The 72089-nt window shown below is 40.1% G+C and overlaps 1 protein-coding gene across 1 annotated transcript; it reads left to right on the top strand.

Annotated features, from left to right (window-relative positions):
* Window positions 1-26030: 26030 nt before the first annotated feature.
* Window positions 26031-27051, top strand: LOC147623876 (uncharacterized). The gene has a single exon (XM_086820514.1). It carries the CDS (start codon window positions 26134-26136, stop codon window positions 26653-26655), a length of 522 nt encoding a protein of 173 aa, XP_086676640.1. The 5' UTR covers window positions 26031-26133; the 3' UTR covers window positions 26656-27051.
* The last annotated feature ends 45038 nt before the right edge of the window (window positions 27052-72089 follow it).

Consider the following 72089-nt stretch of genomic DNA (forward strand, 5'->3'; position numbering starts at 1 on the left):
TCTTCTTCACCTAAGAGGATAACTCAATCTTAGACAGTAAAAAGAGTAACTAAAGGAGGAGATGACAAGGGGGTGAGAGCTAAGAGAACCTACTTTGATACCAATTGTTGTGGAGTGGAGATCAATGTAGCAACATAAACATAGATGCAATAAGCAAGGAGAGATGGATGGAAGCACAATACTTAAAATAGATTGATGAGAATGAGTAAAGTGAGATGATAAGGTTATTTACACACTCATAAGAGTGTATACATATGCTTGGGGGAAAAAACCTCCTAAAGAGGGGAAAAGTGCCCATGCCCATGATTAACCTACGTTTATACATCACTACCATATAAATGCTACATTCATTGAAGCGTTAAAATTAATTATTCACTTACAAAATGGAGCATTGAGAATGCAAACAGAGGCCTTTTATCTCAACTTCCCCATTGTGTGCCATTCTTGGTGAGCTAAGATTATGCCAATTAGGAATCTCATGGATGTATATCACTCTTCTCCTAAAATACAATCTCAAATAAGTCAAATTTAGCTCATTTAAGGCCATTGTTCCAGTCCAAATGTTATGGATCTATAGGTGACCTTCACTTTTGAGGCATGATTGTGCCCTCTATATAAAGCCTCACTTTGAGGTTAGTGAGAGCGGCTCACCCAGTGACTTGGATGGCATGGTTTAATGCCAAGTACCTTTCTTGTGTGCATTTTGAGCCAAGGACCCTCCCTCTCTCACAAGGACAATAAGTTCACTTGACACTATGGGCACCACAATGTGGCTCCCCTCCCCCCTCCTCGATCCCCCTTTCCCCTTCCAAGATGTAGTCTTCCTCGAATAGTGGCTAACCATTGAGGGAGCTCTTTCTCCCCTCCCCTTTTGATTTTTTGCATTTTAACCTCCTTGAAGGGTTGTAGTCTGCTTTTGGGTGCATGCTTTTCTAATTGACACAATAGGTGGTTCTTTTCTTGGGAAAAAAAGGGCTATTTGATCTAGAATATGCTCAAAGAAAATGCCTTCAAATAAGGTACTCAATATATAAGAATTTTATGTCGTCTATGCATTAATAAGACTTTAATGTCTTAGGCTCAAATGCTTAACAACCTAGAAACTTGTTTGATAATATTTGATTATCATTTATGTCAAATGAGGTGATAGAATCTCCTTCAAGATTACAAGAGCATGTAAAATCTTATAAGAACTCATAAAAGCTCCTGAGAACTCTTGTATACTCATGAGTGTTGATAAGAGCTCTTAATGTCATATAATATATTGTATAGAGCTCTTGTATACTCATGAGTGTTGATAAGAGCTCTTAATGTTATATAATATCTCATAAGAACTCTAGAGCTATTACAATATCAAAAGAAGCCATACAATAAGATTTTATAAAAGATCTTGGGAGCCCATAAGTTCTCTTAAAAGCCCATGAGAGCACAATATCCTCATAAGAGCTATTACAACCTTAAAAAAACTCCTCTGAACTAATGAAACACTATATTAGCTTGTAAATTTGATATGATCAGTTAGTAAGAGCTCATGTGAGCTCTTAAGAACTTACATGATCAGTTATTACTAAGAGCTCATGTGAGCTCATAAGTCACATATAAGCTCAGAAGTTCTTACCACGTCCTTTTATCTCATATGAGCTCTCAAAGTTCTCCTATAGTATCATAAGAACTTTGGTGTGTTGGTGAGAGATTTTATAAATATAAAAGCTCATAAGTCTCACAACAGCTTATAGAGTATGATACACTCTCAAGAACTCATAAGATCATATAAAATCTCATGAAGTCTCATAAGAGCTCATAATCTCATGAAGTCTCATAAGAGCTCATAATCTCATGTAAGAGCTCATATAATTTCCAAATACCTTCTTGGACCCTAGTGAGGTCATATAAAGGCTCATGAAGTCTCACAAGAGCTTATAATCTCATGGAAAAGCTCATAATATCTTATTATAGCCATAGTGAGATTAAAAGAGCCCATAAAATTTCCAAGAGGCCTATAAGACCTCTTAAGAGCTCATGGGAGCTACTACCTAATCTAAAGACCTAGCAAGATCATAAGACCTTTTAAGAGCTCATGGGAACTACTACCTAATCTAAAGACCTAGCAAGATCATAAGACCTTTTAAGAGCTCACGGGAACTACTATCTAATCTAAAGACCTGGCAAGATCATAAGAGCTCACATAAGAGTTAATAATAGCTCATAAGAGCCCATAGATGCTCTATGAACTCATATAGTATCAAAAAAACTCATATGAGTTCATACGATCTTATAGGGTCTTTTGGAGCTTATAAGATCTCTTGAAATAAAGCTATTGTGAGCTGACAAAAGCTTTTAGATCTCATAAGTACTTCTATTAGCTTTATTGAGATCAGTATGAGGTTTTTAAAGTTCTTTGCTATGGGACTAGAGATTTGCCTCTTTAGAGAGTCATCTGGTTTATCCATATAGATCAAGAAGACTTTCTAGAACTGGTAAACCAAGCTTGGTGGGTCTAGCCATCTGGTTTCATGTAAGGCCTTTGGAATACCATCTATGTTAAAAGTTTCCTCTATAAGATTTTAATAACTCCAAAGAGCTCTCATACAAGCTTGTATAAGCTCATGCATGCTCTTTCAAGCCTTACTTTCTCTAAGAAGCTCTTACATGATCTTGAAAGTTCTTTGGTGGGCTTTCAAGACATCACCTGAGCTCATCCAAGCTCTTTTAAGCCTTACTTTCTCTAAGAATCTCTTATATGATCTTGCAAGTTCTTGTGGTGGGCTTGCAAGTTCTTGTGGTGGGCTTTCAAGACATCGCATGAGCTCATGCAAGCTCTTTTAAGCCTTACTTTCTCTAAGAATCTCTCATATGATCTTGCAAGTTCTTGTGGTGGGCTTTCAAGACATCGCATGAGCTCTTGTAAGAATAAACAATTAGATCTCATAGGAGCTATTATATGATCGTATACAATTCTATAAGCTCATAAGAAGAGCTCATATTGACTTTTAGGTGGTATCATGAGATCCTATAACATAAAATGAGTTATTACAACCTCTTACAAGCTTATATGAGCTCCTACAAGATCTTATGGGATCAACTCTTTGAGACCATATGAACCCTTAGCTCTTAAGGCCTATTTTGAGCTCCTACAAGATCCTACAGAACCATAGAATCTTATATGAGCCTTTATGGGCTTTCACAAGCTCTTGATCTCGTATATGGGCTTTCACAAGATCTTGTATGAGCTTTCACAAGCCCTTGATCTCATAGGATATCGATTAAGAGCTTTCATAAGGTCTTAATCAAGAGCTTTCACAAGCTCTTGTATGAGCTCATAGGATCTTGATGAAGAGCTTTCACAAGGTCTTGATCTCATAGGATCTTGATCAAGAGCTTTCACAAGCGCTTGATCTCATGTTAGGATCTTGTATGAGCTTTTATGGTCTTTCACAACTTCTTGATCCTATCTGATTTCATATAATCTAGATCTAGTATGAGCTTTTATGGTCTTTCACAAGCTCTTGATCCTATCTGATTTCATATAATCTAGATAGCTTCTAAGTTGCCCTACAAACTCTTATGATCTCTTGATGCATCTTATGAACTCTTTGCATCTCTATTGAGATTTATACACCCTCAAATCAATCCTTTAAGAGCTTACTCTTGTATAGATGAGATTTATACACCCTTAAAAAATCAATCCTTAATGAGCTTACTTTTGTATAGATATGAGATTAAGCCTATTGGAGCTTCTAAGGCCTATTTTGACCTCATACGCACATGTAAGGTTGCCTCATAAGCATACGTAAGGTTGTTTAAGAGCTCTAAGAATATTCAAGTAAACTTATGAGGTGATATGAGCTCATATGAGTAAGTAAGAGCTATAGTGCTTCTACAATGTCTGACAAGATCCAAGATCATAAAATTCATAAGACTTAATATAAGCATCGAGGATCTGCATCATCATCAGAGCCTATGTAAGCTTGTGCATGTGAGAGATTCCATCTTCGATCTTGACATACAGGCATGATTAAAGGTATGAATTGCTATGAAAAATAAATGTAAGTGATTCTCAAGCTTAACGGTCTATTAGCACATAGAGGAGAGGAGAAGAAGAGAGAGAATTTGTGTAAAACTAAACTATATATAAGAGCAAATGTGAGATAAATCACTTATGTAGAACAAAGATGCCCGGCATGCGCGCGCTCCATGTCCGCCTATATCCGCAGGTGCGTGTGCTGAGGTTGTCCACAGCCCTTCGACCCACTGCAATATTCATCACGCTCGTCGACAGCCTAGAATGCTCGCAAAAAACAGGACTTGCAAGTGCACGATGGCAGCTTCTTGATCTTCTTTCGTTTGATGCCCGGCTCATGGTAGTTCTTCGGCCATCTCATCCTAGATGCCCAAGGCATATCTGATAGAGTTTGGATTATAAGTGCCTAGGCGAGTTTGGGACCTACGTGCCCACGGGCACGTAGGCGAGTTTGGGACCTCATTGCGAGGACTCGGGTTCGATGCCGTCGAGTTGTGCGACGGGGCTACTGTGTTGTGAGCCGATGAATATACTCCACCTTCTCGCAAACAGATCTTGGATTATAAGCAATTATACAAAAGATTTAAGAGGATTATGAATTTAAAAAAAATTTACGTCTTCCAAATCCATATCATATAGGACAAGCACGAGTGGATGGTAAGAGGGTTATGAAGAAAACAAGGATTTTGTCTCTTTTAAATCCATATCATGTAGGATAAGCACAAGTGAATGGTAAAGTTTTGGAGCTCATTGTGGTAAGCCTATGCATCTATGCCATACACATAAATGTAAGTCATCGGTTATTTAAGTTGATGAAATTCAACAATTTTGTAAAGTGCAATGGTCAAGTTCTATAACGTGACAGTCCAAGATTGTGGTGGTACAATAAAGTTTATATTAAAACTTGGTGAATGTGAGATTGTGGTGGTACAATAAAGTTTATATTAAAACTTGGTGAATGTGAGATTGTGAAAGGACAAAAGTTAGAGAGGATATGACCTTGATAGATGGAGTCTTGAGTTCGGATATAACAAAAGAGCTTTTATATCATTCCAATGTTCAATTAAAAAATGAGATATGGTGGCTTGTTTCTTTGAAAGTTTCAAAAGAAGACCATGAAATATTGAAGATTTTCTTTAACTTGACAAGTATATACCAAATATGGTTGAACATGACACAAGGAAAGAAGCCCTAAAAGTATACGAATTTGGTGAATATGATGTACAGTGGCATCTTGCAGCTAAATTGGTGTGTTTGGTGTGTCGTATAGATCCATATAAAATTTCCATGCTTGTATTGCATGAAATCTTTTAAAAAATCAAAGGATGAAAAAAAAGATGGATTATAAAGACAAGAAAGGAGGTTGCCCCAACTCATGACCAACTTATAATACATAAGGGAAAAATCAGATCGCAATGATAGGAAAAGGGGGTGCCCCAACTCATGACCAACTTATAATATGTGAGGGAAAAACAATCTATTTGGATCCAAAGTGGGATCCTATTCTAAAGATACCCTTAACAAGGGTTCACTTTTGCAACTTATATGCCATGGTCAGGAACTATGGTAAGGATACTTGAAAAGTTGGTATATACACAAGCCATGCAAACTCCAAGACAATGTAGATCAAATGGAAAATGTAACGAACCATCGTCGAGGATGAGGCTAGCTATATCCTCACGAGTCAAATGCATGGTATACATCACGGACCTGTGAAATCAATGTAATAATAGCTCTTAGGTTGAAGGGAATCTCATGCAAGCCCATCCTCATGACTATAGTGTGAATCTGGCATCCAAGATATCCACCAAATAAACCCATAACTCATGGGTGAAATGTCGAATGGTCCTAGCATAAAAGAACCACCATGTAAGCCCAAACCAAGATTTGCATCTAAAAGATATACCACACAATCAAGTACTATACATCCCAAGTGGCATATAATGTATCCAAAGACAAATATCTCGACTCCAAAACATAAGATTATGTCGACACCCATGGGAGTCAAATGCATATAACTCATGATTAGCATCATGAGTGAACAAATGTGAACCAATTCCATTGTCCCATGTAGCATCATTTAAACCATCCAATACATGGTCCACCATTGCATCATATCATATGTGATACCACTTGTGAGGCCGGCCCAGCTTCCCCTCTTAGGATTGGCTCCCCTCTCTTAGGACCACCCCTCATGGAAGATTTGGGTGCCTCCCCTTGGGTAGAGCTCGGTATCAATGCCAACATGTGAACAATGTCCACAAAGCACAAGGCATGTGGGTGCCTCTTACAAAACACCCCAAATGTGGGAACAACACCACAATGCTCCAAAACATGTGAACAAGGTCCATAATGCACAAAGATCTCACACCATGTGTGAACAAGCCCATACAATCACCAAAATATCCACCCGGATCAAAAGGGTGGGGAGTGTGGAATGGATAGGTGATTAGTAAAAGGCCAAAAGTGTGGAAAGGCCAAGCGAAAGGGTGTGGCCAAGGAGTGAATAGGTAAAAGTAGGTACCAAAAGGGTTGAAAAACCCTACTACCTTAAGCAAAGATATATCACCCTACACTATCATTGCTTGGTTATGATATATATATCACCTGCAAGCCACCATGTGCTTTCGACTCTTCTTGATCATTTAGGACCACGACAACACACCCACACAGCACTCTTGGGTGTGAGCAGACACTCTCTTTATCGGCCCTATTGCACACACAAGCCCTCCACAAGCCTTACCCACCATCACGTGTGATCGATCCCTTTGGTCGTTCTGTGAGAGTAATGGAAATCTCAACGCTCTCTATCCGATTGTTGAGCTTGCACCTGTACGCGTGATGACTAACACACACTGCACAAGCGATGATGCTTTCTCACTCACATTGCCCCACAATGGCTACCGCAGTGGCTTGCAAAACAGACCCTGCCTATGACTTGAGAACCTAGTAGAATACTGTAATTGTCAAAATAGTAGGATCATCCGATTGCTAGAATGCTGGATTTGAGAGCCCAAATCATCGAAAAGCTTGATAGTATGTGATTTAAGGGTCGAGAAGCTGGATCATCTACAATCTAAGAGCCCACCATCAGATCATTGGAATCCTTAGATCGTTTGTGATTTGAGATCTTGATCGTGAATTGTGGGATCGATAGATCATCTATTTCATTGGATTGTCTATGATCAAGGAAAAAATTAGGGGCGAAATTTAGCCTAAAGGCTAATTTTCGAAGGTCTTCCAAAAGTCTTGGGCTATTTTAGACCCGAAAAAATGGTGACTTTTCTAATATATTAGCCCAAGGTAGCATTTTTTTTGGGTAAATGTTAGAAGAAAAATCACCAAATTTACACTAAAAGTGTATCACTCACCAAAGTTTCCTATAAACTCTACTTTCTATCAAAGAAAGATATGCCAACCCATCTCTACTTTGACCATCGAATATGCTCCTTATTTTTTACCATGTCTATGATTTGAGAAATATGTATCTTTGTTTACCATATCTCTTTCTGACAAAACCAGTCATGCTTCCCCTGCATATATCTCGCTTAGTAAGCTCGATCTATGAGTGTGCACAACAACCAATCAATTTTGTGTAGACCATTTATGTGCCTGCTCTACTGATGATGATCTTACCGCCACCAAGAAGGTTTCAGTCACTTATGTGTAGACCATTTATGTGCTTTTTGTTGATGATCTTACCACCACCAAAAAGGTTTCAGTCACTTATGTGCAAGGAGATCAACCAAGTAATCTTGTTGTGAATCTATTATTAAGATACTATATGAAGCCTTAATCCTCATGTTGGCACCTTATTGTTGATAGTTTGAGTGAATTTTGATAAGTTAGCATTAATCTCATGTTGTTAATCTCCATTCTTGATCAATAACTATCCAAACTACTATTAATCTCCAAGTGATGTCATATTTATCACTAATCACCTTAACTAAGTCTCAAACTTGCTTAATCTCTACATAAACCAATAAATCCACTTGATGTCCACCTACTTTGTCCCCTTTCAATCTTTCTTTGCATCCCGTCTTTTTGCACAACAAGGATTCTTTGTAAGAAAATCAACCAAGAATCGAAAAAGGTTGAAAGATTGAGTACTTAATGTATTATACTCCAAATCTATGCTAAAAATTTGATTTGCACAAGATTTCAACTATGCACACTTTCTTGATAGATTTGCAATCAACACTCTAAGATCTTCTAAAGACGTACATAACAATCAAATTTTTTGGTCTTTTTCCACCAAGATTTACACAAGACCAAAGATCTTTGACAAATCCCTCACTAAAACAAGAAATTCCTCAAGATCAAGAAAATGTTGGCTTTAGGATGTGCTGTAATACTATGCAAAAAATTAGGGTTTATAAAGTGATGAACTTAAGGTCTAATCAAATATTATGGTAAAAGAAATCTTCTTGTCACCTTTGCATACCACCTCACACTTGGTGACATGGCATGTCACATCATGGATTGCCATGTCATGTATCATTCCACATTATCCCTCCGTTTGTCAATCCATGTAGACATGGGGAGTATAGCCACATTAGCCATAATAGTGCCATATGTCAAGTAAGTGCTATGTGGGATCTCCCTCCCATCTTTCCATTATTTAATTTAATATATTTTTAATATTAAAAAAAGAATAAAAATATATATTTTTAAATAATAAAATATATATAACTTATAAATATAAAAGAATTTAAAATCACCTATTTTAAATATTATATATTAAAATTAGATAAACAGTAAATTTTTTATGATCCATGTTATTTCATCTTAAAAGCTGATTTTTTGAATTTAATATTGCATGAAAATATTTTATGTGTAGGAAAAAACTTTGAATAAAATTTTTAAAAACATATTATGAAAGAAAATATAGTTATATTATCAAATAAAAGATAAATAAATAAATAAATATATTTAGTAATGATATATATTTAGATTTATTATTAATAATATTGATTTTTAAAGTGGATAATAGATTTCTTTTTATCTTTATTATTAAATCAATTATGTACTATATAGATAGGAAATCCAATGAAATGTGAAATGGATAAGCTAATTTTCCTATATAAACACACATCTCTTATACTATCCCACACACATCTCTAGTACTATAATTTCTAGTACTATCCCACACACATCTCTAGTACTATTCCACACACATCTCTAGTACTATAATCTCTAGTACTATCCCATACACATCTCTAGTACTATACCATCATTGAGCCGTTATAATTTATCTCTCTTAGCTTCCTTGAGAATGGGTTTTCAAAGTCGTAGGAGTAAAAAATGCGATAGGACTAGACTCTCCCCATCCACCAAGCTCAAGAGGAGGAGAGGAAAAGGGTAGCCCGTTAGAGAAAGAGAGAGTGGAGAGCACGACAATGAGAAATACCTTCCGTTGGTGACGATCCAAGCTTTTCCCCTCCTCTTCCTCTCCTCATCCCTTAGTTTAGATAATCCACATAAACAAGCCCTTTCTCCTTCTCAAACCCCCCCATTATCTTTCACAAGAACCCCCCTTCTCTTTCACAAGAACCCAACCCTCCTCCTTTGGGGGTCCATAGTGTGGATAGGAAAGAACAATCAAAAGTCGTGGGCACATTGCCGTGCCCATGCAATCTTCTAGTCCTATTTTAAAGACCTCACGCCTTCATCACAAGCATGCGTGCTTGATGCTTTGATCGATCGAGTGCAAGGCCCTTTCTGACATTGGAGGTCAAAGAGAGAGGAGAGCTGGCATGGCGGTGCTACAAAGTGTTCATCGTTCTTATGCAATTAACAAGAAGAGAAACTATGCAAACGCTTTGGCTACTGGGACGTGCTATTGTGGAAGCCATAAGTAGCTCCTAAATGAAGGGTAAGGTGAGTGCCACATCTCATCTCCTTTCCATATCACCACACGTACTTAGAGTTGGCTCTATTAGATGTCAAAGTTTAGATGATGCAACGAGGCTAGTTCTTTGTGGGGGTGAGTAGTGGTCGTGTAGTTAGGCATGATCACCTACTAGATGAAACCACTAGAGCCTTGATAGAAAGGTTTTGGGAGAAAAATTGTTGTGTCTCACCAGTTTTCAAGAAAGCTTTGTGCAAGACACAAGAGGAAGGTTCAGTGAGCACATTGCATGCTTTCATGAAATGACCCAAACCGAGTTGTATTCTCAGTTTGTGGCATCATTTTTAGACCTTAAAATTGGGAAAAGTTCATTTGAGGGGTGTAATCCTTAGTTTGTGAGGTACTCATGTGACACATGTTATTGCCGTTACCATGTTGAGTTCCAACTTTTTTATGATGTGTTATGTTTCTCTTAGTGGGCATAGAGAGATGCCTCATAGTCCTTGTGATTTCATCCACTCTCTTTTGTGTGAACACATGGAGGATGCCTATTACCATATGATACCTTGTATGGATCTTTGCCTAAGCTAGTGGATGCTAAGAAGAGGATATGGGATGTTCATTACCAGAGAAGTATTATGGGATTAAAAGACCACTCACAAGATTTCTCTTGGTTTCATGATGCCATTTCATTTGGCCTATGGGGTGGAGGCCATTCTGCCCATATAGTTAGAAATTGCCAGCCTTTGTACCTCTTTTAAACACAAGAATGATGATAATGAGACTCATGCATGACAAATTCCTTGTTATTGATAATAAAGGATGGTAGGGGCAAGCATTAGGCAAAATTTGGACTAAAAAGGGGCCCTTTTTACAAATCAAATTAAAATTTATCAAAGATTGTAAATTGGGAATCTACTCTTCGAGATCTTTTCAATGATATATGACATGATGGGCAATTTTGCATATTCAAGAATTTCCCAAAATGGTCATGACGTGGCATGTTAATCACCTATCACATTAGAGAAAATATTGTGGTGCCTATGATGACTTGTGGTTGTGGCTTTAAGGAGGGTGTTCTTTCCATATTAGTGTCTGATTCAAAGATCATATGTTCACTGATCTTTCTCATTCTTATCTAGTGACATTCTCTTCCTCAATTGTGCTTGCATTGAGTTCTATAATGTAATGTCCTTTGTTGAGCTTTGCCTGCACTTCGAGCTCCAAAGGGTTCTCTATGTCCTCATCTTCTTCTATATCTCCAATACATACATTGGTTTGGAATATCATGGCAGAGTCTTTATTACTATTAGTGTTGTCGTCTTTGTCAACTTTCAACAAGTATATGTAGCACATTAGTGCAAAATCCTCTAATAGAACTTGCATGTTTCTGCTCCATATGAAGTACATGTCGATGTACACTTGACATTCTTCTTTGGCATGGAAATATATCTTTTTGTGATTCTTGATTTCTCATCTCGGTAGTAGTAGTCGATAGAAGGTCACTAACATGCATATATTCCTTTGATTTAATAACCAATGAATACCCATATACAATCCTTTGAAATTCTAAAAAAGAGGTCTTCATGGTAAGCAGAAGTTCTTTTTATTAACTCACCAAGGTTAATCTTGGATCGAATATTTCTCTAATTAGTGGTAAAAAAGGTCACTAATATTTCTCTGATTGGTGGCTGGCATATTATTTCTTTGATTGGTGGTCTCAATAGAAGGTCACTAACTTGTATATATTCCTTAGATTCAAGCAATGAATGCCCATATATAATTCTCTAAAATTTCTTAGATTTAATAACTAATGAATGCCCATATATAATCCTTTGAAATTTCTTAGATTCAATAACCAATGAATTCCCATATGTAGTCCTATGAAATTCTAAAAAGATGTCTTCATAAAAGGCATAAGTTCTTTTTCTTAGCTTGCCAAGTATCATGTGCATGCACATGGACATGCTCATCCCAGGGCTAATCCCTGATATGCAGTAGATAAAGACTAGATTCAAGAGCTTCAGCACTGTCAAAAGGCATGGAAGGAATGATGACAGTCATCCAAGGTCAGAAGTTGGAATCCTCTCATCAAGTTTAGCAGAAGGGGATGTCACGTGCATGTTCACATGGACATGCTCATCCTAGGGCTAATTCTTGTGCAGCAATAGATAAAGACTAGATTCAAGAGCTTGAGCTGCAACTGTCAAAAGGCATGGAAGGTATACAGGTGGACCAAGTTCTCTATCGGCCAACAAAAGGTCATCTAGAATATGGTGTGCTAAGAAGGGATTAATTTAGGTCTAGGGAACTGGCTGATAACATATTGACAAGTTCACATATTCTTTAAAGGCCTATAAATAACAAAGGCTGGCTCATTGCTTGTTATTTAACAATTCAATAATGTTAGGTCATAGAGTAGGATTTAGACTAGGTGTTGCTACCTTTTCATGGCAGCCTAGGGCTTGTCAAGACTTGTACCTTTTTGTGCATTATAAATATATTAAAAATACAGCTATCTCTCTCTGTTCTCTCCATCTATGCTTTGTGGTTTTTGCATCAAGTTGTTCCTAGGAAAGGTATTTAGGGCTAAAAGAACACATAGAGCTTCTGCGCATGTGACACCAAGATTAACCTTGGGATTGAATATTTCTCTCTGATATGTGTAAACTTTTACTCTGCCCAATTTTGTAAAGAAAATCAAACAACTTCTTCCCAAAAGTCTCTTCTTCAAATAACTCTTTGGTATCCTCTAACTGCAGTTAAGGCTCCTAAAATCCTAGTGTGATGTAAATAAAATCCAAAATTTAACGGTTGTGGTATATATATACACTAGCACTCTTTTTAAAACCTCACATGAGCATAAACAACTTCTTTGACTCATTTTCTAAAAATTAAATGTCATATTAAAAAATACATAGCCCAATTTAAATAGCACATTTCGAGAAATAGTTTATTTAAGCTTTCCATTTTTTCAACGATATATATACATCGAAATAACTTTTTAAAAACTCACTTAAGTATAAATTGTCTTCTTTGACTCATTTTCTAAAGTGTCATATTTCAAAAATACATAGCCTAATTTAAATAACAGATTTTGAGATAGATTTTTTTTAAAAGTTTTCCTTTTCCAATGACGCTCTTTTTTGAAAAAGCAAGTGGGCTCTTTTTCCAAAATATGTGTCTTAGATTTTTTTGAAAAAGTACAAGGGCTCTTTTCCCCACAACAATGTTTAACATCAAATTTTTCCTATTTCCAACTGAAAAAAACTCTTTTTTAAAAAGAAAAAGAGGATAAGTTTTTGAGGCAAAACACCTCTTAGTTTCGGATAGGCGAACTTATTTAAGCCCCCTCTAATTTGGTTTTATATTTTTTCACATTCATACATATATTTAAGCCCCCTTTGATTTGGCTTAATATTTTTTTACATTCCATATATTTCCAATGAGAGTGATGTCTAATGCTCCAATACATCCGATAACATGCACCATCGGCAACAAAACAGCATCTCTGGTAATATCTAAGAGCAAAAACAACATCTCTGGTAATATCTAAGAGCAAAAACAACCCCTCTAGCTATGAATGTGCCATTTTGTAAACTTTTTTAAGCCTTATGTTAAATCTTTACATAAATTTTGACACTAGTCTTGCATTAATTAGGATTTTAGGAGACACATGAGTATGAATCTACCTCTGGAGAGACAATATATAAAGACATTGCCATTCTAAGAGAGACAAGAGAAGTCAAATCAATGATGCAATCATTCTTATCTCTTTAAGGTATACATTAGGCTCTTCATGATGGGGAGGTCTACATGGTGCAGCCCATCAACATATGGGGACGATGCACACCCACCAAAGTTTGTTTGTAGGTTGTGTAAAGCCTTGTATAAGATATGGAGTATCTTATCACTATTGGATATCGTATATCTATAGCAAATTTTTCACTTTATGTAAAAAAGAGTGATAGGGGTATTATTTTAGTAGTCATCTATTTTGATGACTTGATTGTCACAAGGGATAGTGATAGTGACATTCATGAGGTTGAAGATGCTCCATAAGAGGAAGTTCGAAATGAAGGATTAGGGTGGAGGTGTAGTACTTCCCGGGTATAGAGATGATTAGATCACCTCAAGGGATTTGGATTCTACAGAGGTAGTATGCTTTGGACATATTGGCCAAGTATGGGATGACAGATTGTAAGCCAATCTCAGTGCCATTGGAGTAAACACAAAAGTTGCTGTAGATATAAGTGATATTTTGGAGGACCCTACTATATGTATAGGTGCATTCTAGGGAGTTTGATTTACATAACTATCATCAGGCTATATTTGAGCTATGGTGTTAGGTTACTGAGTCACTTTATGCAGGGCCCAAGGAAGCCATACTTGGATGCGGCTAGAAGGGTACTCAGACATATAAAGTCCATAGTACACTATGGACTATTTTAAGGCGCTAAGGTACATATATAGGTACTTGGATATATATATGCAGATTGGGTTGGTAGTATCTTAACAGCTTCATTATTTCTTTGGGAGTTTCTTTTGGGAGTGCTAGTGTTACCTGGACTTGCAAGAGCCAACCAATAGTTGCTTTATCGAGTATAAAGGCTGAGTGCAGGGGCACTGCTACTATGACAACATGTGAGGTAGCTTGGTTAGAGAAGCTATTGGTAGATATGGGTAAGCCCATGGATAGGGTTATTATCATCTATTGTGATAACATGAGTAGCACGAGTAACCTAATGTATCATGCTAGGACAAAGCACATTGAGGTGCATTATCACTTTGTGAGAGATCCTTAGTAGTTCGTATCCTCACCTTTTCCTGATGTTCCCAGTCTATAGCTTCCTTCTTGTGGGCTTTGGGTGAGTCTTGATTATCTAGTAGAGTTATTTTTACATAAGATTCATTAGCTTTTGCCCTTGTGACTACCAAGATGTCATGAACCTCCATTTGTATATGTCATCTACCTGCATCAATTCTGCTTGTCTTTCTTTATCATGATTTTTCTTCATGGCACATTCCACTTTGGTGTGTCTAGATTATTGACAATAGTAGCATGTGAAGGTTGTAGAACTGCCGGCACATCCTTGGCCTCTTCTTCCTGAAAAATTTCCACGGCCTTTGTTTCTATACCTTCCCATTCCTGGGGGTCTTCTTTTTGCTCCTTCCATGCTGTTCACCATGGGAGCTCTATTTTTCATGTTGTACCTGCAGTTCCATGTACTATGGTTGTACATTTACAAATGGTACAAGTTGGTGGCACAGTGCATTCCTCCTTGAGGCGACTTTCCTGTTTGCATTGGTAACAGAACACATTTTTGCAAAAATCTGAGCCTTTGCTCTTTTTCATTTCTTGCATTAGCCGCTTTACCTAGCCGCTTTACCTGCATCATCAATTCTCCGCGGGGCTTGCTTGTGCCTTCCCAGTTTTCTTCTTTTTGTCTTTCTTTTTCTTTACCACCACCACTGGAGTGTCTGGCGAGGAGTCGCTTGAATCATCCTCTTCAATGGTGACACTCTTCTTGGGCTTCCTTTTTTGTCTTCTTTCTCGACTTCTTTTTTGTGTCATTTTGTCCAGCTCAACTAGTTCCTTGAACTCCTCTTCAATTTTTGCTTGCTTTGTGCTGAATGCTGTGTGAATGTCTGGCTTAAACCCTTGGACTAACCAATTAGCAACAATTTGCATTGAGCGTCGAGTTTGTTTCGCCACTCTTTGCCTCAAGCTTAGCAGATTTGTTGCATAGGCTTCCACATTCATGTCCTCTTATCAGAGCTCTCTCATTTGATCACAGAGTTGAGTTGTAGACTTTATCTTGCGAAATCTTCCCAAAAAAGCAGTCATGACCTCTTCATAGGTCTAGAAATGATTGTCTTAATATCTTGACACCCACTCCATGGATCTGTCTTTGAAGGTATTCATGTGAAAGCATCTCTGCGGATTTCACTCAGCTCTAGCTCTTCCACATCCCGAGCTCTGGCCACTTTCTAGTATTGCTCAAACCTCCTCACATGTAGATCTGCATCTTCCCCTTTCTGTCCTGAGAACACTAAGAAATTTTTGGCTGATGACGCCATGGCTCCCTTGAACCTTTTATGGGGGTTTTGTTGTGGTTGTTCTTCCTGGATTTGTTGCTCCACTCTTTTTGGGCTTTTTGGACCTAGATTGTACATGGCTTCTTGCTCATGGTACTCCTTTTCTTGGTCTAAATTGTGCATGAATTCTAACACTTCCTCTTGCTTGTGCGAGGTTGCAGAAGTTTCCGCACTGACTTCTTGATTGTCAAGGTATGAGGCACTCCCAACCGCGAGATTCCTAGAGGATCTCTTGGAACATTACTTTTCACCATCTTTAGATTCTTGATTATGTGGAAAGCATGCCTGAATCTCATTGGGTTTTTTGGTGAAAGGTTCTTCACACACACTGATTTTTTCGGAAAGTTCCTTCCATGTTATGGTTTCTCTGGAGACTTCTTTTAAGTAGACCCACAACTTTCCTTTGCCTGAAGGTGTGGAATGCTACTCAGCGGGGCGGGGGTTTTCTTGCTTTGCTACGATTTCCTCAACTTGAGGGTTTTGCAGCCAGGATGTTGTAGAGTTTCTTCCACAGGAAGTTTCCTTGCAGAGTTGCAGTAGCGGTCCAGTAGAGTTGCGGGGTAAGGGATTTCCTTAGCACAATTCTCCCAAGTGTTTCTCGCTGATTTCCCTCTCAGCAAAATGGCAAGACATTAGTTTGGTGTGACAGACCAGTCATGCAATGCCATGGGAGATGTGTAGTCACCTGCCATATTTTTTGGATACGAACACCAACTCTTAAGTGGTCATGGGGACACAGAGAACACTCCTCTACTGTGCAAACCTTCACTCACACTCTCTCAGTTTTCACTTTGCAACCCTCCACTGGAAATCTCACTCACTCTCTCATTCATGCGTATCATGTTTATTAAAATAGAGACACATCATGCTTAATCAACACAGTGCAAAGAGTAACACAAAAACATGATGGAATGGCAACATTGCTCTTGATTACTCACCACAAGTATTACAGACTATTATAGAGAAATCGCCTGACACAAGCTATCACTTCTCCTGAGTACTATTCCTATAACAAGCTTCGTAACACAGACTATCAACTACCAAGTGAGAGTTTACAATAATTGCACCCTTCATACATTCCTTCTCTTTGAGTGTGTCTCTCTCTCTATCTCTCAATAGTGATCAGTCACCCTTTTAAGCAGAGACACATCATGCTTAATCAACACAGTGCAGAGAGTAACACAAAGACATGATGGAATGGCAACATTGCTCTTGATTACTCACCACAAGTATTACAGACTATTATAGAGAAATCGCCTGACACAAGCTATCACTTCCTGAGTACTATTCCTATAATAAGCTTCGTAACACAGACTGTCAACTACCAATTGAGAGTATACAATAATTGCACCCTTCATACATTCCTTCTCTTTGAGTGTGTCTCTAACTCTATCTCTCAATAGTGATCAGTCACCCTTTTAAGCTTAGACTTCTTGTGCTTGGCAACGGCTTTCTGGTGGTTACAGTCCACCACCTCCACACGTGCGATATCAAGGTGGTGCTCACGACATGTGGAGTGGGTTGACTGCGCCTTCTACTGCCACGGAGCTGCTAGGCGCAACACTATGTAATTTTCATATGAATGAAGATTGTAAAGGATTTGATACACTAATACGAATATATATGGCAATTTGGTCCTTGTAGATTTTGGTGTATTTCAACTCACACTTTCATCATTTAAAAAAAAAGAGAGTAGAACTTTATACTAAAAGCAAATCACTGTACAAGAGAGACAAGTGTGGAAATAAAATTGCCCACATGGGATGAAGTAGGAGCTCAAGGCACTAATTGATAAAACATGAGTAAAGGCACAAAAAAAGAACTGCTGAAATTTCACCCTAACAAAAGAAGTCTAAGCACCTAATTTTCAAGAGGAGAACTACAAGTCAAAAGACATGGGGCAAAGTAGGATCAAACTACAGGTTAAAAGGCATGTTATTATAAATATTTTCTTTGATTTCTTGATAAAACCTATAAAGGTTTGTATGATCAAGTATAGGTTCCATATGGAACTTGATGGCTCGGACCAAGTGTGAGTATATGAGAACATGAGGCTTATCTATAAGCAACTGCCAAACATCATCGTGGAGTTTTTTGTAGTACCAATGAATGTGTAGCGAAAACATTACCCCAATTGTTTGATCGTGCTCTACCAAGTTTTTCCTTTGTAGTAATGCACTTAATGATGTAAAACTCTATACTATTCTGGATGTCCTACACATTTACAACAAAGTTTTCTCCCACACACAAGGCATCAGGATGACCTACATATAATGGGACATCAGTATCATCCTCATCACTTGAGCTACCATCATTCTCTTTAGCATTAGCTGAGGGTTCAATAGTGTGGTACTCCCAGATCTGTACAATTGGCTTATTCCTACATATTCTCCAATGCCCATCCATACATTGATCACAAAAGCATGATAATGTTTGATATCTTATAGCACATGTATCACTGGTGGTGGCTGAATATCCATTCATTGAATGCATAGAGCGGGACTTGTCTATGCGCTTGCAATCCCACATATTTTCTTTTGACACATCACCTACCTTGATCTCCCAGAAGACCCTTTGCACATCATTGTGAGAAAAACGTGTCCTCAAGAAAGTAACACAATTGTGTGCACATTTTAGCACGCTTCCATTTGGTTTTAGTTGTTCATGTGTCAACTCTCGTTTTATGACTGCATCTACTCCATCGTGTTCTCCCTTTCCATGCCCTGAACATGGAAAATTCCACGACTTCTCCAAGCCAGTTGTGGCAAAGTATCTTGCCACAAAATAGAATGGACGCTTCGCCTTGAATTGTGCTGCATAACCATATGACCACACCCAATGACGTTTCAACTCATGCCCTGATCCTTAAGCCACCTATCATGCAAAAGCAAACAATGCTGAACAAACAATGTGTCATGTGTTTTATCATCATAGATATAGAAGTGATAAGTCTTTTTCACATCATTGTTATTGGCGTGAATATAAGTAATGTGTACTAATATTGTGACCTGCTCACAGTGCCAATGCATAGATTGAATCTCATTTTGTTCCTTAAAATAAGTAGTTCTCTGCAATGTTAATCACTGAGACCAATATGTCATCAGGAAATCTTTTCAGACAATCTTTGAATTGTTGAGCTTGCCACCTATAGATGAAGTTATGCACCATGAAGCTCTTGATTTTGTTTTTACAAAAGGATATGAAATCTAGACATCCCATTTGCACCATTGTGAGATCTTTTCTCTTTTTCTTTAGACCATCCTCGTTGACTCATTCTATGTCTTGAAACACCTTAACAGGTGCTTTTGGAGTGCTTCTAGCACTTTTAGTAGACAACAATAGGACAAAACACTTATGGACTTCTCAAAAGTGCTTGATTTAAGATGAAAAGTGGTTTTAGTAAGGTGAAAAGTGCTTGTTTTAGGATGAAAATTGCTTGTTTTAGGATGAAAAGTGCCTTTTCTGGTAGATCTACATAATAAAAACCACTTATATCTTCTGAAAAGTGCTTTGCAAATCTCAAAAAGTTATTGTGAACTGCTTCTTTGACACTTATGTACCTCTCAAAAGTTCTTTTCTTTGCAAGATAACCATAGTAAAAACTACTTATGACTTTTGAAAAACACTTTTCCAATCTCAAAACCACTAATGACTTTGAAAAGCATTTTCCAATCTCAAAACTACTTATGACTTTTGAAAACCACTTATTATTTTTGAAAAGCACTTTTACAATCTCAAAAAGTATTTTTGGACTGCTTTTAGTAGATAACAATAGCAAAAAATACTTGTGTGCTTCTCAAAAGTACTTTTCAAACTAAGAAGTACTTGTTGACTTCTTTTCAATCTTAAAAGTGCTTTTGGACTTCTATAAGTACGTAACAATAGCAAAAAACACTTATGTGCTCCTCGAAAGCTATTTATCAAACTCTTAAATTCTTTTTCACTGCTTTAAGCATATAAACACACTAAAAAGACACTCAAAAGTGCTATGTTCTAGACACGGTAAGAACAACTACTATGTAAGTAATTTCGAGGAGTCTAGATTGTAATGATGCAGGGAGCACTGGAGCATTGCCCAAGCTCATAATAACACATGTTTCAACAAGAAAATGTTACATGACTTCTCTATTACAAAGCAGCATATGGGCATCATTCACAAGCCAAGGCTCGTGTGTGATGCACACAGTGATTGAGTGTGCTGAAAACAAAAAACATAACAACAGAAAGCACAGTTTAAAATAAAACATGGAGAAGAAATTAGATGAGGTTGAGGAAGGCAACACTTGTCATTCAACCGAGGGGTCATTCTATATTCAAAATATGGCAATGCAAGTGTACATTTGGTGAAACATCACAATAGAGAATCTCAAAGTAAAAGACCCACAAAATTAGTTAATGGAAGACTTTTAATGATGTCACAGCTAACCTCAACATTTTTCTTCACATGGATTTACAAACTCCATTACAAACCAACACGCTGTCTCTAATAGCATTTCCCTTTGGGCAATGCTAACAAAAACCATTAAAGAAAGTGATAGGTACCTGAGGCTCATCGAGCAAGTGGATCGGACGCTTGATAATAGCTCATTGCCCAATCCTCTTATTACGACAAACATCTTTTTTGTTTGGATATACATGTGTCTTTGACATGCAAAAGTCAAACAGCAGGTCTTTGATCTCATGTGTGGTTATGTTACTGAGGGGTAGCTGTCTTTTGCATGTTTCCAAGGGCAATACTCCATCATCTTCCAAGTGTAATCAAGAATTTTCTACACTTAGATTTCTCTTATGGACACCCAAAAATTTTGCTGCTTTTGCCACACTTACAGATTTTTGCCTACTACTATCACCCCATTGCATCCTTCACCATTAAGCAAGGTCAATAGCATCGATCTCTTCAAGAAAAGTTCATTCTTTGATCTGGGTCTTTTCACTTGTGACAACATGCTTCGAATGTTTGCCATAAATCCTCGATTATAGTTTAATGGATCGGGTTGCAAATCCCTCAATTTGGAATGTTGCAGGAGCTCCTTGAAAATCTCTTTTGAGTTTCTATCTCAATTCCCTCCGTTTGTTGAAGCCAATAGGTAGCCACAAGTTTGCAAATCTTCTTTTTTTCCCCGTCATTAATGTACAATGGTTCAATACCCCTAACATTGCTCTTCACTCTCTGTCGATGCTCCCTTTGCCTCACAGCCTAGTATTTTCTGATTACTCTTAGACCTTCTTGCCTAATGTCATTTGAATTGACTATTGGTGGTTGTGCATCCACCTTAAAACTCTAATCATGTTCCCTATCATGTCAAACATTTTCAGCTTCATGTTGGGCAGTTTCAACATCATGTTTGAAACTGAGAACTTTCATCTTGGCTAGGATGCTGCCCAAGCAGCTAAAAATCTTCTCCAAGTATCGGCCTACAAAGATGATTAGAGCGTGTTTCCGAGGTAACTTGCTATCCAAAGCCTGAATGTGTGCTTTTGGGGAGAGAGAGAGAGAGAGAGAGAGAGAGAGAGAGAGAGAGAGAGAGAGAGAGAGAGAGAGAGAGAGAGAGAGAGAGCATGTCATTCGAATCACAAGAGGGAAAGGAGAGGAGTGGCTGAACGACGTGGGCCACTAGGCTCTTGAAGCTGTTATGAGACAAGAAGACATGGGAGGGAAAAAACAAAGACAATATTTTTTTCCAGAGAGCATGTCATTCGAATCACAAGCGGGAAAGGAGAGGCCCTGCTTGAAAAGGTGTTCTCCATCATGGATCCCACAAACCCTTTCCCAAACAGCAGTAGGGCTATAGCAAACCATATGTCCTCCCCTATAGTCACAGCTTGCATGTACCCTTGAGAAAACTACAACCTGTTTCCATGAATCCAGAGACATGCTTTCCACATGAAACCAAAGACCTGTATCCGATAAACCATAGACCTGTATCCCATAAACCATAGGCCTGTCTCCTCGATACCAAAGTCTTGTTTCCTCTCGGAAAAACCATCAAATCACGGTTGCCAAAACCTAGAGAGAGAAAGATAGAGGACGTGTCAAGCAATCCTTGAATACACATAGGTCCAAGACGAAGAGCAACAACACATCTCTTCCAAGAACATATATATATATAAATGTATATAATATATATATATACATATATTTGTATGTATATATACATATATATACATACATATACATGTACGTATATACATACATATATATATATATGTATGTAAATATGTAAATATGTAAATGGGCCATTGGGCTAGTGAAGCTATTATGGGACAAGAAGACATGGGAGGAAAAAAACAAAGACAATATTTTTTTTTTCTAAAATCTTGAAAAATGTCCTCAAACCACTTGAAAAGGAGTGTCAATGACACCACTTTTTGGTGCCACCTTACCATGCTTCCACTCGTGTGTTTTCTTCCAAGGAGCTCAAGCTTATCTTCTCCCCTACATTCTTCTCACATAAGCAATCACCTAATAATTATAATGGGCATTACAATTCCACTTAAAAATCCATCAAATCATAACACAAAGGAAATAGTAGAATAAAAAAAGAGGATAATGAAAAAGGCAACAAACTCCTAAATCCATGCAACACTCAAATCATAAGGTATAGTCCCCTTAACACATCATAAGTTTGAATACCACTATATTTCTAAATGACTCAACACAAACCAAGAAGCGGTTGATATTAATCTGATCACAACTTCATATGAAAAGAAATCAACTATAATCAAATCAATTCCAAGTCTTTAAGGTTGCATATGGGAGTTGGCTTTAAACAATTGACAATAATGTTAGCTCACTAATTCCATAGAGCCCAAATAAATTAACCCTTTTGAGGAGGTGTCTTGACTTATATTAAACTCGTTAGTTGCACAACTTAGCCTCCTCAATAATGGTTCTCAATGAGAAGTCTTAGATATGTTCCAGTGCAGAATATGTCTTCCAAAAGCACTTAGAATCTACCCTTCTAAACCCTACCTCTTTGTTAGGGATCTATTCTCAAACTCTTGCACTAATACATATATCATTAGCTAATGAAGATCATGTAGTAGCTATTGGGGCTAGTGGGTTCTTAGCTTTGTGGATTGGGAAAACCCTTTTACTAGATGGAGATAGGAAAAAACCTTTGCAAAGAGCCATGTTAAGGGTTTATAATGTCACACATATGAGAAATATACTCAACGTTTGGTCCTTAGACTCGTTAGTCCATATTTTATGTATGTCCTTAGTAACATTGGGGTGTGGTGAAGAGGGTGGCTTAGGTGGGTTGGGGAGTGTGTGACATGTTAAAACGGGTTTAGTTAGGTGTGTTGTACTTTAGTGCACATGTTAGGTAAGTGCAAAGAAACTACATATTTGAATCATCATCATCACCATCGTTAACATCGTCTTCTTCTTCTTATTTCTAATGATAATGGTGATGATCGTATGAGCCTTCATGTTCCTTAATATTTGGGGACACCACCACCTGAATGTGCTCATTTGGTCATATGGCGTCAAACTTTCTTTCTCCCTATGTAGTCTTGCCCTCCCCTCTCCATTCCTAATTAAAAATGCTTTCCACGTCTCTACAAAAAAATATGCAAATAAAATGAGGGGTTTTGTGTACTACTACACCTCTTAGAATTTAAAAGTACTTGCAAATTATTTGGTTGAAGGTTTCAAAATTCCTCTACTTTTTACTTTGAAATATTTAAAATAGTATGAAATACCTCCCATTGGCATTTTCACCATTTGAGTGAAGGTTTTTAAAAAAAAACATTTTTTAAATTTTTTAACCTTGAGTAGCCTAACACCCTTGCACAAAAGCAAGCAAGAGTGTTAGGACACGTGGTACTATAAAGGTCTTTTATGAGGCTGCTAAAATAAACTAAAAATATAAAGCAATGTATCGAGGCATGCACAAATCAAAGTTGCCCCAAAATGTCTAAATCAAGGTGCTACTTTCGTGCGCACCAAACGCTACCTGGGACTATTGTTATGTGCGCGGCTGATTTTCGCCCTCCCTCTACTCATCGTTTTTTATGTTTTTATGTGAGGGTGATCCATCCGAGGGGGCTAGGGCTGTGCTCTCTGATTTTCTGAAAGAGACCTTGAGCTTGTTTGCGAGCTTGATTGTGGACGTTGTGCGTTTGATCGGGAGCTTGACGGTATTGAGCCATGGCTACTGGTGGGCTGAGAATCACAAGAGCAAGCCAACTAGCTAAGCAAGTAGTATGCTATCAGTTCATATGATTCAATAATATCGAAGTGAGCAAAACACTGGCTCTTCTTTGTGTGTTAGCTATGGATTTCAGTGCTTGTGAGGTTTGTGGGACTTTGTGTGTATGCGCTTGGTTTGTGGATGTTCCACAACATGCCGGCCTCTTCATCGATTAGGAAGATGAGGCCAAAGCCATGGAAAAGCTTATCCAAGCAGAAGGCAGCTTCCATGTGATAAGGGGGTATCCTGCAAGTGGGAAGACTTCCCTGGTTTGTGACATTGCAAAAAAAAGAGGGGTTCAGCGGTGTATCTTGATGCAGCTTCAGTTAATAGCTTTCAAGACATACAACAGATTATTAATGATCGTTAGCCTTTGGTTGTATGGTGGCTGCCCTATCAGACATTTGCATTGGGACCCCGGTGAGTGGGGGTGGAAGGATGCTTGTAACCCCTTGAAAAGCATGCCTTTTTTCAGTTATACGGTGCGGAATGCCAGACATCTTATCTTGGGACACATTCAGAGTGTCCCTACTCTCAGACCCCATTGGGAATCTTACGGCATTTCGATTGACATTCAGAGGGTTTTTTGGCGGAGATTGTGGCATTCTTATAGGAAGCCACATATTTCCTCCTTTATCTGGGTTTCTCTTCATGGTGGTCTGGCCACCAATCAGTGGAGGTCAGTTAACTGGTGCTTGCCCAGCATGCCCTAGATGTGCAGGAGTTTCGAAGTCAGTTTACCATTGTTTATGGGAATGCAGGGAAGCACAGAGGGTTTGGTCTGCGATACCTCTTTGGTAGGATTAAGAGGGATGTTATCATTTCTTTTGGTTCTATTATTTGGTTGACACAGTCTGGGCCACAGCTGAGATTCGAGGGGACTGAGAGGAGCTTGGCCATTATGGTTAGGCAAGGAGTTGCTCGGCAGTGTTGTCTTCACGATTTGCCACTTTCACACTTTGTCCCTCCGGCACAAAGGTTAGACAGTTCTTGGGAGATTATTTGCTAGCATCTCAGCCTGGAATATCTGGAAGGCTAGATGCACCGAGGCTATTGATGAGGGTACTCCCGTTCTTGTTTCTCAGTGTCTTTGCAGGATTTGGAGTGATATTTTTCACACCATCATGGCCACCTGGGCGGCCAGAATCCAGGAATCTTCGAGGGCTGCGGAGGAGAGGAAGCGCAGCCAGTCTATGAGAGAGTGGGACATTGGTATCTCCATGTCGGCGATGGCCACGACCTTACCATGCCCAGGGAGGGTCCCATAGACCAAATCTCCAAGCTCAGTGGTGGGTAGCGCGCTCATGTGCGCCGTCATGGCGCACATTATCAAGAAAGATCGAGAGATCTGTCCCTTGCAAGACGATCCTCCTAATTTTTGCATGGAAGAGGAGACAAGAAGCATTGGAATCTAAGTGAGATACCCAAGGGCAAGCTTGTAGACATGGATGCCTGCGTGTGTGTGTGTGTGTGAGAGAGAGAGAGAGAGAGAGAGAGAGAGAGAGAGAGAGAGAGAGAGTTTAATCATAGATCTCTACTTTTGTTAGCATATGAAGACACTACAAACCCTAGCGAGCATGCTTTACTTCTGGCTAGGCCACTTAAGAGGATAAGGACACCCAAGCGTTCTAGTTATTTTTATTTTTAAGGGGGTGGGGCACTGTCAAAAAAAAACCAAATTTTATGGTTCAAATTGGGAAAAACAAGTTGTAATTTTGCTTAGCCTTGAATTTAAAGATTTAAAATTTTGAGGAAGGTTGGACTTTAAAGGTGTCCTTTTTTTAAACTGGTTAGATTTTTTTTTTGAGACTTAGGACAAATGCATAAAACACGTGCTATTGTCATTAAGAGTGAGCGACATCACTGGACAGTGGAGATGGAGACATTAAGCAGACACAAAGCAAGGTTCTTGCCTGAGCAGGCTGCCTTGAAAGTTGAAAGGTCTTTGAACATCCATCATTTATATGCGCTCTTCTGCAAAGAGAGAGAGAAGGGAGATCATGGCCGAGGGTATGTTCATCATCATTATCTACGTCTGCTTCCTGATGATGGGCATTGGCAAGGCTTCACAGCAACTGCAGCGGCCGACAGCGTATGAGGTGCTGGCTAGCTATGGCTTCCCGGAAGGCCTCTTGCCCGCAACGGTAGAAGATGATGGGGAGGACTACACGCTGGACGCGGACGGAGCTTTCGTTCTGCACCTGGAGAGGGCCTGCAGGTTCACCATACCCCGCAGCTACGAGGTACGTTACGCCGCCCGTATCTCCGGCACCATCTCCTCCGAGAGGATCCGGGACCTCCGTGGCATCTCCGTCCGCATCCTCTTCGTCTGGTGGAACATCGACGCCATCTCCATCAGTGGCTCCGACCTGTCCTTCGGCGTCGGGCCCTTCTCTGCCCGCTTCCCCGCAGAGAATTTCAACAATAACACTTTCTGTACCACGCATGCGCAGGGTAGAAAACCCTACATTAGATTTACATCTTAGGGTTTTGGAACCCTGGCCATGGTTATAGGTCAGCGAACCCTACCTCTAGGGCTTGTGCTCATCGCGGTAAGATATGGTCGTACATGGTTTTTTACTAGGGTTACTATGTGGTTAAAAGTCCATCACATGGAACCTACTTGTCATTAGGATTTATGTTAGGGTTAAATTGTGGTTGTAAGGTTTCTAAGCAAGATGTCATTAAGGTCTAGCATTCATTGTTAGGGATTATATAACTTGGAAGCTGTTGTTACCAGGGTTTTACGTATATATTATCCAAACGCTATTGCATCGTGCTGTAGTAAGGTACCTTAATTAGGGTTTGGTGAGATATGGTACTTATGTTTTTGCAAGTTACATGTATAAGGATCAAATGAAGCATGGTTCTTAGGGTTTAATGAGACATGTTTATTGGGTTTAGGGAGATATGATTATGGGGGTTCAATACCTATAGTTATCAGGGTTAATTTTTCATTGGGGTTTAGGAATATCTGGATGTGGGAAGTTTTGTTTTTGTTTTTGTGTGTGTTTATCCTCTTTTAAGTGTTTTGCTTCTTTGTATCTATGCTCGTCTATGTTGCATATTTGTGTTATCATCTTGTCTCCACTCCAACAATTGGTATCAGAGTAGGTTCTCTTGGCTCTCGTCTCCGTCGTTTGCTCTTGTTATCCTCGAGTTGTTCTTTTGATTGTCCTAGATTGAGCTATTCTCTTAGATGGAGAAGTTATGCTCATAGTGTTGTTAACAAAGTTAATAGTTAATAATTAATAGTTAAGCTATCAAAGTTAATATTATTTTTGTAACCTTCAGGCTGTTTCAATTGTATTTTAGGATGGGTTTGCATGTTGTTAATTTTTTGCAAACATTTTGAAAGAGCAGGAGTTCGAATTGTCTTTGTTCAATTTTAAGTTTTTTGCAGTGCAGTGTAGTTACACACATACCCTACCGTCCATGTGTGGGCGGGGGAGATTGCCTGCCCATGAATTATGGGTGGTGGATACCCCCACCACATCAGCATGGATAGGTAGGGGATGACGATGTGTAATGGGCCTAAATTTGGTGTGCAGATATTTTGTACACATGTTATAAGTGTTATATGGTTTAATCGGCGTTTCTCTATTGTCATCGACATCGTTTCTCTACTACTTGGCCTTAGCTCACACACAAATGCCTTCTAGCTCCACCTTTAAATAGGTGAGCTAGTGGACCATAAGTCCATTCACACACACCCTTCTCCTACCCTTTTACATGATCTTAGTCTTTTAATACCCTCCCTCAATACTAACTATGAAAGAATTAGAATAGGTGGTATTGAACATAGGTTCTTTATAATATTAGGCGTACAAGGTTTAGGAATATAGGTGTTGTTACATTGAGATTTAAAACAAGTGCTCAGAGGAGTTAGAGGTTAATACAAAGTCAGCCTTTGACTCTTTGTTAGGACATTTAGAGGTGATATGTCCCGTTTGTTTACACTTGTTACATTTCATCTTGTTGGGATATTTGATCCAATAATTATTTGCAAAATGACTTACCTTTTTGCAATGGGTACATCTTACTTTGCTCACTTGATGTGACAAGGCTTGTTCGATATTCAATGGAGTCGATGCATTTGAAGATTCAGCTCCTCTCTTTGATCTCTTTTCTTCATCAAGACAAGATTGAATGACTCCTTCAAGGGTGGGATTAGGTATGTTCTTTAGGGTGGTGACTAAGGTGGGGTACATCTTCTTGACTGCTTTTAACAAAACAGCCACTACATCATCTTCATCCATTCTCGCATTCACTGATGCAAGTTAAGCCATAAGGCTCTTCAAGTGAGAGATAAAGGTTCCAATGTCATCTCCCTCTTTGAGCTCCAAGCTGGAAAATTCAATTTTAAGTGAGATCTTGGAATTCTTGCTACGAGCTCCATAGAGCTTGTCAATCTCATCCCATTTTTCCTTTATAGTTGGAAGCAAGTCCACATGGTGAATAAGAGCCTCATCAAGATGAAGCATGATGATGGCTTGTGTCCTCTCATCATCTTCAATATCTTCAGCCTTAGTTCGATCAATGAGCTTAGTGCCGGAGATGAATGGCCAAAAACCTTTGGACATCATCTTGTACTTGACAAGAACTTGCCAAGTGTGGAAGCCCTCTCCTGAGAACTTCTTAATTTGGGTGTTTTCCTTGACATTGGGTATTGAAGGGAGATTATAAGAGTGTAATGGGCTGATTTATGAAGAAGAAAACTAGAAAATTTGTGATGTTTTGGCTTAAGTAGAAAGAGAATGGCTTATGAGAGTGGAACAATCCTTAATCAAGCCAAGGATGTTGCATAAAAAGAGATTAAGATGAAACTGCACCATGTCAAACACTCCTCGTGTAACCAATAGGGATAGATAGGCAAATACATAACGATTCTTATTTTCAGAACCACGATTGTTAAGTTGCAACAATAACGTCCTCGGCAGTCTCTTGAAAAATGTCCTTGAATTTGATGGCATTAAACTTGAGGCATTGCCATTGCCCCTATCCTACACATGTGTGTTAGAGTATGAAAGACTGACTGCATATGTGAAGAACAATTTTCCTCTGTATCCATATGTGTTTCTACATGTGTCTCTGCATCTGCATCCTCTCAATGCTCTGCTTGCAATATGCGTTTCTCTCCTTCAGCACTTCCATATGCTGATACAGGGCCATAGTAGACAAAACACAATAAAAAAGATCTGTTCGTGGTTTTGCATCTGAGTTTTGTGAGCTCATGTTACCATACATGTGTTGCTCTTCTCTTTCTAAGTTTCTTAAACATTTTGAGAGAGATGAAATTGTGAAGTTGGGATCACTTGGCCATAACCCCAAGGCAAAGTGACCATAAACTGTTTATCCATGTCCATGAGTAAGCATTCCTGTTAAGGATACTGAAAGCCTCTCTCCATTGAGAGATTTAGAAACTAGTTTAATTTGTGGTATGGCAGTCTTGGTCTGGTCCATCTTATCATGTATAATACACAAATGCCTGTTTGGGTTCATTTCGGAAGAGCTTCTCCAAGCATAGTATAGATTTCTACAACTCATTTGCTGCCACATGTGTGCCCTTCTTTGTGCCATGTATCTGGCACGCTCCTCTTGATTTTTTGTTGATTCTAACTTGACCTTGATTGCCGTACAAATGTCGCATTTTGAGAAGGTGCTGGTTTTTGATAAACTAAGTGTCTTGAACTCTGTGTTCCACAATCTTGAGAATGATGGTTGTGACAGCAGTGGGGCCGATATTCGAATGAGACAAGTGTGTCATTCACTTGACGCAATATGTCCACCAGTTTGTACATTGCTGGTAGAACACGTTGGGTCTCGCGGGCTCCATGCATAGTTGTCCTTGACCTATGTGGCATTTGATCGACACATTATTATCTATGAAGCCCTGTATGATTGACTTTGCCATCTCAACATGTATCATGCCCTTCCGTATTATCCCACTGTTGCCATGACTGACATTACATGCACCATTCAAGAACTTCTTTCTGAGCCTATAGAACGTTGACTTACCAATGCCATGCATTACATACCATGCTTTACTACAAACCTTCTTGTTCCCATCAAATGTGAACTCAAATCACTCGTCATCTTGACCTTGTCTATAGGCCATGCCCATGCAATCCAGTACAAATGTGTATCGTGTACTATAGCTCTGTCCCCAAAAGTGTACCCTAGCTTGCATGATTTTGGATCTATCTCCAAATTGACAACATCGCTTCTCGCAACAATCAATGGTTGTGACGTGAATGTTTGCAACATCACATTTTTTGCTAGCTCCATGGGTTTTATCGTATGGACATAGCTCCTTTTCTTATTTGTCTCTTCAATGATATCATAGTCAGTGATCATGGCATCATAGTGTCTGTCATCAGAACTATCGCCATCATTGCCCTCTACATCATCATCCTCTTTTTCATCACTTGAATTGTTTAGGGTGTCAATATTTTTTTTGCATGGAGTGATCTTGAATACCCTCATCAATAGAAGAAGATTCTGTGTCCTTCACTAATGGTTCACCATTCTCAAATGTGAGTTGCCTGATCGGCCAACTAACCAAATTCAGACCTGAAACACAAGTTTAACTTGGATACAAAGATCCTTCTATAATGACACCCAAGCTACTCTCCCCTAGTTCTCTACAATTTATAGCCTCGTATGGGTGGACCAGCAATACTACTCCATTGCCAAGTTTTGTAGATCTGTTGTCATCCCAGAGGATGACACTTTTCTCTTTCCAGCTCTCCCTATCTATAAAGTGATCTTCTTGATCAACAAGAAGTTCCGCAAAATTATCCTCTTTGGTATTAGTAATGTCTTTGTCCATAACAAGGTTGACCAATGGCCATTTGATGATGCTTCCAACTGCTTGCGACATTGTTCTTGCATCCATTGTGGCAAATGGAATGAGAAATGTGTCATCAAAGCTTTGTTGAACATGTATTGCTGCACATGTCTCACCAATGAATTGAAAACCACATGTTTGAGATGCATCAATGGAATGAATAACCCCGCGTGCCTTCCTTGTTGAACCATCAATGAGAAACACTGAAGCACCTTGTTTTAGACCCTGCAATCCCCGAGAAAATCAAGATCTTAATAAGAAAGATTGAAGCGATGTTTTTACGGTATTACACAAAACTATAAATGTAATTCAATCTCAACATGAGTTCAGGCTCCAACCAAAGTTTGAATCTCACCTATCAATGCTAGTTTGCTAGGAGTCTAGGCTCCATCTAAAGCTTGAGCCTTGCCTGCATATGCTAGCTTGTTAGTAGGAGGCTCCATGAGCCTCACCATCATATGTTAGTTTGCTAGGAGGCTCCAGTTAAAGTTATCATTCTCACTTGCATAATATATTAGTTTGTATATATTAGCTAGAAGGGTAGGCTCCTCCAACAAAAGTTTTAGCCTCACCCGCGGATGCTAGTTCGCTTCTAGGAAGCTGAAAGTAAAGTTTGAACCTCACCCACAGATGCTAGTTTGCTTGGAGGCTCCAACCGAAGTTTGAGCCTCACCTTCATATGCTAGTTTGCTATTAAGAGGTCCCAATTGAAGTGATAATCCTCACCTCATGTATATGCTAGTTTCCCAAGAGGTAGGCTGCTTCATCACCCTCTGCATCATCTGGCCACACCATTTCATTGGGATATTGAGTCAAGGTATGGTGTCAATTAGCCATCAATGTTTCATAGCTACAAAAGGCAAAGGTGAGTGGTTACAACAGTAGCAAAGGCAAAGAGAAAACAATAGAGAGAAACAATATGCTAGTGAAGAGAATGTGACATCATGGAAATGAGCAAATGGACATTGGATTTGAGACTCTTCTCCTTCGTGAGGCTCAAACTCAAGTTTGAGCCATTATGCATTATATAGATTTTAGTTGAATTTTTAATCGCATAGTTTATAAGTATATTTGGGTGTATGGGGAAAGAGGGAAGAAAAGACTAAATCTCAAGCTCAAGATCAAGCTCAAGGCTCAAACTTGAGTTTGAGCCTTGTCTATTACACAAGCAAGTAGGAATAGAGGGAAGCTAGGATAATCCCAGAGAAAATGTGGGGTGTGGGTGAAGAAGGGAATATAAACAAAAGTGAAACTAACTATAATCAAAAGAACAGTCACGCTAGGCCCAATGTTGTTTAGGTGTATTTTAGGCCTTCAAAAGAGTGAAGTTTTGGACATTCAAACAGCACTTCTTGGACAAGAGAATATTGCTTAAGAAGGGAAAGCAAACCCATCAAAGAATGGATATGGAGGAGATGGCTTGGAAGCTAAAAACAGATCGAATGCTCAAAGATGCAATAACCACCTTCTATTTTGATCTGACAAGGGAAAAGATGACTTGGGAATAGGTGTGTGAGACATATAAGCTAGGGGAGTATGAGTATAATCAATTGAGGAACTACAGCCAGTCCTTTGTTAGGGACGCTCTCAATCGTTCAAAAAAAAAATCCTTCACTTCCAAAAAGTGTAGTAACTTTACTGAATCACCTATATAGAGCATCTATGGGTATTGTATCTCAACAAGAGTCTATTCCTTGGACAATTAGGGGGGTGGGTTTTGATATGACACAGATTATAGCCTTTTGTAGTGAAGAGCATGTACCATTTCAACTGGCAATCATGGACCTACATGGTACAAAGGAGCAGCTCTCATCAGAATTTTCTCCAAGTTGGCACTTGCTTTGAACACACTAAACTCACAATATGAATATATTCTTATGTGTTTTGTTGATTTCATCACCATTGGAATGCTTATCGAAGGGATTTCTAGCCAGTCAACAAAGGTGCACAATGAATTTGGCGTGATCCACACACAAAAAGATGATGCCTGGACATCAGGAACAGTTGAGATTGCAACTGTTATTCTTTTCATCAGCAAGGTTGACAAGTTTGAGGCCATTGATAAGGTTCTCACAAAAAATGTATTCATCTCAGGCTCTAGTGGCCAAAATAGAGAATTCATCGACAAAGGCTTTATTGACGGTCTCATCATAGGGTTTTGTCCTGAACACAGCTATGTTGTAGAGATATATTGTGGTGGAGTTGTGTTAGAGGAGGGCTTGCTAAAGAAGAGATGATGTATTGCTTTATGCAAAGATGATTTGGAAGCGATGACATTAGAATCAAAGTGCTCTGCTCTTTTAGACGGTCACCCGTCCTTGCAAGAGTGGTGTGGTGCAAGTGGCGGCACAAAAAAGCAAACACTAGATGATGCAGAAAAAGAGAACCTTCAAAATCTTCACATTGACGACCCATGAGACGAAGGTGATGATATTGATAACAAAAATGACACAGATGATGATATTGACAATAAAAATGACACAGATGATGATAAAGAAGTTGGGGATGCTATAGACTTTGAAGATGCAGGGCAAAGGAATAAAGAGGACCAAGGGAATGATGCCCTATTTAATGAGGATGCCGAAGACAATTTTGAAGATATTGGAAGGCATGAAAATGATGATGAAGGTGGGAATGGTGATGATATATTGGATACTGCAAAGCCATGGAAGCTTCAAATGTTGGGGTTGCTATGGCCTTGAGAAGATTGGGGATACAGATGTCAACAAGGCTATCCATGCTTATAGCCCATCAAACTCTCAACCAAAGAAAGGTAGAAAAGTGCATTGATAGTGCTTATGAATGTACAACGAATGGTGATCATTAAAAGGAGCTTATCAACAACTAATATTAACATAGGTCTTGTTCAAAGTGTAGATTTGTTGAAATAATTATTAGTTTTTTGATTAATATATTGGCTTTTTTGGATTCACTTTTAATATTTTTCTATTAAAGTGAATATTTCTATTCTAATTATACTTTATTTCATGCCAATGTCTGGTACAAATGATGATGCACACTTACTATTAAGAAATTACTCCATATCCTAGTGTGGCAGTGAGGCTCAAAATTAAGTTTGAGCCTAATACAAATGATGACGCACACTTACTATTAAGAAATTACACTTACTCCATATCCTAGTGTAGCGGTGAGGCTCAAACTTAAGTTTGAGCCGTACCTCCACTTATGTCCAACCTTGGGGATGTCTTCTAACATAAGGCACAATCTCAAGTTGAGCGATCTTTACTTTACCCTTGTAAGTGAGGCTCAAACTCAAGTTTGACCCTTATGTGAAAGTCTGGCAGGTAATATGGTTCCTAATTCATTATGGTACATCACTCAATGTTGAGTAATCTAAGTTTGGATACAAAGTATATGTGTAGATATAAAAATGACTAGTATTGTATTAGCCTTGGTGTATTATTTAAATCCTAAAAGTAATAGCATTTTATTTTAATCTTACAGATATATACAAAGAAGGGAAAGATGAAGATAACATTGCTCAACTAGAACATTATCATGAAAGCCCTACTAGAGAGATCAACTCTCATGATTCAAATGCTAGAAATAATGAAGACAACATGGTGGAGGTAGATCACATCGATGATTCAGCTTTGTAAACATCTTCAAGGCCTTCAAGTGATAGGACTAAAGAGACTAAGGACATTCCTGATTTGCAAGTTAATCTTGAGGTTAGTGAGAATAAAGATAAAGTTAATGAAGAGCTTCAAGAGACTTTTGCAACCAAGGAGAGACAAGAAGAGATTGTCGAACAAATTGATGAGGCTACATATGCTACGAATAAAGGAAAAATAGTTGAAATCAAGGACCCTGTTGGCAGAGGGTGTTGAAGAAATTGATGAGGCTACATATGCTACGAATAAAGAGAGAATAGTTGAAATCAAGGACTCTGCGGGCAGAGGGTGCCAAGAAAACTAAAGGTAGATCTTTTTCAATAGGATATTATTTAAGATGACTCAGTAATTTTGTGTGTTAAAAAGTATGTTTTTCAGTAGAGCGAGAGTTGTTTTTGCAGGTACAACTGCTTCTAACAAATTAAGTTAAGTGCGCAAGAAATAGAGCAACGTGTTGAGGAGCTACGTTCCAATACACAAAAGAGTAGGCCTCTAGGAAGTTTATATTCTTTTGAGAGAGATGGAGATAGATTAGTATTTCAATCTTCACCAATCAATAGGAAAATGCAATCAAGTCTAGGAGCCATCGTCATAGATGAGTATGGGAGCATGAAACGAAAGTAAAATTGTGGATGTTTTGTTGTAATTAGCTCTTATTGATAATATAAGATCACTTGTTTTAGCATTGCTAAGTATGTAAACACATTAAAGTGTTATCATTCTTCTGTATCGTATATAGAAAATATTTCTCGTGCAATCACCATAAAGAAACATGCACTTATACTTGATCTTAATGGAGTTTTACTCAACAAGGAAGAGAAGAGGCATCCACAAACAAATTGTATTCGAATCGATATTGGTCGCACCACAGTTGTTATTCGCCCCGGGTGTTTTGAATTTTTGGATGAGATTTGCCAGTACTTTCATGTTGGTATTTGGTCCACCATGCTACACAAGAATGTTTGTGCCTATGTAAACACTCTTGAACAGTATGCACATAAGAAATATCATTTCTTTATGGTGTGGGGACAAGAAGAATGTTATATCCATAATCTTCGAAAAGTGTATAGGCCAGATAAGCCTACTGTTGAGGCTATGTTTAAACCTTTACTCAGGGTTTGGAATCAGTGCCAAGATATTTGCAATAAGAAGAATACATTGCTTATTGATGATAGCCCTTTCAAGGGATGTGTTAATCCAAAAGACAACTATCTCTTCCCTGAAAGTTTTCAAGTAGGGCACGACTACGTACTGTGCAATGACCTTCTACCCTACCTTTTAAATCTAAATAATACAAATGGCATTAGGTCTATTATTTTGCTTAATCGGCTAGGTCAATCTTCTATCACACATGGTCATAATTTATTTATCGATTTTCAAGATGTACTGGAAGAATGGCTCCAATTCACCTCCTAATTTTTGCGAGAAGAGCTCAACAAATATTCAGATGAAGTGGAAAACTCATCTTATGCATCTTCACACTTACCATTGTATGGTGATAAGCTAAAGTATGTCCAATCAAGAGGGAAAAAAAGAGAAGTAGAATCCATAAGCAAGGATCTAGCAATGTTGGCATCCAAAGTTGGAGTACCATTACTATCCAAAGACCAGCTAAGCTTGTTAAAAGTGTGTTACAAAACAAGGATTTTGAGTGATCAACACGCTATTGCTTATGCTACTCGCTTGGGATATGATCGTGGTCATCTCATAAGTGGAGTTGCAGCAAAAGCATACATATCAAGGCTACAAAAGGCTTACTTGAGCTTATGGGTAGGATAATGTCTGGTTTCATTAAACATTGAGTGACAGTATAATCAGATTCCAACCTAACCCATACTAGTTGTTGCTGCAGGTTGAAGGAAACCATTTCTAAGGTCTAAACGTGCAGTTTGAAGTATGGGATCTACACAAATATCAAGACTTGTTGGGTGCAGAATGTTTGGAGCCATTTTGTACTAAAAGCCCATAAGATAGACTTAGGCTTTGGACAAAACAATGTGCTTAGATGGGTTTAATTTTTGGATTGTACGAGCCAAATCTTTACACTATTGTATCAAGCAATCAAATGCCTCCAAACTTACTGCCATTTGATTATCTCTTTTGTCAATATTTGCAATTCGATTACAATGAAGATGTGCTTGTTTTTTATTGAAGATATTGCCTTGTCAAGGTGTAAGGCTATGAATATTATAATATAATTTGGATAGACTCAATTATCTCAATAGTGAAAATCTTTTATACATCATATTCAATAAATTTGATGAAATTTAGCATTGACAATATACTCGCTCTTTTATTTTTTTGGTTGAACTTCTGAGGTATTGGAGCATTTGTCTATGAAGGTTTAAGACCATTCATATCATGAAGCGTTTGTCTATGAAGGTTTAAGACCATCCATATCATGGATGAAGTTATGTTGCTAACACATAATATATTTATTTAAAATTTTGAATGTCCATTAACCATACATTTTGTTTTCAACAGGATATGTTGAAGCATATAGCTTTGATTTCAAGTGTACAGAAAACTTACTATTGAGGTGGCACCAATCATTGGTGACTCATGTACCTAGAAGCAAAAGAGTTCCACCACCCCCAGATACAATAAGGAAACAAAGAAGAGTATTGATACTTGAACTCAATGGTGTTTTACTTAAGACCATTGAGATGCAACATGGTGATGTATGTCTAGACTGGGCCAAACATATGCATCTTGTGGAAGAAAATACAAGTATTTGGCATTTGATTCGCAAAGATGCACACTTTCCTTGATTTTTGTATGCAAAGGTTTGAGGTATGAATCTGGAGTACTAATAGACTACAAAGGACTCGACGCATTCTTGAGTTGTGCTTTTCTCGGCACCATCAAAAGTTTAAGGTCGTAAGCAGGGCAGGCAGCATGTCAAAAGACGAATCTTCTAATTGGATATCTATTTGTATACCACAAAAACTTGGATGTAGCATGGAGAATTTTTCATGACCTGGATGGAAATAACACACTAATTTTTGATGATACCCTCTACAATGTAATGTGGAATATGCCCGGAACCTACTTGATTTTTCCAAAGATGTGGAATCAAAATATAGAGGAGCTTCAAAGTTTTTTGGAGACAACAATCAGCGCATGGTTACTTGGTTGGATTTATGCAAAGAACAAACGGGAGTATACTTGCAACACTTTAGTAAATGAAGCAGCTTATGATAGAGAAACTTTGTATGTATTGGAGCAATACATGAGAAAACGCAATGTTTGAGATACAATTTATACTCAATTATCATCTTGACAAAGTGTCTACAAAGGGTTTTTGTCTTCGGATGAATTGTAAACTTGAATGTAACAATCTCATTGAAATTTGATTGCTTCTGGTGTTTCTAAACACCACACTCTTTGGAGATCCCTCAATTCTAAGGTTCCTTTTCCAAGCGTTCTTTGGCATTATTATCCCATGTTTTTACTTCAATGTCCCTCAAATTTGAGCATATATATCATGATTTATAATCTTGATATAGTATCTAAGATGGGTTTTTATCTGTGGATCAATCGTAAAGTTAGCACATTGTTAACTGTCATTGAGATTTACTTTTTGTTTTGTTGTTTCTAACACCACACCCTTTAGAGATCTCTCACTTCTAAGGTTCCTTTTTAAGTGATATTTAGAATTCTTTTGGCAAATTAAATAAATCCCATGTTTTTACTTCAATGTCTCAAAGTGGAGATAGTATTTAACATTATCTTCTTCATATGAAAGGTGTTGTATAATCTCAATTAGGTTTAGTGTCATGTTTCCCTTGTCCTTCCAATATTATTGCATTGACGTATGTATCTATACAACTACAAACAAATAGTTGTGTCAAGATATAATCTAATGGCATAAAGAGTGCACCAACAAATAGATGTTAGCTCAAACTACACAAAAATACCGAGTTTCCAACCAATCCTATAAGAAATGGGGCTCAAAAATTCCCAAAATTCCTAAATTTGTCTTAAGTGGAGGAGAGAGACCCACAAAATACAAGAACACATCTTGTTTATTAAGTTGCTTATGAATACAACTTGGCCTTAGCTCACACACAAATGCCTTCTAGCTCCACCTTTAAATAGGTGAGCTAGTGGACCATAAGTCCATTCACACACACACACACACACCTTTCTCCTACCCTTTTACATGACCTTAGTCTTTTAATAAGCATCCTTTGTACAAATCAAGGGAGACAATATATGTTAAAGAAGTTTCATGTATATATGGTTAAAAGAGGCATAAAATGTCAATGTACGGTGCCTTACACACTTCTGCAAACATGGTTGGGCTAAGAGGAAGAGAGATGGTCTATTGCATGGTTAAAGGTTAGGATTTGTTTCATGTTTTTTTGTTGGAGATAATTATGTATGTCACTTATGTGCTAAAGTGATGTCCATCGAGACCTTGTAGACAATAACTTATGAAGCTTAGAATAGCAAGAAGTCTCGGTTTATTCAAAACGGACAAGAGTCTAAAGTATGTAGGTTAAGAAAAGCTTTATATGGCCTAGCACTAGTTTGGTAGCTCTACAGAACATAAATATGTCTTTTTAGGGGTTTGCGAAAAAAATTATATCTTGTAAATGGGAGTTGTATTTTAGTATTTCTCTTCTAAGGCATGTTTTCATAAATGTAACAAAGCTTAGAAAATTATTAAAATGATAAAAATAACCTTAAATATAATTGATAAATCATCATAAGTAGAGGTATATCTAGCACTATAATTCAAACATGCTACAAATTTACAAAGTAGGTTCCTACATGCAAGAAAAAAATAATCGCGACTCATTATAAATTTCTACTAAACTTTTTATAGTATTTAAGAGATGAGAAATAGATTTTTTATGAAAAAAATGATTGTATTAATAATTAATTAAATTAAATTTATTTCTTAGAATCTCTTTTTAATTGTTGAGTCTTTTGACATCTAAACTACGGCAATAGTGTGAACTTATATGGTAATTTACTTTAGTTATACTAATCAATCAATGTCTCCACTAAAGTAATCGATCAAGTATCCATATTTAAATATTTCAATTTAGTTAGAAAACAAGGTGATGGTCTCAACTTTTAAAACTACATTGATAACAAAATAGTGTATATGAATCCTTGCTTATATTTGGATCACCTAGTGAGAAACTTATGAAACTAGTGTTTATGGTTCTTGGGCTTTGGCTCGCTTCATTTCCTTTTTACCAATTCTTTCTCCTCAGTTTTCTACCTTTTAGGTTGAGTTGGTGCCTTTTCAATTGTATGTGGTGCCATTCTAGTTGTATGTGATGCCTTGCTGGTTGATTTGCTTTTCTGCTTCCTTGCTCGGTTGGCTCACACTTTGCAACGCTTTATGCCATGCAGGGCCCAGCTATGTTGAATGTATAATAACCTCATGAATGCTCTTACTGTGTGTAGAATCCATAAGCTCCATCAAAGCCACCATCAAAATCACCATTGTTGTAAGCCATGTCTCCGACGAGAGATCACCAGTGAGTAGTAGACCATCGATTTTGCAAGAATTTGGAGGGTAGAAGGTGGAGAGGAGGCATGGGTGTGGGAGCCGTGCCGGAAGTGTAAGCCTAAGAAATGGAGAGGCGAGAAGCGGGTCTGATCACACCAAGATGGAGAGGCGACGCAGACCTAGGAGCCACGCCTGCAGGTGGAAGGAGCCTAGGAGAGGCTATGCACCACAAGTCTGTGCTGCACCCAGAGGGAGGGTGGTGGACAGCCATAATCGGCACCTCTTGGAGAGAGTAGCACCGATTTGGAGGGAGACTTAGGGAGGCTATACGCCATGCGATGGAGAGCCTGGAAGGTGGATGGCCACAGCCACCGGCGCCTCATAGAGAAAGTAGCATCGATTTGGAGGGAGCCTTGGGAGAGGCTGTGTGTCACGCGATGGAGAGCAGCTAAGTAGAGGCAAAAGCAAGGTTGGTATAGACACTAACGTGGCGATGGTGTGCCTTATGATAGCAATGCTGCACAAACAGTGCTGATTGGAGGAATTGTGTGGAGTCAGTCTTTCTTTCTTTCTGTGAAAGAAGAAAGAACATCGTGTTGGGCTTGTGGAGTCGTGCATGCATTCCTTGCGCAAGACACTAGTTCGCCCGTTTTGTTCCATGCCCTCCTAGGCTTACTTTGCTAGCCCTAGACTAACCTAGCCTGACGAGCTAGTTAGTTTAACTATAGCGTAACCTATTGATTAACACTAACTTATTACTGACATTAATTAATGCTAATACTAACTACTAAAACGAACCTTATATATTAACACTAATTCTAACTAATTATTATTAATAATACTAATCCTAAAATTACTAACACTAACTATTATTATTAATAATAATCCTAACTAATAAACAATAACCCTAATAGTAACTAACAATGCTAACTAACAATACTGTCGAAATGGGAAGAGGGTTGCAACCAACATAACACCTAGAGGTTCATAGTTGGGCAAATCAAGACAATCCACATCTCAAAGATGATGACCAAATTTGATGAGTTTTCATTCAGTATCTAGAGAAATTTGATCAAAATTTTAAGGCCATGGGATAAATTGATGATCCCACTAAAATATTTTCATTTGAACTTTGCCTAGAGGTAAAGTAGGCAAGTGGCTTAGGTCTATAAATCCATAGGAAAAGACTATCTACAATGTCTTACGATACACATTCATTGTGGGACTAGTGGAGCCAGGTGTAGAGCCCTAACACACATACCTATACCTTATGTAGGAGGAGAGAGAAACGATGCGAGATTACATTGCTAGAACCAAGTATCTCCATACATGAGATGCAATACCATCTCTATAGGTTGGATGACTTGCCACTCATCAATCATTTTTTATCGAACTTAAGAGTAAGAGGCTACACAACCATCTCTATAGGTCTAGAAGCTACATCTTTGATAAGTGTTGCCTCACGAGGCAATAGACTGCTAACCACAATTTTATTAACATTACTCCTACTATTTTTTTTAAATCCAAAGTGCGGTTGCACTTCAATATTATTTTTGAGCCACTTGAACCAAGTAACCCACCTAGACAAGTCCAAGTCATTATGTGATGGAGGGTGAGCATGTACCCTGTATACCTAGCAGCAGCAACAACACCGCTAGTATGAGACTTAAACAGTGTGTCTAAATGACCACATATGCAATGCTATCATTGCTCGGACCTCATCGAGTAGCTGAGTGTCCGATCAAGAAATAGATGGCAAGTTCTCCTGTGAGGAGTATCCCCGACTTGACTCCCTTATGCATAGGTTGTGGGATAGACCACATGTATAAGGATTTTCCATTGAGAACTAGTACACTTGTAAAAGGGAATGACATTAAACCAAGCACTAGCATTAACTTATTGAGTGTGCGGGATGGCTTCATCATCCCACACACTGCCTCTCAACGCACTCTCACGCAAAGCAAGAGGAGAGTTGCTCCTTATGCTAAAGTATCTGCTCCATAAAAAAACAAGAAACCCTAGGACAAGAAAGGGTCTTATCCTCTAGAGAGGTTCCCAAGCAAGCACGAGTGACTGCATGCACTTGGAAGAGAAGGCCCACAAAGATTAGCAAAGGAGACAGCCGTGCCATTATACAAAGTGGATCAAGAAAGGGTCTTATCTTCTAGAGAGGTTCCCAAGCAAGCATGAGTGACTGCATGGAAGAGAAGGACCACAAAGATTGGCAAAGGAGACAACCGTGCCATTATACAAAGTGGATCTAATGAGGGGACATCTACAAATGTGTCATCTTCCTCATCTAATGAGGAGAAGACCTTGTTACCAAACTCCCCTGAAAAAAGGGAGCAGATAGATTGTGATCATTTGCTTAAAAAGTTGGCTAAATACCCAAACCCCATCGACGAGGAGATAAGTAGGCTAAAGGTTGATCAAGAGCTAGACAAAGAATGCCAAGCTCAATTGGAGGAGCAACCTGAGGAAGTTCACGTTGCAGGAAGTTCTTTGATGTCTAGCATGAAATTGATTGATGAAATCCATGAACCAAATAGAGGACTTAACTGTAAGAAGGTACAGTTTGGGGATCTACCTCAAGATGTCGAACTATAGCCATTAAGAGTTCCTCATCAAGTGGATCTAGTTGTACTGCTTATCTTAAGAATCTGAGGGATGATCGCCCAAGGATATGTGACACTGATGTTTATATTCCTATACCATACACTCTAAGAAGCCCAAGCATGAACATAGATCGTCGGACTCATGAGTCCACCCCCGTTCTAAGAGACATTGCTAATCTTCACAAATCTAGATTCCCATTGGCACCTTCCTTCAAGGTAGCCTAAGTCTATGGAAGGATTTGAAAGATTCGGTGGACAGGAGGCTCAAAGTTGGAATGGAGGAGTAATTGGAACCAGGGAGTCCAGATGAGTCAGATGACAAGGGATCTATAGAACTAGATAGAACCATAGGCGTACCCACGGTATGGATGAATAAGTTAGCATAATATTTTAAAGGAGATGAACTTAATGCAGCACTATCCCTAGCTTTTGATGAACTTCAAGTCATCGCTATCCTAGATGGTGGCGCAGGAGTGAGCATCACCACCAAGCAATGTTGGGAGAAATGGGTTAAAACTCCTATGGATGACACTGCATTGATTGTAAAACTAGCTGATGGAGCCACCCATGAAGCCCATGGGCCTTCTACAAGATTTGAAAATTAAAATTCTCAGAACGAATTTTTTGACGCACCTTTGTTATGATGAACTTTGGCCAGTAGTAGCAGTTTCCTACGACCCTTTGTGAGAGAGACCAGAATGATCCATGGGATACAGATCACATTTACATTCGGAAAAAGGATTGAACACTAAAGGTGAACCTACGCACTTGGGAGATCCATCCAATGAGTGTGGGGAGGCCTTAGCAGAAGATTCAATGACTACTACTGGATCTACAGTAGTGAACCTGTGCCATGTAACAAGACATTAGAAGATGAAAGGGATAGTATGGAATTTGCACCTCACCTAGATCCAGAAGACTTCAAGAGTGAGATGCACATTCTTACAACCATGGATGTATCTTCCAAAACAAATTGGAATAAGACTTGCCACAACTGAAGGACAAGAAATTATATCTCTCTACATAAGTGATGCATACATGCTTGACACCACAAAAAATGAACCCGTGAGCACACAAAAGGTAAGGCCTTCTCTCACTGTTGCCATCTTGGCAACTGGGCTGAAAGTTTCCTCATAAATCAATGCCATATGTCTGCGCATATCCTTTGGCTACCAATCTAGCCTTGTACCTACTTATGCTTCCATCACTGTTATGTTTTACTTTGTACACCCACTTGCATCCAATGGCTTTCTTGCCTTCAGGCAATTACACTAAATCCCAAGTCTCATTTCCATATAATGCATCCATCTCCTTATCCATAGCTTTCTCCCAACACACATTTCCAACAGCCTCATTAATGCATGTGGGCTCTACAACCTGCACAACTTTTGCCATGTATGCATAGTGATGTGCCACATAACCATCATAGGTAAACCTCTGCACACAGGATTCTTCACTCTCCCACATCTTTGCAGCTTTGCATTCATGGCTTCCATAGCCTTCTTTACACCAGGTGTTTCCACAAAACCTGGTCTTTCAAGGTTTTTCATCTCCTTGAACCACTCCCCCCATGACTTGTCATGTGGTTCAAGGCACCTGAATCAATGTACCATACATCATCTTTATGTGTTGCTTCAACATTTTCAGACATGGCATTAACGACATGCTGCATAACAAACAACCTTTCATTATCCTCATTGTTTATGCTCGAGGATGCATAGTTGTTTTGCTGTAATTTCTCATTTTGCATGTCAGCCTTTTTTGCATGTCAGCCTGCTTCTTATAACAATCTACCTGCACATGTCCAGGCTTACCACAATAAAAGCATCCACGTGTATCATTATATTGCCTTTGCCAATTTCCATGACCTCTTTGACTCCCCCTGCCTCTGAATTGGCCTCTTCCACACCTGCGTGTTATTGTTGTTGTGAATTCTGGGACTGTTGTTGTTGCTGTTGTGCTGGCCATAATTCTGATTACCTATTCGGCCACCTCCTTGGCCGCGTCCACGGCCTTCTCCACCTCCTTGGCCGCGTCCACGGCCTCCTCCACCTCGTCCTCTTTCTGAACTTGTGTAGAAGGCCTATTGCTCTGAACTGTTTTTGTTTTGTGAATACTGTTGGTCTTCACCCAAGATCTTTTCTTCTATAATCAACATAGACACGAAATCTGTGAAATTGGGAATGTTTTTCCGAGTCTGATAGACGTCTTGAACGCCTTGTATTGTGGCCCGAGACCACGTATACAGACTTCCACCTTATCATCATGATCTACTGAAACACCAATAGATGCAAGGGATTCCACAATACCCTTGATCTTCAATGTGTAGTCATTCACATACATACTCTTTTTCTCCACAGTATGAAGTTCATTCTTCAACTGTATCTTTCGTGCCTTGGTATTCGTTTCATAGAGTTTTACCAAGGTGTCCCACGCCTCCTTGGGGGACTTGGCATCCTGTATGTGCCCAATCATGGTGTCTTGTATACTGATAGAGAGTCAATACATAACTTTTCTGGCTCCTTGGTTCCAATCCTTGAACTCTTTCACATCTACAGCAGTCAGATTGATCTCCGGTATCTCCGGTGCCTCTTCATGCACACCTTCTATGTAGTCCCAGTAACCCTTTCCCATCAGGAAATTTGTCAACCTGAACTTCCAAGCATCTTGTCAAGCTTCTCAACAACAATCTGGTTTATGCCATCATTTGACATCTCGCCAGGCACACAAATTTACCAGAAACAGCACTCTGGTTTGTCCTGCACACAAACTGCTATATTTTCTGCAGCGGTACTGTACTACACTCAAATGTCACAACCAGTGACCTCAATGTGCATACATAACAATGGCAAATGTTTGACCTCCTTGCAGCTGATTATGCTAGCCAGATCACTTTTTTTCCTCCTAACCACACATTGGGCAAGACAGGTTCAATCGATGCAACCTCTCCACCCTGGCATGAGTACATCAGGGAGTGGCAATCAACCGAGCATAATATCTCCACAAGGAGCTCCACTCTTTCTGTGCCAACCCTCAAGGAAAATTGGCAGCCTCCTCTCTCCTCAAAAAGGTCTTTTATCACACTGCAGGGTGGGACACATTGCCTAATCCAATCCATTTTTACAACAACTGGAGCACACAATCCCTTGCCGAGTGCCTGAACCTCAAACCTCCACCAACACTTCCCCCTCCAAGTGCCAGCACATTAAAACACAAGAATAAGAAGACCAGCGTAGGGCTACAGAGGAGGAGGAGCTCCAAAATACATCCTAGTTCTTTGAAGAAACTCTTTTATAGTCATCATCGAGCACTCCTAGAGGCTAGACATTGTCCTCCACCTTGCCAGCCCGACACGATGAAGGAACTTTTGCATCGCCCTCCCAAACAACCACCAACTAACTTACTATGGACACGCTGCACTTGGTCCAACTGAAGGCATCCACACCTCATAAGGAACCATACCAGACTTCTCTGGTTTCTTGAATTTAGCAAAGGAGTTGGTGGGTTCTAAGACAGAGTATATGCAAAGGTAGAATGAACAAGTCATAGCTTTCGAGTTGGCCAAAAGCTGACCTCATAGTGTCAACAAGACCTCCATGCTACTCTAAACACAAATGACAAGTAAGATTCACTTACAGACCAAGAAACCAACCTAGTGAAAGCCCTAAATGCAGTTGGCCAAAAGCTGACCTCATAGTGTCATCAAGACCTCCAAGCTACTCTAAACACAAATGACAAGTTGTAAGATTCACTTACAGACCAAGAAACCAGCCTAGTGAAAGCCCTAAATGCAGTTGATCAACTACTATGTACTAAATTGTTGGAAGCTAAGGAAGAGTGCAGGTTAGCTATAAAAAAATGCTCCATAGCTTGGAGGGAAGCCATAGAAATGCAGAAAATTGCTAAGGTTGCCCAGGTTAGTTGAGAGAACATATGCGTCACCTTCTAGACATATAAGCAAGTCACAGAAGAAACATTGGCACATGGAAGGAGGAGCAACTATGGGCCTCAGAGAGAGAGACAGCAAGGTGAGAGTAGCTAGCAGCTCAAGGGCAAACATTAGCCATCACCAAACGCAAGGTCAATACTTTACTGAATGCTGCCACCAAGATTCTTACCCTAACCTACCCTCCTTGAACTCCATTATTGTTCTCTCCAACTTAGCCTCCTCCAACATAATATCTTTTTAGAGGAACCCATCACCATCTCTTCTCTCTCATAGATCCAACCAAAATTCTTCTGCCATCAATCAATATGCCCTGGCCAAATCTCTTTTGACACTCCCACTATCCTCTTCACCCTCCCAATCCATCCTCTTATGGCAGCCAGCCTCCTCACCTGGGCCAACATCTTGGAACATGGAGAAGCCATAGACTCCGATGCCTTAGTAGAGGTAATAGTGCCCAATGCCTCTATCCTTTTCCTTATGCCTCTTTAAAGACTCTCACTACACTGGCTTGGATGGAAGGGGAGAGGTGGAAGGAAATCCATGTGGCTTGTGAAGAACTTTGTCATCCAACCACCAAATCCATACTCCCCCAGGTTTTATACAACCATGTCTACCACTGGCTAGAAATCTTCACCGCCGCCACTGCCATCATGCAAATAGATGAATCTCATTTGGCATTTTACTAGGAGTTCATAGCGAAAGAGGAATGTCACGCCGCCAGAGCCTTTTCTTCTCCAAAGAGACTGCCCACCACTCCTACTGTTGTTCCACAGAGGGTGAGGATGAAGAAGATGATGATGAGTGATGATTATCCCTCCCAACTCTCAAGTGGTGACACACAATACTAGATACCGAGAGATTAACATGCTACTCTAGCTCCCTGCTATAGCACGACCAAGAAGGCACCACCGCACCACAAGCACAAAACCCACCAACCTCTGAAACCTGGCAATGTCCTCCTGGCACCCCCACACTCCATGCCAAACTTACTTTTGGGATCAGATTTCTATCTCCCAAGCCTCGCCCCCCCAATCATCCTTCCTTTGTTTCCTACACCACATGCCACCTCCTCACTTATCCTTGCCACCTCTTTTTAATGCCACATTCACCCCCTCTTTACATTGGGTTGGGCGTCTCGATACTTAATCGAGCAAAACAAACCCTCATCATCAATGTGCGAACCTTTCTTGCTTGATGTCTCACTCTGTACACCACCCTCTACATTGACAACCCCATCACTTGAGGAACCCTGAACCCAATAGATCCCTCTTGATATTCCCCTATAGGAAGGAGAAATCCCTTGTTCACATCCACCACAAAACCAAGAGGAAGTGCATCCCTCATTAATCCCCTTAATTGGTGTGACTCCCTGGATCGTACAGAGTTCAAGACAATCATCAGGATTTTGGTTAGTCGACAATTGTAGCATAAGAAGCTTACCAGAGTAACGGATCATATGGATATCAATGTTCTATGACTCTACATCGATGCCAAGTAGGATACCTAGAAGAAATAGCACCTGCGAAGGCAATGAGGTGGATAGAAGATGCCCAACTCAAACACAAGGACCATCACCTTCAATCTCATGGGAGAATAGCATGTCTGGAGATGCCCTTCTCTTTTAAAACCACACATCTAGCTAGAGTACTGCAAGGCCCCGTGGGCATATCCGCACCAACACGGTGTACCTCCCCATCTACCGAATGATGAGCATGGGACCTGTTTCGACAAGAGTAACAACAACATCGAAAGATACAAATCAACTTCCCATGGTTCAATCCCCCCTTTCTCTTGCAGACCTTACACAAAAGAAATCATGATCGCTAGGATGAAAGCCTTCGGTGTCAAATATGAGCAAGTGCTAGATTTGGTCGTATTCACCACCATCATATTTTTTAACCTTATCATCACCTTGTTAGCGGAGTTTCCCACCTGGCATCACTATGATGAAGGCAAAAAAGGGCTTTCTTTTGACATCAACAAGGGACCCACCCTCAAGAAGCTCTTTGGGTACTACAAAAGAATCAATGGATGCCAGCTTGGCAACTCCAAACATTTGAAGGTATGATGGAGACAATCTTTTGGAGGACCAGCTACTACAAAGCCTTCCACTGCTCTCCCTAATACCCCAGATTGTGGTACAACGTTGTCCGCACCTACTCCCTATTACAACGCCCCCCCTTGGTGCCCGAATGAGTCTTATCGCAAGAAGGTAACGTGACATACATAGACATGACATTTGTCCCCCCCCTTAATGGAGACACGTACTTACATCACTTAGCCTACATCATCGATAGAGGTGATTACGTTCCCATGAACATACATTGGCATAATTTCGTAGTTCCAACTTGTCTCACTCACACTGTGATCCCAGAGGTTGTCTCATAACTATGAGTTGTCTTCCTTGGAACCTTTGGTACCCACACTTACTTCATTTGGTTCCTTGAGCCTTTATGAGAGATTGAGGTACCATGATTAAAAGAATTGATTGTTGTCCTTTGGATTCTCTTGTGGTGCCTTCTTAGTTATTGGACGAAGATTCTTCTTTCTTGGTTGAGCTTTTGAATCCTTAACTTTTGGTTTTATGGAATGTGGTGCGGGGGGTTGATTGGATGTGAGTCTTTAAGTTTATGCATGATTGCACTTATAACCATATGGGAATAACTTTGAGATCTCAATAGAGATCTTTCCTAGTTCTGCTTTAGTAAGAAGACTACTCACCGTCCATTGTGCTAGCCTAATTGTGGCTGTCCTCATGGTCCAATATATGCTGTGATCATGTTTGGCAATCCATCCCCTTCCAATGATCTCTTCTGCCATTATAGCTACAAACATCATATAAAAACTACCTTCTAGAATTGATGTGGAACTTAAGCTTTAACCTCCCTTTGCATTCATTATAAAGTCCTAAGACTTTGAGTTGGATTGAGGGCACATTTTAATGAGACCCAAGTCACATATGACATTAAGTTTCTTCCTAATTCTATATCCAATAAATCAAGTTTGGCTATGTTTTGTTTGTTCATAGGGAAGTCTAAGCAAACATTAAGTTTCTTCTTGCTCCTCCTATATCCGATAAATCAAGTTTGTCTATGTTTTTTTTATTCACAAGGAAGTGTAGGCAAAGATTTATGGGTTTAACCTCTTTCTCCTCTTATGATCGTTATGCATTTCCACCATGTCGACAAGTACAATACCACTCCTTTACTTTTATTTTCCTTCTTGCTGGGATTTAGTTTCCTATTTGGATCATCTCTTCATCTTAGCCTCCCATTTTCTTCAGCCTTGTGAATGGCTTGAAGTGGTTCATAGGACAGTGACCCATAGTCTTTTCTAAGTTTACTCCCATTCAGGAATCCTTCCATTTGGACTCCATCAAGGGGGGTGCATTTTTTTGGCGAGCATTTTTGAGCGAGCACTTTTTTGGTGTTTAGGTAAGCGATTTCTGTCTCTAGACTTCTCTCCCTCTAACTGTCACACACATTGCGACTCATGGTGATGATAGAGGAGAGGAGTAGATGGATACAAGAGCACTACACACATTGCAACTCATTTACAACCATCATTGTAACTCGTTTACAAAGTCACCATATTATGATCTTAAACTTCCATTATATTACCAAGAAAACTTACAAGGCCACATCATTACATGACAAACACCTATGACATGACACTATCATTGCTACTTCTTCACAAAGACACCATATGAAAGCATTTTGTGCCTCAACTATCATCTTGGCCATTTTTGTTTACCCTAGCTGGTGAATGAAGGTGGAAACTTCAGCTCTAAGAGGATCCTCCTTTTCCTCTTCAATGTTGCCAAAAGCTCTCCATATCCCAATGGCTGTTTTGCTGCTTTCACCTCTAGCATGTTCTTGTCTACCGCAAGGTCTACCGCCTTGGCATCTTTGAGCTTCTTATAGAGCTCATGCACTTCATACGTTGTTGTCCATGCTTCTAGACCAACACCCGATCTAGGTTCCTTTTCTTTGAGGTGCATGAAAGATTGAAGAGCTTTACTTAAGATGCTTGCAAACGTAGTAGTATTAGAGGGATTGATAGATGAAGCCATGACAAAGGAGTTTACAAAGAGCCTATTGCAATATGAAGATATAAGGGGAGGGCGGTGAGGGATGTGTCTAGAAGAAGAGTATTGGAACATGGAAATCTCTACTATATTTATAACTTTCAAAGGAATATTAAATACTTTTTTTAGCACTAGAATTCTAACTTTAAGCATAAGAATAACTACTTTAAGCACAAATGTTATTATTTTAATGTCTTGGTCAAACACTCTTTCTCTCTTTCACTCACTCCATCTCTCTATCTCTCATGTCGTTGAGATCTCACACCAATTTCTCTATCTCTCCTAAAAAATAATGCCATGGAAGAAGCCAAAAACAATGCCATTGACATAATATGAGTGAACAACAATAATGCCTTCATTACAAGCTTGTGAAATACGTCAGTATGGATGCCGCATGTGCTGGTGGAAGAAGGAAGATGGTATGGGGTATGGAGCTCTACCAAATGGTGTAGGTGCGGGTCAAAATAGCGACCTTGCAAGATCAGGTCGTGGTGCCTATGATGAGGGAACTTCAAAAGAACGCACAGGGGATGTATGTGGCATGAGATGTTGATATTGAGGCTGCATTGGAACACCAGGTGGCCATGATGAGGCACTTGATTGTGTTGGGCTCATGGGTACTGGGAGGACTGGAGGATATAGTGCCCCCACATCCATCTACTGCTCCCTCCAGTTGAGCATACTCACCTCACCCCTAAAAAATGGGTTACCCAAATCATCATGCATAGAGGCAAGTGGTTGCAGACACGAACTAAGGCACACCACATTGCTCTCCACGGGCTGATGTAATGTCATTGTAGTGTCCTACATGCTCTAGCCATGGTCCCAATATCGGCAAAGCAATCTAGGATTGCATCCCTACGCGATCGGTGAGAATGTCTCGAGTAACCACCTGCCATAGTACAAGCTCACAATCGGCATATATATAAATGGACGACAATGTTTAAGATAATAACTATATAATGATTTCACTACTCGAATCGATCTATAATTACCTTGTGAAAGGCTCACTATGCTCAACAGTATATTGGATGGGATCTCAGTTCGCATCCCCAATACACTCCAACGGATGGGATTCTCGTCTGCAATCAACTAGTATGGCAAGGTTTCCTCCTACAGTTTCAAGTCCAAAAAGATATCGTTGCCCACCTCAAAACCTAAAAAATTTACAACTACCTCACCTCCCCGCCTATCATACTTTAGATGCCTGGACGTACTCTCACTGGGGTGCGTGAAGATAGTAATGACCAAAACAGAGACCTACATACACATACTAGTAATACGTTAGGGAGGGAAATCATTGAGCTTCACTTTAATAAAAACCAAAGAATCTTGCACTCACCTCTTCTTGGCCATTTTCTGACATGACATATAGATATTACGGGAAGTGCAAGAACAAATTCCTTCGCAATGTGAAGTTCTAAGTTCCTACCTCCCACATAGCAATCCCCAGGTGCTCTGCATGTAGAGTGCATACCATAGTGCCATCAGCTTGTAGGAACTCTGTAGCAAGCATAAAAACCGACTCCACAAGTACCTCCCTAAAAACAATACATCGAGGAACCATAACATCGTCCTTGCACGTATACACACGGATCTGTAGGAAAATCGGCCCACACCAAGTGTAGGCCTCCAAGCCTATCAAAGGCATCTATGCTTCCCCACCTCGTCAGAGATCCCATGAATCGTTCCAATACTGTAAGGTTCCTGGAACAACAAAGCATCTAAGGCAACTACAAACACTATGATGAATGGAGAGAGTCACTCTAGCATGCCTGAGAGATCATACCCGTGTTTTCAATTTCCCAAAAGCACGAGATGGAGTTGATCAATGTTGGAGCTTAAAACTAAGTGCAGGGGGTCCAACACAACAGGACGATAGTGTTCATTTTGACAACACCAAATACATGTTATTACTGTTGATAAATAAATGAACTAATGAATGTTTAAACATGTTAAGTTCACTTAGTAGATCCCAAGAGGTATGCCTCGTCTTCTTTTAAACTATCCAACCCATGCCCTTTGTTCTCACCATGTGAAGGGGTCACCTACTCTTTGCCCTGTGTGTGGGACTGTTGCTCATCATCATGCTCATCTTCCTTGGAATGGTTGTCCTCAAATTCCTCATCAATGCCATCCCCTTCCCACTCTGGCCGGGACATTTTTTGGGGCATTGGTGTCTCGGTTGTTGTGGACGATGGAGGCTCCTCATTTGTGTATTTCTTACCCTTTTTCTTCTCGGGGCTGATTACTGCTCGGTGGTAGGCTTCTTTCCCCTTTTGACTACTGCATACAACCAACATTAGAACTTTAAATTCCCACAAACAAGCTTCATATTTCATACAAATTAAATATTGTACACTATAAAATGTACTCTGAAACTACTCTTCCCCCTGTGGAGAAAACTCCCCCACTGGGTAGTCTAACCACCATGGGAAAAGTATCCATGGTCCTTGCCCTGAAGCTTATCAATCCACTCTTCACGGCGGTACAATCCAATCTCCTCTATTTTAGACATCACCCATGTGTCTGAAGGGTGCTGGGGAATTTATACCTAATCACATACACTTCTTCTTGACCACCTAATATAGAAACATTAAAGAATTCTAAGAAACATTGCATCATAAATATATCATGTGGCATTGTGTTCGGCACATGAATGGTAGTGACCCTAAAAATTTTGCATGCATTTTCAACAAGGTAAATGATGACATGTACAATGTTTGTTCATTTCATACACAAAAAAAAAACAATGTACAATCCACTTACTTTGCTGATCATATGCAACACTACAACAAGAACTTTGCCTCCTCCTCCTCAAGGAATCGGACCACTCTGCAATTCACCCTTGGGAATCCTCTCTTTTGACTCGATTGGTATTCACCCATTCTTTCCAAAATTGGGTTGATGGTTACCATCCCCAACAATAAACATCTTCCCAACCATGTGTTGCCATCCTTTGATCTCCTCAATTATCATGTCAAACTCACTTGAAAACGATAGCCGACTCCACTTTGACGGCTGAATGGAATGTGGGTGCTTTGCCACCTCAGAGAGAGATAATGAATGCTGCCATTGTCAATTGGTATGTGCTCTCCTCGATGCTTCTGATTAACCCCTTGATAGAATCCTTGTTCATGCGGATTTACAGGTTTGCAAGAGGAGGAGACAAAGTGGCACTCTAGGAAGGCGTTTTTGGTTATTAACCAAGTGGTACTCCACCAAATTCGTGGAGATGTGTTGATCAAACACTTGTCTTTGAAACTCTCTTTTATAGACTCTTCTTCTACAATCATGGCATTATTGCTGGCCACACGATTGTCGGTGGGCATTGAAGAACTAGCTCCCATAAACTATTGGAGATATATTTATCTTGGGATGATATAGGTCACATAGGGGCATCATTGATGGAGATAGACCATGTTTATGAGGATGACCTAGGAGGCCTTGAGGATGCCATAGATGATGATTTAGGAGATGATACCATTTATGTTTATGAGGATGACCTAGAAGGCCTTGAGGATGCCATAGATGATGATTTAGGAGATGATACCATTTATATTTCATGTGAGGATACCTCTTCATTTTTGAGTGAGATGAATATGATGATGCGGATTATTATATTGATATTCCGGATTATCATAGGGGCATCATTGATGGAGATAGACCATGTTTCTGAGGATGACCTTGGAGGCCTTGGGGATGCCATAGATGATGATTTAGGAGATGATACCATTTATCTTTCATGTGAGGATACCTCTTCATTTTTCAGTGAGATGACTATGATGATGCTGATGATTATATTCATATCGTAGATTATTATACACACATAGAGGGTCTTGCACATGAGGATATAGTTAATGGGTCAGATCGCACTCATGCACACATAGATGCAATGGATTGTGCCTTTGACTTTTCAAGTAGAGCTATGTGGGATGATGATGGCATGGGTCCCCATTTGATCCTACATGAGACCGACCTCGAGATGAGTTCATTTGTCTCCCATGGGTGTCTACATGATCCTATGATCTTTGAAGCTAAGATATTCATATTTGGGTGCATTCTAGGAAACTTTAGATGTATGGTGGATGGTCATGTTTCACAACACTCAAATGCACCTATGACACATATTTGTCTTGGCCTACACAATGATTCTTTTGCGCATAGGACTACTCCACAGCCCAACCATGAGTGATGGTTACATTCGGATGTCAAATTTGCATTATGGTCATGAGGATGGGCTTACAAGTTTTCCCTTTGACCCAAAAGCTACTACATCAACATTGGAGGTCTGTGATGTGCCATAAGAAAAATAGGCAGCTGAGTGCTTGGCCACAAGGCATGTGCCAGGTCGTCAAACACGGCCTCGGGGGCGACATTGTAACAAGTGGCTAAAAGAGAGCAAGGAAAGGTGATTGTGGGTGCTAGAGGGAGGGTTGATGGTGGGGGTTGACGGTGGGCACTAGAGGGAGGGTTGTCGGTGGGTGAGATAAGGGGGGTTGATGATGAGGAAGAGGGGGGTGGGGGGTGATGGAGGGAGAGATGATAGGGGGAATGCGGTGTGAGGGGGATGGGTTGACGAGTGGGTCGAGGGGGTAAGGGAGAGGGGATGCACATGGGGGGTTGCGAGAGAATGGGGTCAGTGAGGGGGGGAAGAGAGAGAGAGAGAGAGAGAGAGAGAGAGAGAGAGAGAGAGAGAGAGAGAGAGAGAGAGAGAGAGAGAGAGAGAGAGAGAGAGAGAGAGAGAGAGAGAGAATGGGGTTGGGTTGGCAAGCAAGAGAGGGGGGAGTGGTGACGGTGAGGAGAGGGAAGGGGCAGGTGGGGTCGAGGAGCTACGCAGGGGAGGGGGAGTCAGTGAGTGAGAGAGGGGAGAGGGGTGACAGTGAGGAGAGGGAAGGGGCGGGTAGGGTCGGGGCATTGCACACGAGAGGGGGGAGTGTGGTCGATGAGTGAGAGAGGGGGAGACGGGTGGGGTGGGTGAGTGCATGAGAGAGTGGTCGATGAGTGAGAGAGGGGGAGACGGGTGGGGTGGGGTGGGTGAGTGCATGAGAGAGTGGTCGGTGAGGAGTGATAGAGAGGGTGTGGGTCCGAGGAGAGTGGGAAAGAGGGTGGGGAGTGGGGGGTCGATGAGGGGACCGAGAGAGAGAGAGAGAGAGAGAGAGAGAGAGAGAGAGAGAGAGAGAGAGAGAGAGAGAGAGAGAGAGAGAGAGAGAGAGAGAGAGAGAGAGGGTGGGGGAGCTGGTGAGAGTAGTTCACACAAGAGAGAGAGGCAAAGGGGGAGAGAAGAGAGGGGGAGCACATGAGAGAGAAGGAAAAGGAAGGGGTGGTCGGTGAGCAATGGTGAGAAGGAGAGGGTGGGGAATGATGTGAGGGCGAGAGAGAGAGGGGGTGGTCGGTGGGGAGAGGGGGGCTGGGGGCGAGAGGGTTGATGGTGAGGAAGAGGGGGTTGGAGGTGGGGTCGGCAAAAGAGAGGGAGAGAGGGTGACAGTGAGGAGAGAAGGGGGGTTGCTAGGCGGGTGAGGGTGATGCGAGAGGGGGTGAGAAAAGTGGTGCTTGACAGTGAGGAGGGGGATTTGTCGATGAGGAGGGGAGGGGGGTTGTACTTGAAAGTGAGGGAGAGGGGGTAACGGCGGGTGGGGTTGAGGCACAAGAGAAAAAGGGGTAGGATGAGGAGGGTTTGCTCGGTGGGTTGAGGGAGAGGGGGATTTGGTAGGTGGGTTGAGGGAGCAAGGAGGTGGTCGGTGGGGTGAGGTAAGGTGGGGTTGGTCGGTGGGGAGAGGTAAGGGGGAAAAAAGAGAGAGAGAGAGGGGTTGATCGCGGTGGGGTAAGGTAAGGGGGGTTGGTTGGTGGGGAGAGGTAAGGGGGGGAAGAAAGAGAGAGAGAGAGGGGTTGTTCGTCTCGGTGGGGTGAGGTAAGGGGGGGTTGGTTGGTGGGGAGAGGTAAGGGGGGGGAAAGCGAGAGAGAGAAAGAGAGGGGTCGTTCGGTGAGGTGAGGGAGAGGGGGGAGAGAGGAGAGATGTTTGCGGGTGTTTGTTTTAATTTTTTGTTTTGTTTTTTTTAAATAGAAAAAAAGCAACTAAGAGGGGGGAGGTTTTTTTGGGAAAAAATACAAGGGGTTTTGCCGGAAAAATAAACAAATAAAACTATTAAGGAAGGGGTTTTATTTGGTGGGAAAAAGAAAAGAAAAAATGAAGGGGTGATTTTTTTTAAGTAGGAAAAAAAACAAATAAATAAAAATACGAAGGGGGATTTGTTTTTTGAAATTTTAATTTTAATTTTTTGTTTGAGCAGTGAGGAAGTCAGGATGAAGAAGGCTGAGGGGAGAAGTGAGAGGGGAGGGGGTAGGGTGATCAGGGGAGATTGAAGCCACCCTCTAACCCACTAGAAAAAAAGAAGGAGAAAATGAAAAATGCAAAGAAAACCAATAAAGTGGTAAAAGAAGATTTAAAAATGTATATGAAATACATACAACCTGTGTCATCCCCATGAGCACTTGTCAGCTTGTCACTCTTGAGGAGGCCAATACTTCTTCACCCTAGAGCCATTCACCAATGGAAGGGAGGCACCTTGGAGAGTTTCTAGTTGCACCACACCCATGGGCAATATCTCCACCACTCGGAAAGGACCTTGCCAAGCATACACCAACTTTCGAGCCTTTTTTAAATATTTAGAATTGTGGACCAAAGCCAAGTCACCTTCGGAGAATTGAGGACGGAGAATTGAGGAAGTCTCAAGTGTCGATCATGCCACGCTTTATGTCGAAGTTGCTCCACCTCTATGGCCATCCGAGCGAGTTGACGAGTCTCTTCCAAGACTTTGAGTTGCTCCTGCTCGAGCAGAGTATGTGGGGTGATAGGTGGCAACCCTAGGCTGCCCCACTCTACATGACCCCCACTTTGGATGAGCCTAAAATCAAGTTGGAATGGATTGTGCAAGGTGTTTGCCGCCTTGTAAGCTATGCGATAGGCCTACAATACACCCAAAAGGGCTTGGTCCCATTGGTGAGAGTGCTCCTTGGCTACCCATTTGGTTGCATAGTCGGTGGCCACCAAAATGTACTCTCGTAACCAGTGGGGTGGGACTTTGGGGTGATGGGGCGCCCACAAAATCAATGCCCCACTTCTCGGGCTCCCAGGGTGGTGAAGCATGGAGAGGCAAGTAGTGTCTACTATTTGGTTTGGGTCCAGACCTTTGACATGTCGCATTTTTGCACCCACTTTCTGTAGTTAGAGAACAAGGAGGGCCACCATAGACCAGACCGCATGATCTTTTGGTGGGTGGTGACAAGGCTAGGCGAGTGATCTCCACCTGGTCTGGAATGCGCATCCTCCATGATGAGGGGAACCTCATGAGGGTTGACACATCTCCTCAACACTTCATCCTTGTCATTCTTGTACAACTGCTTGGCAATGAGCTGATAAGGCCTACTCTTAAGTAAAATCCTCCTCTTTGCCTTGGCATCGGCATTCTGAGGAAACCTAACTATGCTCAATAGCATCACAATGTCCTCATACCAAGTAGGGGTGGCATCCATCGCAAACAACATGCTGTCCCTCGGGAGATCATTACAAATCCCATAATCTGAGGTTGGCTCCCCACTTGGGATTCTTGACATATGATCAGCCATGACATGGTCATTCCCTGGGTGGACCATAATCTCAAAGTCAAATTATTGAAAGACAAGGAGCCATCTCCAAATCCTACCAGCCACCTATGCTTTATTCAACAAATACTTCAGTGCTTTGATCACCACAAAGTGATGCCCTAATAAATAATGTCTGAATTACTAAAATGAGTAGACTATGGCCAAACCCTCCCGCTCTCTGTGGTGGAGTAGTTTCTCTCGGTCCGATTGAGCTGCTTGCTTGCATAGTGAATAGGCCTATCCATCTTCAAATCCACATCTAGCTGCACTAACACTGCTCCTACTGCTATTGCATTGGCATCCGTGTGCACATGGAAGATCAACTCCCAATTCGGGGTGATGAGTACTAGAGCGTGCACCATCATGTACTTGAGAAAAGTGAAGGCTCTCTCTTGATCGAGGCCCAAATGGAAGGGAACATCCAAGTGGAGCAAGAAGTTGAGTGGAAAACAAATATCTGCATACATGATGCTGACAAATCAACGTTGGTAGCCTGTATGCCCGAGCAACTCTTGCACACCTTTAGGATTGAAGGGAGAATAACAATGATCTTGTCGGGATCATGAGAAAGACCATTGGCTGCGATGATGTGACCTACAGGGTGCCATGACCATTGGCTGCGATGATGTGACCTACAGGGTGCCATGACCCACAAGGAAGTGGCACTTGAAGGGGTTAAGGCGGCGGAGACCGGATACCTTGCACTTACCAAAGTGAGTTGAGGCAGGTGTTCCTCTAGCACCACCACCCTAAGCATGCCTTTTTTCCCACTGAGAAGTTAAAGAATTCATCCAAAAAGACACATAAAAAATAATTCAAATACTCCTAGAAAATCTTGGTGATGGTCCTATGGAATGAGGCTAGGGCATTGCCAAAGGGCATCATCTTGTAGGCATATATTCCCCACTCTATGTGACAAATGTTGTCTTGAGCTGATCTTTCTCATCGATCACTACCTGGTTGTAGCTGTTGAGCCCATCCATGAAGGAATAAAGCACATGTCTGGGCACATCTTCGAGAACCCGCTCTATGAAAGGCAAGGGAAACCCGTCTTTGATTGTGCATTGATTGAGGGGTCTGAAGTCGACACATATCCTGATTGTGTTGGTCTTATTTTTTGGAATCACCACTATAGGTGACAACCACTCGGAGTGCTCAATGGGAACAATGATATTGCCTCTTCCATCTTGTCCAGCTCTTTCTTCACTACATCTGAATATTTTGGGTTCATGCGGTAAATGCCCTTCCTGACTGGCCGACTGCCTTCTTTTAGTGGAATTCTATGAGTGAAAATGGTTGGGTCTATCCCTGAGAGATCCTTGTAAGTCCATGCAAACACATCTTGGTGATCTTTGAAAATGTTGGTGATTCTCTGAAGAGTAGAATGGTCCTCCCCCAGACCCAAGATGCCACCAAGATGGGGCGTGGCTCCTCTGTTGTGCCCACATTCAGCTCTCTCACCTCCTCATGGTAAGTGGTGGGTGGAAGAGGACCAGTGCTGATGTTGCTTGATGGGTGGAGAGATAAGGGTTCATGGGTTGGGATGATATCTAGAGGGAAATCACCAATGTGTTCCTCTGTCCAGCTAGTGGGTATCTATTCTATTGGCAAGGCTTCCTCCCTAGTCTTCAGGTTCTCTACCCACCTCTCCTTGCGGGTGTGTCTAGGAGGGGTTATAGGTGCCTCTAATGACTCCTCTTAAGAGACCTTCTTGTTGCAAGGTTGTCGAGAAAACACAGGTTCCCCTAGACCTATGACCTCTATCTCTTCCTGTTGAGACACTGTTTGCAGAAGAGGAGGCCAAGGTGAGCAAAGATTCTTTCCAATCTCGTATTGCTACTTCTTTTGAGCGCTCTTCTTCTGGGGACACCTCTTAAATAGGGTATGGGTCCAACTCCACTATGTCCACCATATTGCAACCCCTCATAGGAATTTAACCAATTCCACAAAGGTTCTGCCACCTCTCCTTCTGAGCCGAATGGATCCCAGGCCTCATCCTTTGGTAATCCTTGCGATTCCTCCTGCTCTTCCTTGTCACTGGGTCCTTCCTCCTGAATGGGAATCATGTCATGTAGGAGGGCAGTGCCCCGTGCACTCTTATCGGGGACTTTTTCCAAGGGCAAGGTCATTGTCCCCTCTAGGTTAGGGATCTGCAAGTTACCCAATGATGGATCACCTGCAACAACCAGGGCCTTTCAATGAGCAAGCTATAGGCCCCTAAATCTGGTGGGAGGTCTAACACCACAAAAGTCATTTCGCATACTAATCCCTCAAAACTAATTGGAACTTGCCTGACTAGTCCCATGGGCATCACTTCTCTCTGGTCTGCCACTCGGATGGCAAAGGGAGATGGCTCGATAATTCGGAGACCCAAGACTTTCCTAGTAGCTTCAGGCATAATGTTAACACCAGAACCACCATCCACAATGGCCCCTGTAATTTGAGTTCCTCCCACTAAGATTGTCACCCTTGGGCTTCGGTGTGATCGGCCACTCCTGGAACAGTGAGGCATACCCTTGCTTGCTACCTCCTAGGCCATCGCCCACTACTACTAGATGTGGATTCATCCCTAGTTGATGCATCCAATGCTGGACCAAGCCTATCAATTTCTCTCCTATTTCCTGGCTCAAACCACATAATTGAGGAAGGACGATTTCCACCTTTGCTCTTGCCAACTTTTCCTCCCAACTTAAATTACTGACTTTGGGTTGGGTAGACTCCTCATCCACCTTTGAAGGTGTGGTGGTTGGGGGAATGACCAAGGTAGGCGCCGCTTCCTTCTCCATGGGTGGTGTTTGAATGAATTCCTCCACGGCCTCCTTATAAGCTTGGTCCATAATGGATGGGTAGACTGCACCATCAGAGATATGAGTTGGTGTCTTTAGGGGGGCTCCTTGTTGGGACTGGGTGACAGTCGTCACTATTGAAGTGCCAGCAGCAGTGGGAGGTGGCACCACTGCCACTATTGGAGTGTCAACCTTGGGAGATGGCACTTCTTCCACCATGTATACCAGTAGAGTTCTAGGACAATACCGGCTGTAGTGGTCTTGGCTCTCCGGGAAATGGAGGCATGGGGTACAGTGCATTGAGCTTGCATGTGGCAGCTCCCCCCACAATGGTAGCATATAGGAGGTCGGGTGGGGTTGTTGGGAGGATGGTGATTGGTGAACCTTTGGTTAGGCCAAGCCCCATACGTGTTATTAGCGGCTGGAGGTACTGAAGGGGTTACCACATAGACCACCGAGGATGGGTTTTGATAAACTTAGGGTGTTTGTGGGACCAACGCACAGGTGGGAGGTACTGCTGATAGGTTGGGAGAGTGCTTTCTTGATATGGGATTTGTATAGGCAGGGGGTTGTATGTTAGGGTTGCTCCAGGATGAGGGGTATTGGTGTATGCTACCGTGGCTACTTGAGCTCCCTAACTGCTGAGATGATGTGGCTTGGGGCGATGGAGGGGTTTGTACAAAAGTACCCATGGGGGAGAGAAGGGTATGTGGGGTAGCTAAGTAGGAGGGACCAGTGGGAACAAGGTTAATTTAAGCTTGGGATTGGGGGGTAGCTACTCCTAGCTAATTGAGGGTTCAAGAAGGGTGTTGGGTTTGGTTGGTGGTTAGGGGCATGGGTAGAAGTTGAAGCACTACTAGTTGGGGTCACCATGTCGTCCTCGCGAATGGATTAAGTGGGGAGGCACCTTGCTTAAGTTGTTGTTGCATAAGGTGAAGTCCCTTGAGGTAGTAACACTCCTTGTGTCCTCATGGCCTGCCTTTGAGTAAAATGAGCAATATTTCTTGGTGGGACAATCATTTGGAATATGGCCTTGCGAGCTACATACCGGGCACCATGGACTCCTCTTGGGATATTTGACCTTAAGCTACTCGATCTCCTTCCTGAGTGCTGCCCCACGGCCGCGTCCTCTTGCTGCAACCTTTTGAAATATTCAAGCTCCTTCTTGAGCTTGGCTAGTTCATCCATGGAAGCAGATGTAGAAGCTACTGTCGGGGCTAGAGGAACAATTGGAGGAGCCAAAGACATGCTGGGGATAAGTGGAGACCAAGAGGTACTACACTACTCCACCATGAGACGAGCATTCTCCCATTGTGTAGCTTTGTCTTGGAATTCTTGCAGGGTATCTTGGGGTGGAAAGGTCTCTCTCATCTTCATTGCCATTTGAGTAGGGAGTGCTCGAAGCACCCACTATTGTAGCATGTAGTTTCCAGGATCTTGGGGTAGCCGAGAGTGACCAAAACTTTAGCTCTTTGTGACAAGTTGGGCCACTGACTCCCTCGCCTTCATGGAGAGTTGGTTGAGCTCTTGAGTAATGAGATCGAAGTAGTTCCTTGGCCGAAAGGTAGCTAATAATTGTATCCTGAGGATGGCCCAATCTTGGAAGTGGTTGACGGGAAATTGACTATACCACCAATTGGCACTTTCTTCCAGTGTTGTTAGGAACAAGACCAAGCATGCATCATCTCGGTTGAGACCTCTTGAGTCACACATAGTGAGGAACTGCCACACATGGTCTTTCACATATTCAGTGATGGTACCTTTGAAAGGTTGGTATTTAACTTGCACACGCGGTTAAGGATAGTAGCCAATCGGTCTGGCCTGGAGCTGCCATAGGGTTAGAAGTTGAAAATGCTGAGGGAAGAGTAAAGGAACAAGGAAGAATGACAGATTGTAAGCCAATCTCAGTGCCATTGGAGTAAACACAAAAGTTGGTGCAGATATAAGTGATATTTTGGAGGACCCTACTATATGTATAGGTGCATTCTAGGGAGTTTGATTTACATAACTATCATCATGCTATATTTGAGCTATGGTGTTAGGTTACTGAGTCACTTTATGCCACAGGGCCCAAGGAAGCCACACTTGGATGCGGCTAGAAGGGTACTCAGACATATAAAGTCCATAGTACACTATGGACTATTTTAAGGTGCTAAGGTACATGTACAGGTACTTGGATATATATATGCAAATTGGGTTGGTAGTATCTTAGCCACTTCATTGTTTCTTTGGGAGTTTTTGGGAGTGCTAGTGTTACCTGGACTTGCAAGAACCAACCAATAGTTGCTTTATCGAGTATAAAGGCTGAGTGCAGGGGCACTGCTACTATGACAACATGTGAGGTAGTTTTGTTAGAGAAGCTATTGGTAGATATGGGTAAGCCCATGGATAGGGTTATTATCAACTATTGTGATAACATGAGTAGCACGAGTAACCTAATGTATCATGCTAGGACAAAGCACATTGAGGTGCATTATCACTTTGTGAGAGATCCTTAGTAGTTTGTATTCTCACCTTTTCCTGCTGTTCCTAGTCTATAGCTTCCTTCTTGTGGGCTTTGGGTGAGTCTTGATTATCTAGCGGAGTTATTTTTACATAAGATTCATTAGCTTTTGCCCTTGTGACTACCAAGATGTCATGAATCTCCATTTGTATTACGACTAGTTAAGAGGAGAATGAAGGGGTGAATCACCTCCAGATACTCTAGTCTTTGGGAGCATGCACAACACTCCTCTCACCACATGATCAAAAATCACCAAAAAAGAAAAAGAAAAACTTTTGAGACTATCCTTGACCTCTAGGAAAATCCCACCGTGATCGCCAAATTTTGTCCTAGCTGTGGATGACTCCATCGGTCCTTGCTAGGGAACTTGAGAAGGGAGCGTTGATCCTCTCAGGGAAGTATACCCGACAAGGATGAGTCGACCTCATTGGCTAGACATGCAAGACCTATTCTCTACATTGTCTACCATGCTCTTTGACCACCACCTAGCATTGCAGTATCCCTATAGGCCTCTCACTCACACCACACAACACTGACCCCTCACTCACCTCACTCACATAGAGAGATAGACAAAACACCAACAGAGCGCAACACTATATATCAACTGTAGGCCAGAATGATATAAGAGAGACTCTTATACAATAGAGAATGTGCTACAATGAGTGTGATACAAGAGAGAGTGTCCTCATCCGTGAGAGCATGTCTGAGACTGTGTGTATCTTGCTGCCGAGAGAGTGCTCCCCTGATCTCCTCCTTGGGTGGTGCTCAAGAGGATCTCTCTCTGCCTTGGTAAAGGAAGATGGCACTCAGGATCTCGAATAGGATCTCTCCCTGCCTTGGGAAAGGGAGAGGGGTGTTGCCTCCATGAGTGCCATTGGAGAGAGTTGGCCATGCATGCTTGAGATGTCGGAGGGGACCGGTAGTCAGAGGGGTCAGAGAGCACCGGCGGTTGGAGGGCACCAGCGCTGATGGCAGTCGGAGTGGTCAGAGGGCACCGATGGTGACAACAATTGGAGCCATTGGAGGGCATCAGCGGGGTCAGAGTAGTCAAAGGGCACTGGCGGTGATGGTGGTCTCAGAGGGCACCGGCGGTCAGGAGTTGTTGGAGGGCACGACGGTCAGAGCGGTAGGAGGTGATGGTGGGAAGCTCTTGGTGGAGTGTGGAGGACCTGGCTTCTCGTCCATAGATCTTATGCCCAAGCTTCCATGGTGAGCATCGCCCTTCTTGAGATGCTAGGATGGTGACCTACACCCTTGTTGTCTACTCCTCCATCTTGTATTGGATGGTGTCAAAATCACATCCATGTTCATGCTCGATGCATTTAGGAAAGAACCAGTAATAGAACCGGATCACCTTGAGTTAGAGCTTCCCCAAAAAGACCATCTAGCTTCATGGCTCGCCGCCTTGGTTGATATCGAGGCTAGCCACAATAATATGTGTTATCGTGGGAGACGTGGATATCATTATGCCATGTAAGATTCCTCCTCAGCCTGAATAATGAATAAGATTTTACCTCAATCCCCTGTAATCATTCCCTATTTCAAAATGCAAGAAAATATTATTTTTGCCTAGAGAGAAGAAAAATTCTAGAGAGAGGTAATTCAATATTGAGATATTTTTAGATATAAAAATTATCCTAATGTCTAAAATATAATTACCTAAAAGAGGAATTCAAAATAAATTCTCTAATGTGCATTAGAAATCAATTAAAAATATGTATTAAAGGCCTCAGCCTAAGGGTCCAGATTTTTAAAAATTTTTGGATTATGGTCCAATTAAGGTTCCTATGGGCCAACAAGATTAATCCAAGTGTTGGGATGAGATAAATCCAAAGAATAAAAGAAAATACCCAAAAATAAGTAAATGCTCACATAAGATGAAGAGTTGATTGAATACAAGGTTTATTAGTTAAAAATTAAGAGATATTAGTAAAAAAATGAGATATTTAGGAGAAATGATGCATTTTGGCACCTCAATAAGGAGGGAATGCCACATCAAGGAGGTGCCTTTTTTTTCATGATTATGTGAGTTTTTAAATCCAAAAAAGTGATATTTCTCTCTCTCCTCTCTCTTGGAACTAAGTAGATGAAAAAGGGAGCCAAACTGGTCCAAATCTTATCCAAATTGAGTCAAACTGAAGCTAGAAAGCTCTAGAACCCAATTGGACTTGGTTAGAGGCCTCCCTCACCTATAAATAGACCCTCATTCCTTTGTATTCTCATCCTTGAGCTATACCATACCAGTATTATAATAAAATAATCATATTTTCTATTATCCCTTAAGTTTCATCTACTTTTGGGGAACTTGGAGCTTCTCTCTCTCTTCAACAACTCTTGGAGTTCTCTTCTCTTCTTGATAACCACAATTGATTGGTTGGGGGCTTCACTATTAAGGAAAGAATCAAGACAATCTTAGAGGTAAGAATGATTTTTATGGTTTTTTCTAATTTTTCTCAATGACTTTCTTCTTCTCAACCCCTCTCAAGCTTGAGAAGCTTTCTAAATGATTGTTTTAATTCAAATCAAGCTTTCCCTAAGAGTCTTAATATTTAATTAAGAGAAAGTTAATCTTTATACTTATTTGTAATGCTTTCTTTAAGTAAATATCTCTCTCACAAAAAGAATAGTCATCTCTATGGCTAATTCTTTAACAAAAGAATGTTTCTCAAAGATAATCTCTTATTTCAAAACTAAACTCTAGGCTTGATGAGCTAGAGATTAAGAAAATGATATTTTCATGATTTTGGTCTAGTAAAAATAATGGTTATTTCTTTTAGATTGTTTATGAGTAGATAATAACTACTTTAATTCATTCTAAATGAGAAATGGATTATCCTAGCAAATTGGAAAAAGAGGAATGTTGAAATTAACTTAATCTAGTGAGATAATCATAATTATGGTTAAAATTATGATTTAAATTCATAGTTTAAATTTGAGCTTAAAAGTAGAACTTCTATCATATTTACATTACAAGATTTTATTCTTTTAAAAAATTTAAAAATTATCAGTAATAGCAGCGAAGCTATGGCAAGTTTTTTCATAAAAAAATACATATCTTATTTTTATGCATAATACTAAAAGAGGAAATCCTACCATATTGTAGGTTTAGAAATTTTAGGTAAAAAGAATGTGTAAGATTCCTCCTCAGCCTGAATAATGAACAAGCTTTTACCTCAATCCCCTGTAATTATTCCCTATTTCAGAATGCAAGAAAATATTGATTTTCCTTGTTTTTGCCTAGAGAGAAGAAAAATTCTAGAGAGAGGTAATTCAATATTGAGATATTTTTAGATATAAAAATTCTCCTAATATCTAAAATATATTTTCTTGAAACATAAGTTCAAAATAAATTCTCCAATGTGCATTAGGAATCAATTAAAAATGATATAAGGGACCTTAGCCTAAGGGTCTAGATTTTTAAAAATTTCTGGATTATGGTCCAATTATTAAGGTTCCTATGGGCCAATAGGATTAATCCAAGTGTTGGGATGAGATAAATCTAAAGAATAAAAAAAACCCAAAAATGAGTAAATGCTCACATAAGATGAAGAGTTGACTGAGTACAAGGTTTATTAGTTAAAAATTAAGAGATATTACTAAAAAAATAAAATATTTTAGAGAAATGATGAATTTTTGACACCTTGGTATAAGGAAGGGAGACCTTTGAGGTAGGCACCTCCTTGACATGTGTGGGAAGGTTTTTTAATTAAAAAAAATTGTGATATTTTTATCTCTCCTCTCTCTTGGATCAAACTGGATCAAAAAGGGAGCCAAACTCGTCCAAATCTTGTCCGAATTCAGTCAAACTAAAGTTGAAAAATTCTAGAACCCAGTTGGACTTAGTTAGTGGCTTCCCTCACCTATAAATAGACCCTCATTCTTTTGTATTCTCATCTTTGAGCTATACCATGCTAATATTACATTAAAATAATCATATTTTCTATTATCCCTTAAAAATCCTCTACTTTTGGGGAGCTTGGAGCTTCTCTCTCTCTTCAACAACTCTTGGCGCTTTCTTCTCAACTTTCTAAACCAATTGATTGGTTGGCGGCTTCACTTCTAGATAAAGAAGCAAGCTAAACCTTGAGGTAAGAAGGAATTTTATGGTTCTTGTTTATATTCTCAAATGATTTCACTTCTCAACCCTCTCAAGCTTGAGAAGTTTCTAATTAATTATTTTAAGTTCAAATCAAGCTTTCCCTAAGAATTTTAATGAGTAATTAAGAAAAAGTTAAACTTTATGCTTATTTAGAATGCTTTTTATGTATATCTCTCTCTCCCAAAAGAATAGTCATTCCTATGGTTAATTCTTTAGCAAAAGAATGCTTCTCATTGATGAATTCTTATTTCAAAACCAAACTCTAAGCTTGTTAAGCTAGAGGATAAGAAAATAGTATTTTTATGCTTTTATGATAACAAAATAATGGTAAATTCTTTTAGATTATTATAAGTAGTTAAAAAACTACTTTAATTGATTCTAAATGTGAGGGAGATAATCTATCATTTTGGAAAAAGAAGAATATATCTTAATCTAGTAGATTAATCATAATTAAGTTTATGATTATGGCTAAATTTATCATTTAATTTCATAATTTAGATTTAACTTTAAGAATAGCTCTTGTATCATAATTGTATTGCAATGTCTTATTCTTTTTTAGAAAATTTAAAAATTATTAGTAATAGCAGCGAAGCTATGGAAAATTTTTTAGAAAATAATACATATCTTATTTTTATGCATAATGCTAAAGGAGGACTTCCTACCATATTCTAGGATTGGACATCCTATGCTAAAAGAATGATTTTCATCATATTCATGGAAAATAAAATTTTAGTGTTTACACATAAATAATTTAATTAAAGAAAAGAGAAATTTTTGGTAATTTTATTTTTATGCAAAAAAAAATTCCCATGATAATGGAGATCCATGTAATTAAATGGTAAAGAGAAATTTTTGGTATATTAAAATAATGGATATTTTTATTTAATTTAAAGAGGAACTTTAGACAAATTTATTTTATGCATGAGAAATTTTTAAATGATAAAAGAGGAATTCCCATGACATTTGGAATTAAATCAATTAAATTTTTAAAAAAGAGAAATTTTAAGCATATTAAAAAAGGATATTTGTATTTAATTAAAAGAAGATGTTTTATGGTATTTAAGTAGAGAAAGGTTTGAATTAAATTTTGGTGACAAAAGAGAAAATTTCACCATAATTTCACCTAGAGAATTAGGGTTGATATATTGAATTGGTAGAAAGAATATCTTTAGATATTTTATGTGGATAAATCACCAAATTGATATTTACCCAAAATTAGATTAAATGGAAGAAGAAGTTTTTTTATAAAAATTTGATATTCTCATATAGAACCATTTCTTAATCTATTATGGTTAGGAAGGAATGAAATTCATAAAGTTAGAATTTTCCTTTATGGTTAGAAGTTTAGTAGATGTTTATCTAAAGAAAATCCTTGGAATCAAAGTTAGAAGTAAACCGAATAATTTTGGTTAGACCACGACTGTAAGAATGGTGACCAGTAAATTACTTGCCCATCTCTCAATCCGAATCAAGCAAAAACCTTGTGACCAATTCCAGTTCTTAATACAAAAAATAGACTACCGTTGAATTAGCATAGTTTTTCCTTGACCGAAATCACCAAGAATCTAGTTGGAAATTTAGTCAAATGATGGGTAGATTACCTTGATGAGAGATCAATGATTCTCATTATGAAAATATGGATTAAGAAAAAAGGGTTTTGTGGAACCAATCTCAAACCGGGAATTCTACTTGCATAGAACCTTTGTTTTCTTTTAAAGGACTATTTTACGCCAGAATACTGGAGGAAGCATTTGGTATGTGTTTAACTAAGGAGAGACTCGTTGCAACAGCTAGTGAGTCGTCGAGGGATGTCGCTCGCGACAAAGCCTGCCAACGTCTTGACCAGCCTCGGTATGGTTTAAATGGTGTGCTTCCGTTACGATGGGCGAGGACCGACAAAGCAATCCCTGAGTGAAGTGCTAGGACACCTAAGTAGGATCCTAGAGGGTTCTGACCAGGTGATGCATGGGCTCGCGGTTGCTAGGACACCCATGCATACGTCGAGGAAGATTCAGATATGAACTGAAAAGAATGACTTTTGATATTGAATTTTGATATTTGATCTCGTTGGTCTTCAACGGAGAGTCTGGATGATATATTTTGTAAAACAATGGACTTAATATTTTGGAGGATTATGATCAGTATAACTATGATTTTCATTGAAAGATTGTTTTAAAGACAGTCGAATCTGTTATAATGGTAATTTCATATTAGGTGTGTACGTGGTGCCTACCTTAAATTTCGCTTGAAGTGCCGGCTAGGGGGCTTGGGAACTCTTTTCCTCGGTACCCACCAATACTGTGGGTGGGCGGTTGGCTATCCCATGGGCCGGTTGGGGTTAGGCTGGATCGGGGGATTCCTGCGATGATAGAAATAAGTTACGATTAGTTACTTTAGTTAGATTAAGTCCTAGGAAGACCCTTGTTCTGTGGGAGGGAATCAGCGGGCTGTGCCTCGCTAAAGGAGGAAAAAAGCAGTGATTCTATGGACCAAGTGCAAGTCTCTTCTTTGATTTGACCATGTAACCTTTGGGTTCGGTTGGATCAGTTTGGATAGTTAAGACTTTGACTCGTTAGATCAATTCTCCCGTTAGATGATTATCCGAGTGGAATCGCCCGTGCCTTCTGGGCGAGGGAAGTTTTTTTGGTTACGGTTTCGGAGGAGCCGCTGGGCTAGTCTCTTGTGTCCGGATATCCATGAGCGAGGCCCCGAGTGTGGATCCCTGCCCCACGCGAGAGGCTGACGCTGCTTTTGCCACCAGCACCCTCGGAGGGGGCATCGTGGAGGGGGCGAGGGTTTCACACAATGATTTTGACCATATTCATGAAAGAATACTTTTTGTATTTATGCATAATTATTTAATTAAGAGAAAAGAGAAATTTATGATAAATTTATTTTATGCATAAGAATTTTTAAATGATAAAAGAGGAATTCCCATGACATTCAGAATTCAATCATTTAAATGCAAAAAGAGAAATTTTTGGCATATTAAAAAAATGGATATTTATATTTAATTAAAAAGAGGAATTTTCATGGTATTTTAAGTAGAAAAAGGTTTAAATTAATTTTGAATTTTCACCATAATTCCACCTAGAAAATTAGGGTATATTAAAGTTGATAATTAAATTGGTGGAAAGAATATTCTTAGACATTTATGTGGATAAATCACCAAATTGATATATACCCAAAATTGGATTAGTGGAAGAAGAGTATTTTTTATAAAAACCTGATATTCTCGTATAGAACTATTTCTTAATATATTGTGGTTAGGAAGAAATGAAATTCATAAAGTTAGAATTTTCCTTACAGTTAGAAATTCAATAGATTTTTATCTGAAGAAAATCCTTTAGGAATCAAAGTTAGAAGTAAACCGAATAATTTTGGTTAGACCACGACTATGAATGGCGGCCAGTAAACTACTTGCCCATCTCTCAAATCTGAATCAAGCAAAAACCTCGTGAGACCAATTCCAAATCTTGACACAAAGAATAGACTACCATTGAATTAGCATAGTTTTTCCTTAATCGAAATCACCAAGAATCAAGTTAAAAATTCAGTCAAATGATGGGTAGATTACCTTGATGTGGGATCAATGATTCTCATTAAGAAAATCTAGATTGTGGGAAAAAGGTTTTGTGGAATCAAACTCAAACCCGGAATTCTACTTGCATAGAACCTTTGCTTTCTTTTAAAGGATTGTTTTACGCCAGAATGCTGGAGGAAGCATTTGGTATGTGATTAACTAAGGAGAGACTCGTTGCACAGTTGGTGGGGAGTCGTAATTTTGGTTAGACCACGACTGTAAGAATGGTGACCAGTAAATTACTTGCCCATCTCTCAATCCGAATCAAGCAAAAACCTCGTGACCAATTCTAGTTCTTAATACAAAGAATAGACTACCGTCGAATTAGCATAGTTTTCCCTTGACTGAAATCACCAAGAATCTAGTTGAAAATTTAGTCAAATTATGGGTAGATTACCTTGATGAGAGATCAATGATTCTCATTATGAAAATATGGATTAAGGAAAAAGGGTTTTGTGGAACCAATCTCAAACTGGGAATTCTACTTGCAAAGAACCTCTGTTTTCTTTTAAAGGACTATTTTATGCCAGAATGCTAGAGGAAGCATTTGGTATGTATTTAACTAAGGAGAGACTCGTTGCAACAGCTGGTGGGGAGTCGTCGAGGGATGTCGCTCGTGGCAAAGCTTGTTGACTTCTTGACCAGTCTCGGCATGGTTAAAATGATGCACTTCCAGTATGATGAGCGAGGACCGAC

Source organism: Cibotium barometz, chromosome 26 (assembly GCF_041138505.1).
Source record: "Cibotium barometz isolate CiBa-2024 chromosome 26, ASM4113850v1, whole genome shotgun sequence".
Lineage (NCBI taxonomy): Eukaryota > Viridiplantae > Streptophyta > Polypodiopsida > Cyatheales > Cibotiaceae > Cibotium > Cibotium barometz.

What these genes read in the sequence shown, in the direction of transcription:
- LOC147623876 (XM_086820514.1), top strand. Translation starts at nt 26,134, where the DNA reads ATGCGCTCTTCTGCAAAGAGAGAGAGAAGGGAGATCATGGCCGAGGGT.